The sequence below is a fragment of the Tachypleus tridentatus genome, chromosome 2, assembly GCF_004210375.1.
Source record: "Tachypleus tridentatus isolate NWPU-2018 chromosome 2, ASM421037v1, whole genome shotgun sequence".
NCBI classification, from domain to species: domain Eukaryota; kingdom Metazoa; phylum Arthropoda; class Merostomata; order Xiphosura; family Limulidae; genus Tachypleus; species Tachypleus tridentatus.
The window spans coordinates 37146707-37218795 of NC_134826.1; the positions used below are offsets into that span (position 1 = coordinate 37146707).

The following is a 72089-nucleotide window of genomic DNA, read 5'->3' on the forward strand; positions in this document are numbered from 1 at the left end:
ACATATATGGGGAAGCTAGGACAGTTTCCTCAGAACCTCACCAGACCCAGATTAGTTTGTATAGGTCACTTATAAGATCCACTAAAGTTAACACATTTGATAACCTGGGTTTCGTCTGATAAATGGTTCAGCATGTCAAAATGTTCAGCACAACATTCATTGAGCTTCCCTCCCCCCCCATGAAAGAACAACCAGAGACTCCTCAAACTCTCCACACCCAGTCTTAACTTACACGAAACTGACGTAAATATTGTTTTGTTTTCTTTATTTTATAAGTTAGTGTATTTTCTTATGTAACATTTGTGGCGTTGATTGGGAGGGGCGGAGACGAATGTTCCTGCCTCAGAACCTTCATAGGTTCACGAACACCATTTGTGAGGATCGCAGACCTTAAATATGTTAAAATTAGAAGCACTTTCATCATTTTTTACGGTTGAGCTAACCTCATGACAGCTCAATGGTAAGTCTGAAAGCCATAACTCTAATAATCGTGTTACGATACTCGCGATGGGCACAAAACAGATAACCCATCGTGCAAGATTGCGCTTAACAATAACTGTCTGGCAGTTATTAAATGTACTCAATGAACTATAAAGTGGAGTTTGTATGAGCTCTATATTCAAGTTGTGTGTTATGTCAACTTTCAAGAAACATAGGTAGTTAAACGAGAGTTCATTGACTCTGGGGTATTGTGAACTAAACGGGAATGTCTGTTATCAACCTCAGCTATTAAAAATATAATGATACTAACCATACCAGAACTGCCTGGATTGTGCTTATATAGTAGTTTGGCTCACGCTCAAACTTCCATTGCTATATTTATATGTCTACAGGTTATGTAAAACATGGCCCGGTATGACCAGGTGGGTTAAGGCGTAGCGACTCGTAATTCGAGGGTCGCATGTTCGCATCCCCGTCGCGCCAAACATGCTCCCCCTTTTAGCCGTGGGGGTGTTATTATGTAGGTCAATCCCAATATTCGTTGGTTAAACAGTAGCCCAATAGTTCGCGGTGGGTGGTGATGACTAGCTGCCTTCCCTCTATTCTTACACTGCTAAATTACGGACAGCTAACGAAGATAGCCCTCGAGTATCTTTGCGCGAAATTCAAAAAACAAAAACAAATAATGTAAAACATATCATAAAGTCTCAGTATTAAGACGTGTTTTACGACATTAAACGCACGGAAGATTAGTACATAACAAGGTAATAACTCTAAAAGATATTTAATTCATGAGTTTTTGTATAACGGTGTTCAATCTCGCAATCAAAACAACAAACACCCTGTTCTCATATTTTACATGACCTCAAGCAAAGTTGTGCCTAGTTACTGAACCACAAGAAAATTACATTTCGTATTTTTCCGCTCTACTGCATTTGTTTCTTTGGTGTTATTTATAATGCTTGCTTTTAGTTTATTGGTTTCGATCAGTATTAATTTAACCAGTCTCACGTCAAGAAAAAATAGACCTTGTTTCACCGTAACAACTTCGCTGATTTTTAGTGGGGTCATAAACCTCAAAGTGATTTTTTTTTTTTAGAAAACTGGTAATTCGTTTGGAAAGTTTCAACTATTGTTTGGGTATAATTAGAAAAACCGCAAAATTATTACAAAACGAAAATTAGCTACCAACAAGATAAAATTACTTGGGGTGTCATATAGAACTCCGCCCTTGAGTGATACAGCCCCCACGTCTCAGTACAATATCATATGAACATTTCTACCCCCACCCACTTAGTACTTAAAAGCAAACCTAACCTAATCTCGTTCAGTATTGATGAAGGGCCACTAGGGTGTGATAGAATGGATCATTGATATTGCAACGGTCATATGTTTAACAATTTTGGAAATGAAAGTCTTGTGCATTAGTAAAGAGTGCATTTTCACTTACAACCGAATGTATTATTAAAACAAGTTTTCGTGTATAATTTGTGCGTGGCTTCAATTATGAATAATTAACATGTTATATTTACTAGCTTCGTGAGATTATTACTCCTCAGGTTTTTATTATTATTTACAGTGTCTCCCGGTGAGTAAGGGTAAATCTAAGGACTTATAACGCTAAATCTGAGGTCTGAGGTTCGATCCCCCGCTGTGGCCGCATCAGACAGCTTAATGTAGCTTTGCTCTCTATAAATTAGCGTTAACATTGTCATGGATATAAAGAAAAAAAATTGTCAGATGTTGGTAGTACCATAACTTGCACCATAGCTTCACTGACTAAAAATGCTTTTTTTACTTTTCTTATAATTGTGTATTTTTGTGACAGTATGAAGTGGAACTTCCTCTAGGACTGTTACAGGGAGCTATGATTTAACGGAAACAGTGTGGGAAGACTGGGGGGACTTTTGTTTATTTTCTTAATAGAAATCGTGAAAATTAATCAGCTACACCATGTACTCTCTTCTTCTTCTTCTTCTTTTTCCCGTAAAGTATGGTTTTATTTAACAAAGATTTCATGATAAGAGTAAAAGTTATGAAAACCAGTCTTGCCTGCTGCTTGAAAATGTTTAAATAATAATAACTTCCAATTAGAGTAAGCTACTCTATTTTGAGCGAAACTAAAACATCAGCCATATCAATCGCTGTAACTAATTCGTACATTTCTACCTGCAAAAGCGATGATACATCGATTCATCAGTTGTGTATCTTCGCTGTTAATATTTTTGGCCTAATCCCAGTAATATCTCACGAGATTTTGCTAATTTCTTAAGAAATTTAGGTTGGCCTCAAAGTCAAATTCTATGCTAACAATCTGATACAATGTTATTAATAAAATTATGATAATGAACGACAAATGAAAATAAAACACAATTCCAGTCAACGTACTATCCAGTTTAAATAATATATATATAATTATGTATCCTTCGTTTGGTAGCAATTTGTGTTTGTACATCTGTTCAAGTGGTTTACCTGGATTTCCAGCTGTGACAGTCACGTAACAGAAATCAAGATTCATTTGACATTTTTACAAAATTATACTTAATATTTAGCTACAATAAATAGTTTAGCATAATCATCAAGAAATTTTAAGTTTCGTTTTAATTTAATTTAGATTTCCTCATTTATAAGTTTTACACAGTCGTACTAGTCTTACACAGCTAAATTAGGACGGTTAGCCCTCGAGTACCTTTGCGCGATATTCAAAACAAACAAACAAACAAACAAGTTTTAGTTTAAGTAAATAGTCATTAGTGCTGAAAATGTTATGAATTAACCTCAAGCTAGAATATGATATAAAACCAGTCACGTGATATAATGTCCTGTATATAGCAGCATGGAGTATTCGTTTTTTGAATACAACTTTGGGAGTATTTATAATTCTATTCGAACACTTTGGTAGGGAAACTGAAGTATTTATACTAGTATTCGAAATCAGTGACCTAGTATTTATATTTAGTGAATTATTAATGTTGTAAGAGCAAAGGTCAATTTTGTATTTGTCAGATTATCATACTGTTTTTATTACATTCGCAGTACGTTAATTTCTTCTCTTTCAATACAAATTTTGTTCTTACGGGAAACTTTCGTGAAAGCAGCATAACATTATAGCCATTTTGTATTAAGAACCTTAGCTTTTTATTTGTCATAAATAATTTACGTAAAAGAGAACTATTGACAAATCTTGAGACTACGTGGTAGGTGGGTGTGTTAATAGGGGTCTGATTTTCTATTTGATGGCTATGTAACCAAACGAAATTGAAAGTTGTAAAAATTATTCTTTGCTTGAGTGATGACAATGTTATAATAAATAAGTTATATTAAATTTTGTACTTCTTGAGGGGTGGTAAATAAATTAGAGAAGAGAGTAATCCAAGAAAAAAAAAGTCACATTTCTCACACTAGAGGAAATTCAAAATTAGTTTTTCAATATTCCATTGTAAAATTATGAACTGAAAACTTGTATACTATTAAAAGAAGCATTATTAGATACGATCTTATGCTATACCAATTCGTTTGGTTTGTTTTCAATTTCGCGCAAAGCTATCTGCGCTAGCCGTCCCTAATTTTACAGTGTAAGACTAAAGGGAAGGCAACTAGTCATCACCACCCACCGCTAAATTTTGGGCTGTTCTTTTACCAACGAATAGTGGGATTGATCGTCACATTATAACATGTCCATGGCTGAAAGCGCAAGCAAGTTTGGTGCGACAGGGATTCGAACCCGCGATCCTCAGATTACGAGTCGAGTGCCCTAACCACCTGGGCATGTCGGGCCTAAATAAGAAAATATTTCTACTGAGGAAAAAAACCCACTTCCTGACGCATATGAAGGTAAGCCTTTTTATTATTTTCGTTAATATGAAATATATTCTATCGAAATTATACAATATAATATAAGTAAACTAAATTTCTTGTGTGTGTTAAACTATATTTTTTATTTATTTTCATTTATTTAGTGTTATATCTTTTTATTATTTTTATTATTATAAATACATTTCTCATGTTTTGAGCTACATTCCACAGTTTTATTTACCATTATATGCTTTATTATTTTTATTACAAAATTATATTTTTATGGTGGTAAGAGAACAAATGCTCATTGTGTAGCTTTATGCTTAGTCGCAAACAAACAAATATAAAATAAATTCTGTATTATATGACTGAGATACTTATAATGTAATGATGACGCAGAGCTACATAGTCTACAAGTGACTTTGGTATTTCCGCTCAGATGCTGCAGCTATTGTACAGAATGAACTAAATATAAAAATACACATCCTCTTCAGAAGCACATCACGACAAACTCGTCAATTTTACTCCCGATACATTACAGCCTTTCTCAGTGGTGGAGTAAAAAGATCTTCAGGATCTAATGATAACTTTGGATTCACGGTATATTCTTCCCAGTTGCAAGCATATGTCCATAACGTTGATTTTGAGCAGGTTTAACGAAGTTCAACAAAAAGTCATCTCTCTACTCCAACTTGTACCCAACATCAATGTCATTGTGGATATCTGGAGTAGCAAAAAAAATGTGCTGCTTTCGTGAAGTCATTTTATACTTAACTGGAAAATACATATTGATTGTTCGTTTTGAATTTCGCGCAAAGCTACACGAGGGCTATCTGCGCTAGCCTTCTCTAATTTTGCACTGTAAGACTAGAGGGAAAAGCATATAGTCATGCTTTCATGTCGGCGTTTCAAAGTACGGATAACATTGTAGCTCAATATGATGAAATAACAAGTCACTTTGACATCAAAAACAAGGTGTTACATGTGACATCTAATAAACCCATTCAACATGAGCAAGGCTCTCTGCTTGCCTGAATCTGAACTACGAACACCACCTAGTGTGGGAGATGATGGTAACTCATTTTCAGATAGTAACTAAGAAAATGAACTTTTGAATAATTCTAAATCAGTAGACTATTTATCTGAATTTCTTCCTGAATATGACCTCCGCTTTTCCCACACGCTACAGTTTGTAGTTAGGGATATCATAAGAACAGATAGACCACTGCTGAAAGTAATTTCCAGAGCTTCAATCGTCGTGTTCTGCATTCGAAAATCAACACAAACAACTGATCTACTAAAGGGAGAGGCCAGAATTCAGTCAGAGACACCAATACCATGGAACTCGGAAATTAAGTTGATTAACTATTTATTCGAGATTCCCCATGAGAAGTTAGATAGTCTAGATAATGGTACATCGAATTTACTTTTCATAATCGTACTATGCTTCCAAGTTTAGTGACAATACTGACACCTTTTGAAGAGGTAATAGATTTCACCAAGGGTCAGAATATTGTTACCTCCAGTTATATTTATGGGCTGAAAACTGGGATTGACAGCATGCAATCAAGATATAATTTCAGTCTTGTCCCTGCAGTGAAGAAATATGTTCACGCCAGGTCGTCTCACTGGCATGGCATATATTCATAAAGAACAATAAACAATTAAGTCTCCTTTAAAAACATGTCTTTTGTTCTAAAACTTTGTTACTAAGTTCTGAAAAATAAAAGTATTGAACTTTTGTTATTTGTTGTTGAGTCTCTAAAAATTTTATTTCAATAAAATAAAAGTATTCAAACCTTATCATTACTGTATATTACCTAACAAAATATTCATGAATACATATTCCAGTACTTAGCATTTTTCTTTATTCATTTTCGTATTTAGGCCCAGCATACCCAGGTGATTAGGGCACTCGACTTGTAATCTGAGGGTCGCGGGTTCGAATCCCTGTCGCACAAAAGATGCTTGCGCTTTCAGCCATGGAGGTGTTATAAGTTACAATCAATCCCTCTATTCGTTGGTAAAAGAGTAGCCCGAGAGTTGGTGGTGGGTGGTGATGACTAGTTGCTTTCCCTCTAGTCTTGTACCCCGCTAAAATCAGGGGTTCGATTCCTCTCTGTGGACTCAGCAGATTGTACGATGTGGCTTTGTTATAACAAAACACACACACACACACACACACACACTCTAGTCTTACACTGCTATATTAGAGACGGCTAACGCAGATAGCCCACGTGTAGCTTTGCGCGAAATTCTAAAAAGAAACAAACAAAATATTTTCCTACTCATGAAAATATGGGTTAGATTCCTCTCGGTAGGCTCAGCATATAGCCCGATGTGACTTTGCTATAAGAAAACACAACTAAAAATATGAAAGTATTCGCATTTGATCTTCTGTATTCATTCCATTCCTGGTATACAGAAAGAGTAAAGTGCATTAACCAAGCAAGTAGTTTTCGTTTGTGAATGGTATTAATCAGCCTTATATACTCGAGTTTCTGAGTTTGATTTAGGAAAGTAATGCTAAGCATACATCGATGTATGTATTAAGTACCAATGCGAATCTTTGATGTGTTTATTTGTTTAATTAAAAATATGCAAATGACCAAAGAAATTATTTTTAATATAATATAATAATTTTGACTGACGAACTAAATCGTTAATTATTTTCGCAGCTCTCGATTCACATAGTATAGTACAATATTTTTGTTAATAATCATTCGGCTGATTTAGCGATTATAATTAAAAAGAAACTCAACACCTTATGCATGATGAATTCACTATCACTGAATGCCATTTCTGTACAAGCTCTTTGAAAACAATTCGCGGAATTCAAATCACATTTCATGCTTGGCCTGCTACTTACACTCCCAGAATGAGATATAATTTCTAACAGTTATGAAACATTTTGTCTCGCAGATGTTTTTTATAGCATAATGTAGTTTTAGCATTCAGTCAGATGAGAGAGGTAATGAAAAGAGGATTCGTTTGGTTTGATTTCTCACAGTCGTTTTTGTCTTTTGTGCAGTGTACACATTTTAAGTTACCGTATATGCTCGCGTACAAGGCGACTGGCCGAATAACAAGACCCCCTAATTTTCAAGTTAAAGTGTAGTTTTCAGTATATATAAGACGACCCTCTGAATAGTGAACTTTATTTGTGGAACCAAATGAGCCTATGAGGAATTGCTGTCCGATAGTCCTTAGTCATCAGTATTCGAAAGAAAATAAAGTGTATATGCTTACCGAATATATTTAACACATTAAATACAAGTCATTTTATGATTTTATACACATTATAGGCAAATAAAACATTTTATAGGTTAATGTTTTTTCACGACTAAATCTCATTATTCAAATGACGATATAAAACGAGATGTTTTGTCGGGAAATTATCATCTTGATCCCAAACCTTATCATTAGGTTACTATCAAAGAATTTAGTTCATTGCTCAGTGAACAGTAATGTTATAAAATTCCTCCTAGGGCATCACTGATCCCTATGCAAGGCCAGGATGTACCAATATAAACTTATCGTATACCACCGAATTAAAGGTTCATATTTCATACCTGGCGTATAAGACGACCTCTAGTTTTGAGGGATTGCTTTGTAGCTTCAAATGTCTGATACATCCGCATGTACGGTATTATGAAAACTTCAGGCCCAATCCTAGGTATTGAATGAAACACTTGGTGGCTCTCGAATAACTTGTTGTTAAACCTCGTTTTCTTACTAGGGTTTTATGAACTTCCTGTTCATTGATGTTAACTTAATGTTTACATAATCATGAGAGAGTTGTACTAGTTTCTGAAAGAGTCTGTATATTGATGTTAGATTAATGTTTACATTTTCTACTTCAGCCCATGGATTTTTCTTTTTCTTTTGAATAGTAGAAAAATTAATTTGCCACGTAAAGCATTTTTAATACTAAGCTTATAACTATTGTTGTTTTTTTAATTTCCTATAAACGGTTATTTAATTATGTTTTCTAAGCTCTAATAACCATTTTCACTTTTAGTTAACCACTTTCTGTCACATATATACACATACACTGAATATATATTACTGCAAAACAACCTTTAATAATATTATTTTGTGACATTTTATTGTGGAAAGCCATAAAATGGCCAATGTTGTTTTGTAGTATAAATATTTACTCATTAATTTTTTATAATTATATATTACATGCTTGGTCTTAAAAGTAATCACGTCGTATATTTCATGTATTTGTGCAGCACAGCGGTATGTCTACGTACCTATAATGCTATAAACCGAGTTTCGATACTCTTAATAGGCAGAACACAGATGACCCTTTGTGTAACTTTGTGTTTAACTCAAACAAACATAAAACAAAATTCATGTATTTGTATGACGTGAACAATTCATTCAAACACAACCCAGTTCACGTACCCGAAGCTAGAAAACTGTTGTAGCCTTTGGAATAAACAGTTTCTATCTATAAGTATGCATACGAAAATGGGCTTTTAAAGAGAGTTGTTAGTGGCGAGTTAGGAGTTTCGTATAGTCCTTATATTAGAAAACTTGTGACGATTATTTTTGAAAATAAACTATAGAACATTCGAACTTCTTCATGGACAAGTGTGTCGGACACTGGACTCTCAACCTCCAGTCGCGGCTTCGAATCCCCATCACACTAAACATGCTCGCACTTTCAACCGTGGGGGCGGTATAATGTGACGGTCAATTCCACTATTCGTTGGTAAAAGAGTAGCCTAAGAGTTGACGGTAGGTGGTGATGACGAGTTGCCCTCCCTCCAGTCTTTCACTGCTAAATTAGGGACGGCTAGCATGGATATCCTTGTATAGCGTTGTGTGAAATTCTAAACAAACAAACAGTGAAACTTTTTACATTGTAGCGCAACTATAAAATCTGTGTTGCTGGTTTGCTCGTTATGAGTGGGTTAATTAAATGAAATAATAATTAATAGTGGATGTTACATATATCTGCTTGTAGTACTATCTTCAAAATATATCATTATGAAATAATTATGTAAGTTTTAGTAAGATCATTTGTCATTTTTTGTCATGGGAAAATAAGTTGAGAGCTCCTAATCTATCTGTATGAAATAACTATTTCATTCCTAAAATCATACTAGTAGTTTTCTTTTAATTTTTTCAATAATATTAACATAAACTGCTCAAAAAAATTAAAGGAACAAGTATGTTTTCTTATATAATTTATCTCAGTGTTCCAAGTGTGATTATATTTTTACTTCTGCAGGTAATTTGCCTCATTTTAGTTCCATCTGTATCCAATTTTTAATGTGTGATGAACTGTAAAACATGGAGAAATAAAATTTTTAAAAATGACAAATATCACCAAAACTGATATCCCATATGAAACAATACTTTAAACAGTTTACATGCGTTTATTCAAGAAATGTTTGAAACATTCAATATCTAGTGTGACCTCCACGGGCTGTAACATACTCCTGACTCTGATTTGGTATATTTCGAATCAGTCTATCGATGTTATCATGGGATATGGCAGCCCACTCGTTTACCAGGGCTTGTCGGAGTTCCTGTACATTCTGAGGTGCTGGCGTTCATTAACACGCCTTGTCAACATATGCCAACAATGTTCAATCGGATTTAAATCTGAAAATCAGGCGGGCCACTCAAAAGTCTCTGTCCTTGCCTTGTCAAGGAAGTCCATACACAGTCTGGCGACGTGAGCTCGCGCGTTAATCTGCATGAGAATGAACCCATCGCCGACAGTACTGACAAAAGGCCTCACAATGGGTTCCAGAATTTCGTCTCTATGTCGTGAGACACACCAAATCTGCTCTCGTCTGTCCACTGCACGGTCCTGCGCTGTCAGAATAATGCCTCTTGGAGGCCGTCTGGCTCTAAGGCATACTTTGTTCAGATGATAGCGAACTGTTTGGGTCGACACACGGGTTCCAGTGGAATGCTGAAGGCCATTTCGCAGTGACTGACCCGTAGCTAACCTGTTCCACTGAGTGGTAGTCACGATTTAGCGATCCTTTCTGGCTGTTCTGCAGCGATGACGGTCGTGACCTGGTCTCCTGCCATAAGAGTTCGTCTCCTGGTAGCGTCGCCAAAGTCGATTGATGACGCTTGGTGACACACTGACGCACTGTGCCACCCTCTTTTGGATCTGGCCGTCCTCCAGCATCTGGACCGCCTTGACCATCTTGTTCTCTGTCAGAAGGCGCCTGGTGTTTGTTTAGAGAATCAATGAGGAATGCATAGTTTTACGTAACAGCATTATATAGGGTATCTTAAGTTGTATTCTCCTTGAGTGAGGTGAGTTTCATTTGAGTTGCTTCAAACTTCACTCGCAAGCTTAAAAAACACCCTAGTAGACGAACGGATATGTTTTTCATACATAAATTTAGTTATGACAAAAATATACTGAAATATGTACTTGTTCCTTTAATTTTTTTAAGCAGTATATCTTCTCCAATAAGGAGATCAAAATTGTATATACTATTCCAAGTGAGGTGTAACTAGTGATTTGTACTGGAAGATTTAAGATTTATTGAAATTTTTTATCCAGTTTTTCATACTAAGTATTTCTTTGTAAGAAGTATTAAAACTAATAGGTTTGGCTTTTTCAAAATGATATAAATATACGAGTTCAAAACATCATTTTATATTAAGTTTTTAAACCTTGCTACTATAAAAGTTCATTTCAAATTTGACAAGAGTATTTATGATCAGATAGACGATATTGCTATGTGCTCAAATGTTATGACATAGTATAATAAACGTTTTGCTACTAAACTCATGAAGCAGAATAGTAAATAACTGTTTGGAAGATTTTAAACCTATTACATACCAAATGCATTTCAATAAGGAAGCATATTCTGCTAATATCGTAATAAGATGGCAAACCATAATTTATAAATATAATAAAGTAATTTATTTTGGTGAACACAATACATATTTTGACAGGATATTGGTCTATCAAAACATACACAGTTATGACAGAAAGTGTTCGTACCCCTGTGTCGTGAGGTAGTTTTTTTTTTCATAAATTAAAAAGTATCACGATTAGGATAATGAAAGTAAAGTATATTATAAACATTATACTAACACTCATCTACATAATTTTTTATGTAAATTGAACGACAAATAAACTGATTATAAACAAATAACCAAACATAGGAGGGGCAGAAAGTGTTCGAGCGTCTATTCTAAAGGTCAGTTGTGTAGTCTTTCAGGTGAATTACTTGGCACAATCTCTCCTCATAGCCCTCCCTTATCGTTTGACAGTACTCGACCGGTATTTTCTTCCATTCTTCTTCACAGAAGGCCTCCAACTCTTGCAAGTTTTTCGGATGACGCTGATAAACCCTGGTCCTCAACTCATGCCAAACGTTTTCAATTGGGTTGAGAGTGGGTGACTACGATGGTCACTACAAAACGCTTATATGCTTCTTCTGGAACCAGGATTGCAAATATTTCGATGTGTGCTTAGGGTCATTGTCGTGCTGAAAGATCTGAAGACGCCCAAGCCGCAAGTGTCTAATATATCAACGTACTCTTCTTTTTTCATGATTCTGTTGACGCGGTGAAGGCTGCCTACACCAGAAGAGCTGAAGGAAACCCCATAGCATGATCGAGCCACCTCCGTGTTTAACTGTAGGGACGGTGTTTTTTGGAAGATTTCGTTCCCCCTTTTTACGGAAAATATAGCGAACATCATTGTAGACGAAAAGCTCGATTTTAGTCTCGTCCAAAGAATACTCTTCCAATAGGTAAAGGGTTTATCTACATGCTTTTTGCATACTTCAATCGTGCTTCTAAATGAACAGGCTTTAAATATGTTCTACGAGGACGGCATGCTTTGAATGCAGATGAATATAACATGTTCGTAACATTTTTTTCTGGCTAAATTCCAATAATTATGAACCAAGTGTCTGGTTCTGAAATGGTATAATGTAGTTTATTTGCCAAAATAAAGAACCTTTTCACGGTAATATCAGTTTTTTTCACACGTTCTGAACTGTACGAACACTTTCTGCTCCTCCTATTTTTGGGTATTTGTTTATCAACAGTTTATTTGTCATTTAATTTACATAAAAATGTATGTAGATGTGTGTTAGTATTATATTTATAATATATTTTACTTCTGTTAGCCTACTCATGATGCTTTTTTAAATTATAAGCAACAAACCACTCGGGACGCAGGGGTACGAACACTTTCTGTCGTAACTGTATGTTCCTCCACAAAATAAATATATCACTTCATTATGATTATAATTCTTTGATTGCCAACTCTTTGTAATACCATAGGTATGTTAGTGATACTTTTGTTGTTTTTAAGAAACAAGAGCACTTAAATAAATTACATTCTTGTATTGTGTTTGTTGTTGAAAAAGAAAATGTTCTAAATTTGTCTTATTTTTGTTCTTAACATTTGCACATTTGGTGATCATATGGAAATGAGAAAACATCATAATCCAACCTACGAGATTGTACACACTTCTGCAAATTAATTGAAACAAGACGGAAAATTACGATTTTTTTAAATTTTTTGCGTTTTATTTCTGAGAGTCCAAACAACACTCACAAATTAATACATGATATGACCGCCTTTATTTTTCAGAAGATCATTAATCCACTTTGGCATCGAGTCCACGAATTGACTGCAATCTTTACTAATTTTTGGATCGCGGTACCACACCTCAATTATGGCCTTAATTAGCTTATCTTTCGTAGTACACTCTTTTCCCCGAAGTCTTTCTTTACAAATCGCCCAAAGATTTTCAATAGAATTTAAGTTCGGAGAGTTTCCAGGCCAGTCCAGCACCTTTATTCGCGTTGTATTTATAAAATTATTCACAAGTTTCTATGTGTGGCACAGAGCCAGATCTTGCTGAAAAATGCCAGATCAATCTGGAAATCTTTTTTCAATTCTGGAACGACTCTTCTCCACAAAACTTCGATGTACTGTGGTCCTCGCATCATACCTTCTACGATATGTAAGCCTCCGATGCCATAGTAGCTGAAAAACCCCAAAACATCTTCTTCAAGGGATGTTTTACGAACTGATTGATGTGAGATTCTCGAAGTTTCTCACCTGGAGATCTGCGAACATGCAAATTTCTTTGACCCTGTACGAAGAAATGAGTCTCGTCACCTTCTTCCATTGTTCTTGCGTCCAGTTCTTGTATTTCAGACCTCATTGATACCGTTTTTTCTTCATTGAGTTGGTAAGAAGGTATTTTTTGACTGGTCTCCTTGCCCTTCTAATGCAATTTCGAATGACGTAATATTCCTGAAAATTTCGTCATATGTCTCACAAATAGATTGGCCGTACTGCAAAAAAACAGCTAATGACGCCGTCTGTGTGAAAAAATGACTATTAAAGGAAATCAGCGGGTCCAGCGAACCTACACCGGCCGCCATGCTGAAAATATTGTAAAATGACCATTTGTTTCAATTAATTTCCACAAGGGTGTATTTATATCTGTTAAATAAAAAAATCAATTTCATATTTTATAGAACTTATCATATTACCAATGGCTATTATTATTCCCATTGTTGTTTTGTAATTAATAGCCAGCAGTTTGTCTTACCCTTTGTTAGCAGCTAAATTTTTGGATGGAAGCACTTAGCCTTAGTAAATTTGCCATAAGTAAACCTATGGTGTCCAGATATTCAGGGTCCACATTTTCATAACTATGTAATGAATTAACTGTTGTGTAAACATAGATGTTTTTAAATTAAAGAGGAGAAATATATTACTTGTGGAATCGAATTACAGAGAAAGTGGTCAGTAGGGAGAATATATTTAACTCAAAAGTGATAAGTTAAGAAGTCACCCCTGTTGTATTGTAATCACTAGTTATTCCTCTGTATAGATAGGTTTATTTCATTGTTTATTTGTAATTTGTTTTTTTTAGTTTTGGATTAATTTAGTGTGTGCACTTTTTTTGTGTGTGGCTGATCTGGATGGCAAGAAACAACTTTTATCTTAGGATATAAGCTTTCCAACTATTCTTGCCAACTTCTACAACTCTAAATTTGAACCTAGTTATCTCCTTGTACTGTATGAATATTTGTTTTGAAAGGAAATGTTTGAAAACTAAATATACAAGTATTATCTGCAGTTTAAGCTGATTTATGAAGCTTGCATTATCTTGTTTCAGAGGTACCACTAAGAAGTATTACAACAAGAAGCACATTCATTTTTATATATAGAAACTGTAGCAGTGAGTTTTGGTGTGTGAAAAAAGTGCTTAAAGGCAAGATTTTGTTGTCTTCTTAGTGCGAAATTACATAGAAGACTAACTATCTGTATTCTGTACACCTTGGGAAACCGATTCTCAGATTTTTACAGACTCAAAACCATTGTTATTAAGTGAACATAATAGATCTTTGCAAAAACATGGAAATTAGGGTCACATAATTCATAAATCTAGTTGTGATATTTGATGAGAAAGTGGTAGACAGCAGCCTGTTGTAACAGACCATAGGCAAACATGAAAATAGCATAAAACAAGCATTTTTCATTGAGAATCTTTTGGTTTTCATCTCCTTACATTTGAGGCCAAGATGTGTTGTTCTGTTGTTTTTTTAATTTCATAGGACTTTCTTTATGAAACTGTAGTGTGAACTATACTTTTACAGTAAGTAAATACCATAAACGTTTGCCTTTATAATAAGTCTATATTTCTTCTTTCCAGCAAGACAATGACCTAAAAAAAGAAGACCAACTAACCAGCAGTACAGAGAAAGTTTTCAAAGTACGACAGAAATGGAAAGTCAGTTTGTTTTTCTTATAACTGTTTTTATACTCAAATCAAATAATTTCACTTGTCATAAAATAGAGGAAGTTGTGGTTCAAATGTTTCAATTTTATTACTTATGTTTATTTATCTCAGCCTCTTAGACTGGCATTGGTCATAAGCTACTGATTAGTAAGACAGTAAGAATGATCAGACAGGACTTGGCAGAGCATTTTGTTTTATAGTTTCTTTCCTTCTTGTCTATCAATTTAAAATTAAGGAAGGCTTATGCGTATAAACCCTTGTGTAGCTTTGCACACAAATTCTTAAACTGTGACTGTTCTTTGCACTTGCCACATGATGTTTTATAGAGTATTCTTGAGGAAGTCTCTGTGGTAGACACCTTTTCTTTAAAATTCTTTTTTGAAAATTAAAAACAAAAATTAAATAAATTATATTTTGAACACATGTTTCTGTTCTGAATCTTCTTTTATACATTTTGTAGCACTGAAAGTAATTCTTTTTTTATATTGAGAACTTTCTGGAATACATAATATGGGTTAGCTACACAAGTGGTGCCATTGGACTCTTACAAGTTGAGTTCATATATACTGTTATTTCTTAACTGGAGTAAACAACAACAGCTGTTCAAAAATAACTTTCTGAAGATATTTGTTATGGGTAGATAAACTCTTGGATGAGAAAATGCAGATATGTCAGAAATAAGAAAGTTTAATTATCCAAGTTTTTTTGGAAATGTTTGGTGTTTGTTTTAATTTTATTAAAACTTAGCAATTGCTGGAACTTGCTCTTGTATCACTGTCTAGATGAATCAAATTAATTAATGTAACTCATAAATATTTAAAAAATATTAAGAAAAAGAACACAGTCATTAATAATGATATTAAAAGTTAGCTGGCATGCATTACATTTTCTTTTCCATGTGACTTTCTCTTTCTCTCTTTTTTTTTTTTTTCAGCTACTCTTCCAACTTATCATGCTGTGTAACCGCTTGTCTAAAGGTGTCAAGTTGAAATGTCAGAGCAGTGGACCTTTACAGGATGTTGAAGCTTCATATAACCAAAACATAGCATATCATTACCTCCACAGGGACAGCTAGGTTCTGGTAAGTTTTTATAAGCACTTTGTCCTTCTTTCCCTTTCTCTAAATACTGAGCATTTGGAAAAGAAGATAACTAAACTTTGTTTATTTATTTGATTCATTTAAGTGTATTTAAATATTATGAGATTTTAAATATATACTTTAATGCTATTATTCTAAAGTTAGGAGTATCAGTAACAAAGTGGATAAAATCAGAGCTCAAGTTGAAATAGAAGACTATGAAGTATTGAGAGTTATTGAAACTTGACTAGATTTGAGAAAACAATAACAATATACAGTAAAACCTATAAAATAATTATGAAAAACATCCAAAAAATACCTACCACAAATCTTAACATATATCATGAACTCTATCAACCATGGATAAATTCACAGTACTACACATCAATATCCAGAGTGCTATTGCTTCCAAGAAACATGAGATTGAAGATATAACCAACACCATAAAACCAGATGTTTTTGTAATTAGTGAAATAGCCTTCTATAACTACCACAGATTTAAAATAAAAGGATAATCTGTTATCAGACAGGATAGAAAGTATAAGGGAGATTCAAACCGAGGAATTTTATTACTGTATAAAACTGAAATTATAGTTCAGGAACTAAGAATACCTTCTTTCAATGAATCAGCAGTAATAGACGTAAGTAACAGTGGCGGGCATTTACGGCTCACCTAGCAAAGTATTAGATGCAAATATATTACATTCCATATATAATCACAACCCCAATATAGTAATTAATTTAAATAGTAAATGAGGCTCGGCATGGCCAGGTGGGTTAAGGCGTTCGACTCGTAATCTGAGGGTCGCGGGTTCGAATCCCCATTGCACCAAACATGCTCGCCATTTCGGCCGTGGGGGTGTTATAATGTGTCGGTCAATCCCACTATTCGTTGGTAAAAGAGTAGCCCAAGAGTTAGCGGTGGGTGATGATGACTAGCTGCCTTCCCTCTAGCCTTACACTGCTAAATTAGGGACGGCTGGCGCAGATAGTCCTCGAGTAGCTTTGCGCGAAATTCCAAAAAACAAACAAACTGACAAATAGTAAACATATCACCTTGAACTGTAGATGTACAAACCCTAATGGTAAAACACTTTATAAATTTCTAACTGAAACTAATATGATTTTGTTAAATGATGCAACACCGACACATATCTCGTACGCACATGGCACCAGTTAAATACTGGACTTATGCCTGTGTTCGTATAATATGAGTCGCAAATTCGTAAACGTTTCTGTTGGTCACGAAATGAATAGTGACCACCTTCCAGTCTGGTGTATCTTCAACTTCACCCCCCACTTAAACAAAATTAAAGTAAAAGATAAACTAAATTATAAAAAAGCTAATTGACCAATATTTCAATCAGTCATAGACCAAATTTTACCAACTGAAGTACTAAACTTCGACGCGGACGCATCAGATATAGATGCATATCGTCATATAATCTCTGAGTGCCTAAACATGTAGCCAACAGCTCAATACCGAAACAAAAACACTCCACATTAACACACATATGGCAACCACACCAAGAAATAATACACCTAATAAAAGAAAGAAGAAAACTACATAGACAGTACATACAAAATCGAAATCCGACACTAAAAACACAAATAAGCACTATAAGAAATAAAATAAGACATCAAATCCGACAACAAAAACAAGACAGTTGGGACACCTTCTGCTCACAATTAAATCATAAAACAGATCCAAAAACAATTCTGGATACACTGGAAGAGATATACCAACACAGGAAAAACAATCAAAGAGTACCCATCACTCGAATCACATGGCAAAACAGCTTATACTAACCTAGAAAAAGCAGAGATGTTTAAAGACCACCTAAACACACGTTCAAAACACACCATGAACCAGGCATGAACAGATACTTCTACAATAAAGTCAATAACTTCATTGAATAGAACAAAACCATATACATGCCAAAGTTCCCAGTAAACACATCAATAAAACCAGAGAAAACAATAGACTGCAGCACTCATCAACTAATAAAAGATATAACAGTAACAGAAGTATTAATAGTCATCAAAAACACAAAAAACAAAACTCCTGGAGATGATGGTATACAAGCCATCCTCCTAAAAAATGGTACTCAGAGATTATACGAACACCTAACAGCTCTATTTAACTTATCATTTTTTAGCTGGATATATCCCTGTTTCTTGGAAGAAAGCAATAATTTTAGTGTTCCAGAAACAAAGAAAGCCAGCAGATGAACCAAACAATTACCGCCAAATTAGCCTAATCAGTTGCATCAGCAAAATTTTAGAAAAAATAATTAGTAACCGACTATGTATATACTTAAAAGCAAATCCAAAATTATCCGAAATTCAAAATTGATTTAGAAAATATAGACAAACTACAGACCACCTAATCAGATTAACTAAAACAATTACAGACAGCTTTAACATAAACGAACGCACTGTAGCTTGCGTTTACGGATTACGTCACCGGTTAACGGAAATGTATTTACCCCAGGGAATTATTGGCTAGCCAACTAACTTTCTGGACAATAGAACGTGTAAAGTAGATGTGAATGGGGCCCACGCAGGATCCTTTTCACCTGAGGCAGGAGTCCCACACGGGAGGGGTAGTTAGCCCTATATTATTTATCATATATGTGAGTAATATGCCTCAGCAGATAGCCCAGTGTGGCTTTGCTATAAGAAATACACATGTGAATAATATGCCACTGTCGGACCTAAATTTAGGTTTTGCATCACAATTTGCTAACGATGTAGTGGTCTGGATAAGGGTCCCCACTCCTTCAATAGCAACAACAAACCTCCAACCAGTCCTGAACAATTTAGAATACTGCCAAAAATATAGAATAAAAATAAATATTCCGAAAAACCATGTAATTCTATTCACCAGATTAAATAAACTGAAAAAAGATCCACCAAAGTTATACATGAACGGATCACTTTTACTGACTGCTACTTTGGCTAAATTTTTAGAATTAACTTACGATACCAAATAAACGTGGATACAGCACACTAACAATATTCTGACAAGAATCTGGAAAAGGGCAAATTATGCATGAAGTCTTTCACGTAAAAATCAAGGCACATCACCTGATAATATAATAAAAATCTACAAAACACACATTAGACCTATAATAAAATACGCATGTCCAGCCTAGATAAGCTATACACAAAAACAGTTACACAAACGACAAAAAATACAAAATTGAATCTTAACTTCAGCTTATAAAGTACCACGTAGTACTTCATCCACATTCATGCATAAGTATGCGAACATAGAGACAGTATCTGAAAGACTCTTATGTAATATCGACAGATACTATGTACATAGTCCTAAGTACCTCTCTCCTCTAAATATAGGCCCCCGCTAGTGCAGCGGTATGTGTACGGATTTACAACGCTAAAATCAGGCGTTCGATTCCCACCGGTGGGCTCAGCAGAGAACCCAATGTGGCTTTGTTATAAGAAAACACACTCACCTATGAATATATGTTTAAGAAATATAAATCAAGCTGGCCACCATGCACTGGACGCTTAAAACTAGTATAATATTCATACTTTTATTATTATTATTTTTACTCTCTTCCTTTTTCTTTCTTTCTCTTTTTCCGTTAAATATATATATAAATGATTTAAAAAAATAAATAAAAGTAATAATGGAAAAAATATATATATAAAAGAAGAAAATAATAAGTAAATAAATAAAGGAGCAAATCAAGACAATACATTGACATTGCCCTGAAAAGGGCTGGAGTAGTGTGGGTTACTGTGGCCCAAAAGCACTACAGCAACAACATAGTAGTAGCCGATATGGAAGTCAGGGATGGAGGAAGAGGTCTTGTGCACCTGACTCTCCTGGGTATCTAAAATTCAACATACCCAAATACCCACAAAGAAGAAGAGAAGCGAAGAATATACCACACATAAATATATAATGAATAATTTTCAAAAAAACACAAACACCTACAAATTTAACACGAATTGACACAGATGCCAGCAACAACACACAAAACCTCATAAATAATGGAATAATGCTTTGGTATTAAATATACCAAGTTGAACAATTAAAAATTCCGACAGTTGTAGTAATTCAATGCTACAATTGCCAAAGATATAGGCACGGTTTTGTGGCATGTCTATTTACGGGATACCGAGGCGCTGCAGCTGTGGCGAGGAACAAGAAACACCTAAATACTGTAACTGTGGACAAACCCATACAGCCAATTACAAAGGATGTGACAAATACAAACAAATAAAACAACGTATATATCAGATAAGAACAACAACGACAAAACAGGAACAACTAAATATAAGTACGCAACAAACAACAGACACAACAACATAAGTTAGCAAAACACCGAAATAAACGTATGCACAAATGTTAAAAGGAAAAAAAAACACCTCAATACAAACACAAAAATCACAAGAAAACAATACCACACTCCTAGAAGCAAGTGCTAACACGCCTGACAAAACAAGCCTATTGACTACCATATTCAAAAACATAATAACAGAATTTATAACAGAATACACAAAACCAAATCAAACAACCAACTGTATTGATATGATAAGCAACATCCTGAAAAAAACAGATTATACCTCATATGCCACACATAATAACAATACTTACGGGATACCTACTGACAACGTAAAGTTCACAGTAGTATATATCAATATCCAAGATGCAATAGCTTCCAAGAAACATGAGATCGAAGACCTTATACAAGAAACTAACCCCCACGTTATAATAATAAGCGAAAATTTAATATTGAACAACAACAGGTTTAAGATACTAAATTACACAACAATAAATAAAGATAGAATACACAAAAACGATGAAAATAGAGGTATAATGGAGGATGTATCTTACAATTTATAGATGATAATAATACAGCCGTAATGAACGATAACCCCACCCCTCACACACACACAGACAGCGTATGCCACTAACACCAATGACTATTAGATATGTGTCTTAGTACAAACAATATGAGCCAGAAGCTAATAAAATTTCAGGTGGGAAGATATGTTGATAACGATCATCTATCAATATATTGAGTCTTCGATCTCGCCCCCCATAAAAATACAATCTACAAAAAATAAAAATTCGATTATAATAAAACAAATTGGCAAAAATATATTTAAAATGCATACTGATCCAGATATAGATGCTTATTTTTACAACAAAGTCACAAATTATACACTAAACAATGAAGAACAATTTGAACCAATTTTTCCAACAAGTATATCTGAGACAAATACAAGATACATAACAAACTACAAAGACACGATCCTAATGAATGAAATATCCATACATGAACTTCATAAAGCAATAAAAAAAAATCTCCGGGTGAAGATGATGTTCAAGCCATCCTCCTAAAAAAGGGAACTTCGAAATTGCGTGACCACCTAAAAGTACTTTTTAACTTATCACAATACTCTGGATACATACCAGTTTCTTGGAAGCATGCTAATATATAAATGTTCCATAAGGAAGGAAAGCCAGCCAATAACCCAAATAGTTACCGACCGATCAGTCTGACCAGCTGTGTAGACAAAAATTCTTGAGAGAATAATCAGTAACAGACTCTCCACATTCTTGGAGACAACATCAAAATTACCAGAAGAAAAATGTGGATTCAGAAAATTTAGACAAACAACTGACCACTTAGTCAGACTAACTGAAGAGATAATAGGTAGCTTTAACAAAAAACAATACTGAGTACTTTATTCCAGAAGTTGGCGCCCCTAAGGGATGGATGGTTAGCCCTATACTCTTCATCATGTATGTAAACAATATGCCATTGAAGGATCTTAATCATGGATTCTCCTCACAGTTCGCTGATGATGTGGCAGTCTGGAAAGGTGCCAGAACACCAAAAATAGCAATCATAAACATACAACCACAACTAAATAGAATAAGCGAATACTGTCAGAAATACAGGACAAGCACAACTTGTCGTCTTTACAAAACTGACAAAACACAAAAAACTACAGCCTGAAATATATATGAATGGAACGCTACTTCAGAGTGCCACATCGGCAAAATTTCTAGGTCTAACTTATGACTCAAAACACAATACAAGGATTAACCGTGTAAATGAAGTAAAAATAAAGTCTGACGAAGAACCAATTATGATAAGAGTCTAACTAGCAAGAATAGTGGAGCATCAACAGACAACATACTAAAAATTTACAAAACATACATTAGACTAGTAATCGACTATACAGCTCCAGCAAAACAATTAACACCAAGCTACAAACAATACAAAACACACTCCTCACAACAGCATACAGAGTTCCCAGAGCAACATCATCTAAATTCACACACAAATATTCAAATATACCAGTTATACCAGATAGACTCATACATACTACAATAACGTATTTTGATAAAAATTGGATGAAAAATGAATTATTATGCTAACTAGACAGGTACCTCATACACGATGAAGATAGTCTTAAACATCTCTCCCCTATCAACATATATTTTATATGTAAAAATAAATAAAATAAAATAATAATAAACATATATATAGAGGGGGAAAAACAGGCCACTATCAAACTAGACTTCCTACTGATAGGGAAAATAATATCTGTAAATGTATACCATGGGTCGGAGCAATTCAGCCCACTCTGACCCTAACACCAACCAACACTGCATGACTATACAAGTAAAGGAAGGAGGAAGAGGTCAAAGAGCACCTGACCCTCCAGGGTATATATATGATACCCAAAACCCGAGAGAGAGTGGCCTTCTGATGCCCCTTAATGGAACCATGATGTCTCCACTTCTTTTGCTAAGTCATATTATAACTATGATTTCATTGCCTCTACACTCATAACTATCGCCTGAGGCAACCAATTAGCGAATTATCGTTCAACAGCTGTGTTAACTACTAACAAATTAATGAAAATTGCTTGTTCGTGAGATTTTAGACGAGCAAGCTACTTATTAGCACCAAGAAGTTTAGGGAATGCGTTTGAAACAAGCTTATCTCAGTATCCAAGAGACTAGTACATGTTAAATAAAAAGTCCATTTTGGGCATTTCAAGGTGTTACAAATTGAAATACCGATCTTAAATGGCAAAAAAAAAAAAAAACCACCAACAAAACTATCTATACATCTCCATCAAAACTTGACCGGGTTTGGATAAGATATAAAAGCTAAATTTTCTACGTATTCATTAAATACACTTATGGCCAATTATGATACATGTGATCCCACAACTATATTTAGATTGGTTAACTTTTGTGACTATTAGTTAAATGTGAGCTGGTAAATTATCGCCTTTATTAACCTATACGTTACTCCCAAGTATTTAGCTGCTAGTTTTTAAACTTATGCAAATTTTTGTAGTATTAAAGAATTGTATTACATAAATGTTTAAACTTGTTTTCATCATGGCTGAAAACTTTAATCAGGTCTACGAATGCTATTTCTTGATTTTAATGTTATAAACAGCAAGACATTTAGGCAGTATAAGAGCACTTGGTTTTGGGTTTCTAAACTAGTCTTACACGTACAAAACATTGTATTCTTGAATTTGCTAATGTCAATAAGCTATGGATGATGGCTAATTAAAGCCTATGGTAAATATATCAAAAGTTTTCAGCTTTTTACTGCATTAAAGTTTAATCAAAAAAGTATTTTAGTATTTTATAGACAAAGTAGGGAAACATTCAACAGATTTCATATAATTTATATATTAACTGTTACAGTAATATAGTTACTGTTACAGTTCACGTGACTGAAGAGCTATATCAGTAACTTCTGTATTTGGTGGTTAAATGAAGTCAAAAGGCTTTTATTTCACCATTTGTAAATAATAATATTACAAAACCTTTAAGTAACTTACTTGAAAACCCAAAGTTAGAAAACATGACAATACACATAAAGAGAAAATCTTACTTTTCAATTTCTTAAAAGCACACATGTATCATGTATCATTAATTTATCTGCATTACTAACAAAAATATCTGTGTGGCTTTTATTACAGAATATTACAAGCTCTTCTACAGTTTCACAGACTCAAGCCATAAATAAATATTTTTGATGAAACATATGACAGTATTTGAGGGAGAAGAAAATATTAGAAATTAAATACATACATTACTTAAAATACTGCCCTCAGTTATGAACTCTGTCTTATTTATGTCAGCAACAGAAAAGAACAATATTTCAATGACTAATTATTGATGAATTAAGCTATTTTAATCAAAAGGATGTTCTGTTTCTTCTAGAAAGCCAAGATCCTGGTTTACCAGTTTTAATTACTTAGCATATTCCATTTTGGCTTTATGATACATTGAAAACAAAGATAAATTTTAATATTCTTTCAGTTTTTAAGTGACTCCTTTACAAATCCTGGGTGAGAAGAGAGTTAGGTTATAACAACATTACTCTAAAGCAGACATTCAAGTGATCCAACCTTAATTATAAAGTTGTTAGCAGAGTTCAATTGCTGGATCCTGTACTGGGAATGTTTGAGCCACAATACAGACAAAAACATGCTTCTTGATACACATATGGAAACCTAACCCAAGTTATTTGTCATTACTTTAAAAGCTTCCATCTTTTTTTGCAAAATTGAGCAGTGTGTAACAAATCACAATAACTTGTGCCTTTGCACTCAAATACAAACACAGTCATACGTGTCATACAGTCTTTTTTGGCAATAGCACTCGGAAACACTAATTTAAATAAGTCAACAACATCATTCTTTTTCATATGAGTAATACTGAAATGTTAGCTTATATAATTGTCCTGATTAATACTATTTACCTTATAAATGTTTGTTTTTGAATAATATGACAAAATTAAGTGACACTATTTGAATTAACAATCAATTTAAAACAAAGACCTTTTACCCACACTAATACAAATACTATATACATGGAACACAGTATACAGTTAATATATACACATACACAATTAATCTCATTTACTGAGTTTATCTTTGCTCTTCTTGGCACGAAAGCATGGTCCCAGTTTGACCCTTAATTTAATATTAATCAATTCTTACACAGAAAAATTTACACCAAGGTCACTTAAATAAACAGGTACAAGGAAAAAGTCTTAAATGTACTAGTATTTTATTACATGATAGATGACAAACCACAAGTTCTGAAACCATACTACTAACTTATAACTTTAGCGATTACAAATAATAAAATCTTTAAAACATTGTGTGTTATAATAAATAAAATTCAGTATGTTTATTTCACTTTCACACACTAAAAATACAAGCTGGGCAAATCCCTTTGGTTGTTACAAAAAAATGGTAAGTTTATTTTGTTTATTTAAAAATATGACAACAAAAAATGTGGATAATTTTTACACTTTTACCATGTTACCACTGAATAATTTGCTGCTGGTAAATCCAAGTGACAGTGGGTTTGATAATCACTTGCATGTAATTTTTTTTAATTACATTAAGTTAGTTCACACATTGTTCTGCTTTACAGCAGCATAAAGTTTCTACATGAACAGATAAGATTCTCAGTTTATTTACAGAGCGGAAAATTATCCCAAATGAATGAAATCAGGTCTGAGCCCTGATTACTAAAACATAAAGTTAACTTCAGAAAACAGGTAGCAACCATTTTCCTGTCAGACAGTATATAAATTCATCAGGAATTACAAAGTATTGAAAAGTGGACAAATTGAAAAAGTCATAAAAACAAAATCAGCCTGATCCTAAGGTGGCAGAAGATTATGGTATCCATATAGAAGAAATGATACCTAAAACTGATGAATATGTGTTTATCAAAAATGTATGTGATAATAAAATATTAAGCTAATTTCACTTCTCAGTATTTGTATTTCCAATGAGACTCTAGATTTGTTACAACAATGTTGTATGTTTGGGTCAAGTTATTAATTTTATATAAGTTATTTCTGATTTTTTTTTTCAGAAAAAGTATTAAATTTAGTTTCACTGTTAATAAAATACTAAATTGAGAAACAAATCTGCATTTATTTAGCTATAAACTGTTTTATGTTATATAAATTAACAAAGTTGAGGGAAGTTTCTCCAAAAGTTAAAGTGCTAACTAAATAAATACTGAACAAAATAATAAATAAACAACTGTAATTACACATTAGATAGTGACTAAAAGCTGGACATATGGTGGTACCTGTTCTATGAAGTTAGCTTTTTGTTTTGGTAATTAATATATACGAGGGATATTTTGATTTTAGTCCACTAATACAATTGTATAAATACAGTGTATATGTACTGGTATCTATCACTAATTTTTATTTCAACAAGAAGCTTTTTGATGTTACAACCAGAACACAAAGTTTAAAATGACCTGTGTACCAATACCATTCATACCATACTACTGAAGACATCCAAAAAGGATTGACAGTAAGTTGTTGCTACAGTAATGATATGTTTTAAAACGAAATCAACTTTATTGCATATTTCCTTTAAAGTGAAAAGTCTATATGTGTTTCATGATATAACCAAATGATCATAAATGTTTCATGAATCATACAAATTACTCAGGATGTAAAAAAAAATAATAGAATTTGGAGTAACATGCTGTTTGTTATTTTCAGTTTTTCTCAAAAAAGTAGTCATTTGGAGTTTGGCATCAATAAATTACTTTGCTTTTCCACACCTCTCTCAGCAGTATGCATACTTAATCCCAAATTTAACATGAATTTCAACTATAAATTAATCCAGATGAAGATACTTAAATGATTTTTCAAGGATCAAATCACAATTGTTTCAACATATTGCACAGTTTCCCCAATATTAAACATTGTTTTTAGATCAGTCACACATTAATTATCTTCATTTCCAAAAAAATCCTCAGTAAGAACAAACTTCTAGTTCAGAGTTCATACATCATTTTTTTTCTGTATTATTGTGTGATCAACTATGCAAAACAGTAAGTTTTATTTAGCCAAAAAATATGACAAAAAAGTAATGAAACCTCAAGCTCAACAGCTTAGACTCATAACAACTTTTATGGTGAGTAACAAGTAACAGCCTCACACCATTAAAAAGTACTTTTAGATGATACAAGCCATAGGAAAAATCAGGCATATTATACCAAATTTATATTTTTCAAAGAAATAATCTTCACTAACAGTAGTTCAAGTGAATACCTAGTTTTCCATGTTTCTTAAGTAAATTATACCATTTATTTACATTATTTTTAACACTATTTGTTATATTATTTAGTAAATAGAATGTAATTACTTTTTAATTTTATCTTTACTATTATGCTTTTATTATAGAGATTAGTTTGCATTCTTAGCCTTAAATAGGTATTAAAGACTAAACTAAATCCAATAAAATGGCTGAACCATATAAATTAATCAAAATTACAACCAAAAATATCATCAACAGCAAAGTTACCTGACTGATAAAACAATTCTGTATTATTATAAAAATCCAAAAGTGCATTTAATTAGCTCTAATGGTTTCTGTAATTTTTAGTTTTGCTCTGATCACAAATATTAATGTATCTATAAAAGATTTGTTTTATTATATTTACACAAAAATATTTTGTATAATTCTGGTCCAATAAATGTACAAATAAAGTTGTTATACCATCAGTCCTGCAACTCATTAAGCATACAATGTGTCAAACATTTAATTACACATCTAAATTTTTAACAGCAACTCAATATAGATATTTTAACATTAGGTGGCTTTTAAATACCTTAATGGCTGTATTTTACAAGACATGTTAGAGAACTCTTGATTAGTTCTGAGTGAGCTCTCAATTTAAACATCTGTATTTATTGATGTAGCAGTATATTTTCAATTTTTTAATGGCACCATTTTCTTACTACTAAAGTTCAGCTGGCTATAACCTCTGATTTAACAGCATGTTTGAGAACTATCAAAAAGACAGTCATACAGCTACTAAATGTGTTTAGTTAGTTAGGTATAATATTTGATGTAAAAACATATAGAGATACAGTCATACAGCTACTATATGGGTTTAGTTAGTTAGGTATACTATTTGATGTAAAAACATATAGAGATCATTTTATTATACTAATTTTGACAACTAAAAATTAATTAGGTACATTTATCTTTCAGTGATATGTGAAATATATGGTTTTTAAACTTATTCAAATAAAGAAATTACTTCAGAAAAATTGACATTTTACAAGAAACACATCTTTTCTTTATAAAAGTCTAAAACATGAGGCATGTAAACCTGTTTCAAAACAGCTTTAATTACTATAACAGGTTTTAACCTGAGGTATGTATGCTTAATTGTAATTGAAATAATCTTGATAAACTGGAACCTAAGCTTTATGTTAAACTAACATCACACAAGTTTGTTTCAATCATAAAGAGGTTGAACTCCAAGATATGTTAGATATGTATTTTAATACTATCGTGACAGATTAGAGCTGGATGTGTGCGAGCCTGCCCCTACAATTACAGTATCTTCTACAACAGTTTCCATTTCTGATGGCCGTACTTTGAAAAGAGGTCCACATTTCAATATTATCTGAATAGCATCTTCACGTCCTAACTCTTCCAGTTTACTGAGAAGACTCTTTACAGTACTGTTTGGATTTTTTGACCACTGTTCCAGTGTTCGAGCTGTGGGGCTGTTCCTTGAATTTTCTCCAGGGTCGATATGTGGAAGTTCATCTGTCATCCCAAGCCGGACTCCCAACATGCACCAATCTCGACCCATGGATTCTGGAGGATCCAGTATAGCACACAGCTTCTGACGAATCAGTACTGATAGGTGAGACACATGAATATCAGGTGCAAGAGTTAACCCAGGGGAAACACCTGAATCAGGATTAAGGTACCTCTGGAGCTCAGTAGCACCACTACAAAATAAGTCTAGAACTTTTTCTTGTACATTCTCTCTTTCAATCACAGCATCTGGTCCATTCTTAATCAATTGTTTCATTACTATGTCTGGTGGAAAACTGACTGGATTATCCACATGAGACTGTAACTGAGAAGCACTAAGAAAATGCTTTTCCACCATAAGACCAGGACAAATGTCACCAAGAACTTGATCTACCACACAGAGCAAATCTTCCAAAAAGTAGAAACTATCAAACAACAAGTAAACAGTTAAAACCATACTTTGATCTTTGTAAACAAATGAATAAAAGTTTTGTTAATAAGCATAAATTAACTTCTTATTGCTTTAACAAAATCATTTTCAATAGTATAAAATAACTTAAATTTATTTGAGTAACTACAAATAAAAATATTAATGCAAGAATGATTTCATCAGGAATATAATTTTACAAGTACATCACAAAGTACTCCAATGTAAGGAAGGAAGGAAGATAAATGAATAAATAAAATTTTGACTAAGTTACTTTCTTTGAGAATTTCAAATTTCTCTGAAACACTTGCAAGTAAAACACTGTAAAACATTTTTTCTTGTGTGTTTACTATCCTATATAAGATTTAACTTGATTGTTTATAATAACTTGACTTTTCAATACATTAATATTTCCAGAGCTCAAAATTAGTTACTGTCAAATTTAGGAATTTTAGGTAGTTGGAATGACAAATAAAAATTTTAGTAAACTAGACATTCTGGTGTTTACAAAATAAACCAAAAGTAGTGCAGCCTGAGGATCATCACAATTTCTTGTAAGATATTGAAATTTCATTTTAAAAAAATCAATTAACTAACTATTAAATCCCTTATTAGCTGATTATCTTACTTTCTATCAGATTCAGCTAACATTTTCAGCCTATTGACTTGATAATGCTATCTTTCATAAAAATATTTTTAAAACTTAATAAATGCTATTTGAAACAATGAATGTCTACTTGCTTTTGAAAATATATACTCTTCCATCACTTAAACTAAAATTTTGATGGATTCAACAGAACTTTCAGGAGTATTATTACCAGATAAGAAACATGTTGTTAAGCATTATTAAACAGTACAGGAATGCAAGTACCATTTTGAAAACTTAAAATTTCTAGAAATAATATATATAAAACCAAATTTATTTACTAAAAATAAATAATATTTTGGATAGTTTAGACAAATTTCAAGTAATTTAATTCAGCATTAAAAAAAAATCCAAGTTCAGAGTTAACTTTCATTATCAATGTGGCAATATATAGATGGAGTTAAAACTTTGGTAAAGTCAGAAATTCCAATAGAATTTCCCCTATCCTATCAGTCTTTTTTTACTTCTGCAAAACAGGTGTTTATTAGAAACCTAGCATTAACAAATAACTTATTAAGAACTTGAGATCAAAATATATATTTACTGTAAAATTTACATTCTAATGTTTATATATTTCAACAAACAAAATACCATATAAATATTGTAAACCTTTCATATGACTATTATACTCTAAGAATACTACTACATTTTACATAAGACACAGATGTATGAAGTTTGTGAAAGGTTAAAGCAGTTTTGCTTTATGTATGTAAAGCCAATTGATTAGACCACTTACAATTTTGAACAGTGTATTGAGTTCAAAGCTATATAAAAAGTTCATGTGGAACATCAACTCACTGTATATATTAGACATATTCACCAATATAAAATAGTTTCACACAAAATGTCTGTTATTTACTCATAGGTTTTGGCATGTATCAAAACAATGTAATAGCAAACTCGCCAAATACCAAAATAACAAGGTATGTTATTATTGAAAGTTTGAACTTTCTCATCAAACCCATTCAGTTAACACTGCAAGTTATCTTTAATGAAGTAGCTTTCTTATCAAATGAAAGTACAGGAAAAAACAGATACAGCATTTTTGGAGGGTTTAGATCAGAGAATGTTAAAGAATTAGAAATGTCTACATCCCTTATGAAAGAACACTATTAGGCTGTGTCTGAATCAAATTAAATGTGACATCTACCAACTAGTTGTGTGAACCATTAAATGATATACTTACCTGTCTATCTTACGACAACTTGGACCACGAACTTTAATTTATATTGCTTCCTGGTCAGTAAGAGTGATCATTCCCTCTAAACATCCACTACAGAACTTGCTCCCCAAATGCCACTGATAAAGATCATTTTCAGGATCTGGATGTTGATGAGTTGACCGTCTTAGTTGAACCTATAAAACAGATTAGCACAGATTTAGAAAGTAGGAATACAAAATTACCACTTCGAGTCACAACAAAGTCTGAAGTACTGCCATTGGTGGTAGATGAAACCACGACATAATGAAGACAGTGGAAAATGAACATACAGGGAATGGTCCACATGCCAGATTGCATAATCTCCTCCACTAGATAACAAAGACAAGAAGCAAGAGAAATAGTGAGGGTTAGATCTTATAGGACAATAACTGGAAAACAGGTTGGGAGGAAGAATGGGCCAATCATACCACAAGGCAGACTCAAGTGGTAAAGGTAGAAGGTGAAAGATCATGACATGAGCAAGATTGCCAGGGGATCAAGAGTCATGAATGTGGATCCCAGAAAGAAGCAATATGGGCTATACAAGAACAAAGAGTCTTGACTGAACACAGAAGTCCATCCACATCAGGTTGAGGGTAAAGAAGGGAGACAAGGAGGTAGGAAGGATAGCCCTCCCGAGCTGCCTAGGTATTCAGAAGAAAAGAATGATCTGAATAAAGAAGAAACCAGGTCGGATGATAAAACTTATGTTAAATGTCAAAGGCAAATAAATCCAACCTTTAACATTTACAGGCTAAGAATAAGGAATAAGTTCTATAAGAAAGATGAAACATGAAGTAGTAGTTCAAATGGAGGTAAATCAAGATGTTGAACTGAAAGAATGACCCAATCCAGAAGGGTAGAAAAATGTATTTGTAACAAATGCATGAGCAGGGGAAGTAAAAATTCTACGGTATTGTAAAATGAAGGATAATGAATAAAGGTCATCTAATATCTAGAAAACAAGAAGACCAAAAACCCATGGTTAAAGAATCAAGTGAAAAATTTTCACATTACAAGCCATGTTAGGCTTGTCAGTAGGAAATTACCTGGTAGTAAACCAACTGAGAAACGTGTTTCATTTGCATGGGTGCATCTCCATGTATGGATGGAGCTAGCTAACAAAAAAGTAACTCAATGTGTGAAACTGGATCATCTCATCAATGACCAGATTTAGATCAGATATAAAAAAACAGAACACAAAGTTGGGAATGTAGAACATTTGACTGAGGTTAACGAAGAGAGGGAGAAGTGAATAAGGGACAGGGAGGAGGAGCAGTCTTTCTAACCTTGAAAACCAAGGTTGAATTGGTCAAGATGAAGCAGTTAGGCAGACTAGACAAGGAATGGAGTGGACAAGATAAATCACCTAAGAAATTGATGGATGGGTACACAAAGATACTTGTGTGACTGATCCAAACTGTAGGCAATGACTGCCAGAGAAAGTGGATGAAGTACAGGCAACCAAAAATAGTGTCAACTTAGCATTAAGACTCAACAAAGGCATCCTTGTGAGGAAGAACCCCACTCATGGTAGAGATCACTAAAAATGATGGGGTCTAATTCCCACTACATGCAATATATCTGTTTGGGGCATGAAAGACAATTTGCAACCAGATTGAAAGCTTTTTGCACAAGAAATGCAATAATGCAAATGTGATTTACAAGAGTCCACAATAAGATATCCAATGTCCACAAACATAGATTTCTGGACCAGGTGCCCACTTGATGGACAATATGCGTCACCACCATAGAAACATTAAAAAGAACTATCCCCAAACAATGTCAGATAAAAAGAAGGCATTGGTATAAACCCAACATATGGATAGAAGTTTGAAAACAGCAATTTATAAATTGCTTCATATGCAGATCAATGGCCTGAAGTTACCCACTGATTGTCTCTTATTTTCCATCCTTAAAGAAATTTCTCCATAGAAAGACGTAGACCTGGACATAGGAAAGGAAGCAAAATACCAGCAGACACGTGGATTTAGTCCACCCACCAATATAAGTCATCTCACGTGGAAAGAGAATCCCGATTAAGGTTTCATTGTTCAGTGAGTGCACTGAAGGGATCTCACATGGGCACAACTGAAAGGGACCAGTGATATCATGGTAAAACACATCCTTAAAAGCAATACAACCTCATAAGCTGAAAGTCATGGAGCCAAGAAGGTGTGGTGAACTGAAAGTGCCATTGACTAAGTTGTAAAGGAGAAAGCAGGCTCAACTGATATTTGTATTGAAAAACACCCCACAAAAAAAACAAGATGAAAGATGGATCTGAGGTAGGAATTATCCATTTGACTGATCAACCACCCAAGCCACTACAAAGTAGCTGCTAAGTAGGATTGGCCAATTTCTTTTATGATTGAATCAGTAGTCCTTGATGCCATGTAAAGGCCCTGACAATTCAACAAAACATGAAAGGTACTGAGGAAAGTCTGAATGGAAGGGCTTGAAATTGTTCAACCACTCCGAGATAGATAAACCAAAGATAAGGAGGAGAATGAGGTGTTATCATTATGCATAGGTAAACCCTGGAGACATACCCTGATGTCATCCACAACCCAAGAGAAAATGCACATCTCAGGGTGAACTGAGATAATGAAATGAAGCAGCTGAAGTGAGATAAATCAGTTGTCAGTAGTCAGTCCCTAGTTTTTTTGGGGACAACAAAAAAGGCAGAGATAAAAGCAACTTGAAATATGAGGAATAGATTTGATTGTCCACTGCAAGAGCAATAACCTGAACTGCTTCTGACAGATGTTGGTAGGTCATGGGATCTTGAGGAGGAAAATGGAGAAAAAGAGATACCAGAGGTGGGGAAAGAAATTGATATTGGAAGAATATGAGGATCTAAAAGAAATAAATGGGGCTACAATATTTGGAAAGGTGGAATGTTGGTAATCTAATGTCATCTGAAACTTGATAATATATAGAACAGTATCAATATATTTTGTCCCAGAAATGGGGCCATATGTAAATTCCTAAGAGAAGTCAAGGGTAACTTGACCCAAGTCGATATGACATTAAACAAAGAAACCATATTGTAAATGGCAGAGTCAAGGATGAGATGTATGCTAAAATGTAGGAAAGAAGGGTATCACTAGAAAAACCCTACAGGATTTCTGTGCAGAGCCTCAAAGAAAGGTATATGCAAGAAGGAAACAGTAAGAAGTTGGTAAGGGTAAGAAGCAAGAAAGGATATCGGACATGCAGAAGATAGACATATGATTTAGAAGCCACCGCTCAAATATGTAACAAGTGAACTAGCAACTGTTGATCTAAAATTGCACAGACTATGCAATGCAATGTAAGGAAAATGTGAAATAATCAAAAGCATTTTGGAGATGTAACATGCCAATACCCTCATGTAACTCTAAGCCAATGGATCAGCAAGAAACCAAATATGAGGAAAAATCAAAAGGTGGGGAAGATTATTTATATAATAAGGAAGGATGAGAAAGAAATAAATGACAGGGATAAAACAACATAAACCTAATACATAAAATCCATGAAGACCAAATTACTCCTAGGAGACTCCTGGAAAATGGTCAAACTTTGGAGGTAGAAAAAAAGACTATCAAAGTCCTGCCAGGCAACAAAGGCTCAGCAGTTTCAGTAGAAACCTTGATATACTCTGAAGATAAAGATTGTACCATGAACATTTGATTTCATGATGTACAAAACCCCAATAAATCCATCATCAGGTTGCCTGCATCCAAGGCCTAAGAAGAAAACTAGTTACTTTTGTTATTCCCAAAGTGGTAAAACTAACTTTGGAATGCATTGCACAGAAAGGTTTAACCAAACTCAAGTGGAAAAATGAAGCAACTTAAGTTAAAAAAAAAAAAAAAGCACTATGAGGAAAACAAAGTCAAACACACAACAATAAACAAACAAAATCATGTACGAACTTAAATGCTGCCAAACAAGAATTAAAAGGTTTGAAATGTACATTTAATAAAAAGATTGTAACTACAACATCGTAGCTAAAGAGTTTCTCTCTTAGGTGAGAAGTTCAACATTGTTCCTGTATTCCCTAAACAATTCATTATTTTGCACTTAAATAATATTTCAAGGAATATACTTGTTTCAAAATTAACTTAATATCATCCTATTTCTTAATACGTTACATGATTCTACTAAGTTTTGTTTGTGAACTATTGAGATACTTCATAGACAGTCTTGTACTGTATTAATTATTTTACTGTTTAGGCTATAAACTTATACCTGGACACGAGGGAAAAGTCCAGGTATCACATGGCACATTCCAGCTTGTGGCCTGATTTGCACACCTCCATAAACTCCATTACGATACCTTAAATCATTTTCATCCCACAGTCCTTCAAGAGTCTCAACAAGGTTAAAAATTGGAAACTCATACTCAATATCACCATCACTCTCACACTGGGTACACAGATGGAGGGCTTCCAAAACCTGTACACAACATTGAAATAACAAAAGACTTAACTGGATAAAAGTTCAACATAAGTAATTAGCACCAAAAATCAACTCTGCTTGAATGCAAACTAAAATATACCAGTTGTGTATCGTAAGAAAAATATTTTATAATTAAGTATGGTGTTATATTAATTTAACTTGAAAATTCAATTTTAAGAAATATGTACTTCCTTTGTGCATTTGTAATATTGAATTGTCCCATTGACAAAACTCTATAAAAAGTATTTTGTTTTGGAAAAGTACACTTTCATAAAGAGAGGTACTACTCTCCAACTGAAATAGTACTATCCAACTCTTTGAATAGGATTATGAGATTACTAATAAAAGTGCTAATTAAAGAAAAACTTTTCAAAAAAGGAAATAAATATAGGATTAATAACCTTGTAGAAATTGCATTTGCACCATCCTTATATAATAGCACATCTGTTAATATTCTGCTACACAGTGTACCTGTGTTATTACTGAAGGATGATACAAATGCTATCCCTACTATCTTGTTTGCACTACTTTTGAAAGATTGATATTAATCATTCTTACATTTACTTTTTTTTAAAGTTATTTCTTATTTGTTTGTCACCTCCCAGTGGCACAACGGTAAGTTTGCAGACTCACAACTTTAGAATACAGGTTTCAATACCTTGGTAAGCAGAGCACAGATGGCTCATTGTGTAGCTTTGTACTTAATTACAGAGCAAATTCTTGTTTTTTTACAATGCAGTGTTTCAACAGACATGGGAAGGTTGTATTTATAATCAAGTTCTAAATACAATATCTATTACTGGCTGGTAATTCCTGTTTCATCCTGTACTTAAGCTGCTTTTTTTTTTTTTTTTTTTTAAGGAACATCAATGTCTGTGAGAAAATTAACTTCAAGGGCCAATGATAACATCAGTGAAACTGGTTGACACCATTATTTTGGTTTTTGAGTTATGTAATAAAAAAAAAGCAGAGGGAAGAATAAGAAATTCAAACTTTTTGTTATAATATTTACAGACATTTCCAGAACTTGTGATTCAGTGATTACATAGATACTGTTAAAGGAAACACTGTATAGTATTGTAGAGTTCTAATGACTTATTGAGAAAATATTTAAAATACCATTTTGATAAACAATACAAGATATCCCTATATAGGCAGTGCTACCATATAGCTCAAAGTGTGGAGAATGTATGTTTGCAACAAGGATGAACTGGGAACTTTAGATTTTTCAGCCACTCATGTTAACCATTAACCTATGCCCAACCAAATACTTTATTTATATATTTTTTATTTATCAGTATATTACTCATTTCCAAAAACAGGTAATCCTTTGTTTATTTCATCTTTTTTTAGAGTTATTCTTTAGGCATCTTACCTGAAGTAAGTCCAATGCATCAGTTTCAGGAAACAGAAGCTGAATGTCGTCTACAGTGTAACAACCTGTTACACGAGCTTGTTGAAGATGATCATGTGACAAGAGCTGACCCACAACATCTACACACAGCCACCTTGGGTTGAGTACAACAAGATCTTGACTTTGTGACTTAAGGTACAACACCTATAATATAGTCAGGACATGAAACATTTTCTTTTTCTTGCAGCAAGCTTCTTACCTTACTTTGAGCATAATAGTTATCTTCTTGAGTCCAAATATGGAATGTTCCAAATCAATATGAAAAACTAAAAGACTGAATTAGGTAAATGTGTAATTTTTTTATATTTTGGAATTATATAAAAAAGTTTCACATTATTATCTCAATCAACACACAATGAGTATAGTTTGTGCTTTTGGAAACTTGACCAATATAATAAAGTTTTTGAACTGACTAGTCATATCTACTGGTACAAAAACAGATTAAAAGATTATTAAACAAACATTTTATTACATCTATTAGGTCAGCCAGTTGTCACATCTATAGGAATAAAGCAATAGATTTTTTATGAATTTCATGAGTACTCTTTTTTTTTCTAAATGTATATCTAAAACAAATTTTATAAACATTTTTAAAGACACTGTTAAATATTGTTTATTTGCATATTTCTAAAAAGTTTCTATATTTTTTTATTAATATTTTCTTTCTGATACGAAAAAAATCACCCACTTTTGTTTAACCTGTGATTATACAATTTTAAGTCATTCTTGGGAATCAACCTATATTTGAATGTAGCATTACATTCTTGTGAATAACTAAAAAGAGTTGGATGGATAAAAATACTTTTCATTAAATCCAGTTTGAATTTCCAATATAATTCCAAAAACTAGAAGGATATCCAATTCCACCAGGGAAATGTACTAGAAAAAATTAAGATACACATTTTTCCAAGCTTACACGTGACTGAATTGAGCTCAGTAGTACTAATACAAAGACAAAATATCATTAGTTCAGATATGCTATTGAAACAGAAATATAGTAAATCATGGCCACATTTGAATCATTAATATATTTGATTTGAGGACTGGGCCATTTTTCACACCAAGAGAACAGTTATGTTAATCCTTGAGAAATCCTTCCTCCCAAAAAATGGTTTTCAAGCTTGTCAATATATATTACAAAATAAGAGTAAAATTGCATGAAATATACTAGGGGCATACCTGTACCTAACAAAATCACTTTTTTTTGCTTATTAAATTCAAAATTTTTTATAAGTAACAAAAATGATATTTTGTAACTATTTTTATTACACCAGAAGAAGAATTAACCTCTCCTGTTAACTGCAACTGTGTAATCAGTTCTTTCATGTGATCTTCTCCAGCTAATGGATTAATCTGCAAATGCACCATGTCAACAAATTGTTGCCATGACAACACAGGAAAGACAGCAGAAGACTTCCTCCATGGTGGTAGATGAGAAATCATGGAGTCAAGAAATCCTGTTTGCTTAGGAAGATTCTGAAGAGTATATACATAAAACATTATTACATATGTTTCAAACTTCATAAACTATAGGTTGCATGCACTAAGAAATAATCAAAATATGAATAATAGAAAAAAAATTTATTACAAAAATTTACAAAAAAGTTGACAGACAAAAACACTCTTACACACAAAAAGAAATAACAATAAAAAACATTTTCTCTCCTTCTTTCAACAACAACACAAAAGAATATTTAGGAAACTCAAAGCTCAAGCAAGAAAACGTTTTTTGATAAAAAATTAAAACTAAATATGATATAAAACTGGAGATGTGTTGTTCTGTTTACAAACTAAAATTATGGGAGCAGTACAGAAGTGCATCAGAACGAATTATTTACTTTACTGAAAATCTGCTTATAATAACAACAACAATAGAAATGGCTACTGACTGAATCTATTGATATTAACACTAAGAATAAAAATAAAACATAATAACGAGTCTGAAATAATATTATGTCTATCTAAGTCTAATAAAACAAAATAACTGTAGCAAAAATACTGAAGTACTAATATCAAAATGTAAAAACTGAACAGGAATCAGAAAAGAAAATTTCTAAATGTCAGTTTTATGAACTGGACATTGTGAAAGGTATGAAATTTATCTCAACACTTGTTTCCTCAACAAAGCAATTTTAATCTTCTAGTTATTAATTTTCTGTATTTTGACAGGAAACTGTACTTATACAAATCTTGCTGACAATCTGGGTCCTAAGCCTTTCAACCAAGTTGAGCACAGACTGATTACAAAATGCCTCAATGAAATAAAGATGTACCATACAGTAGTAATATAATCAACATACCTGCATATTATTCTCACAGTTTAATTATGATAAAAATAGGCAATACAGTTAAAATAAATGAAATGTGGTATACTTCACCTTAAGTCCAATTTTCTCTATACAAAAAAATCTGACAGTCCATGTCACCAAATAATACTAAAAACAAAATAATTGAATTGTGATATACCTTACCTGAGCAACTTTGTCAATCTCTGTACTAAAAAGCTGTTTCAGATGATGTGCCATATCAAGAGATAGCCTTACAGGTAAAATAACACTGTGGTATATCTTACCTGAATAACCTTGCCTTTTTCTGCACTGAAGAAATGTTTTAGATGGCACTCCATGACAAAAGATAACAATACAAATAAGATCACTGAAATATGGTATATTTTACCTGAACAACCTTGACTTTCTCTGTACTTAAGTACTGTTTCAAATGTTTCATACCAGGAGAGCCTGCTACATGAGCATCTGTGATATAAACAGTATCATGCAAGTCAAGAATATTTTCAAATTGTTTCTTAAGGTCTTGCAACATTGTAGTTACTTCTGTGTTCATGTATTCTCCAGAAGAAGAGTTACGATAGATTCCAGCCACATCAGCATGAGTAGCTATTAATACAACTTTGGCAGAACTGTTGCTTCTACCACAATAACCTAAAAACAACATAAGAATAACCTAAAACCAAAAGAAACAGAACACATTGGAGATTTTACAATGTTAATTATTTGACTTATGAATGATTGTGATCTCTGTGGTAATGAGCAATGACAATTTTTCATTGTGTTTCATGAATTTTACTAAAAAGACATTATGAAATCAGAAATATCAATTCTAAAATATTTTTAAATATCTTTTTCTGATAATTAAAATTTAGAGTTATTCTTTAATTCTGAAATCTCAAATATGCTCATTGATGCAGAAAAGAGATATATACACCCTAGATTTATGTGTTAAGAGCTTTGTGTTTTTATTACATAAAAGTTATAATGAGACAAAAAGAGTCTATTATGATTATGAAAGTTAACATTTTCTTATTCTGAAAATGTATTTCTGATAGGTACTCACCTCTCTCCTCACACAAAGGTTATCTGAATTGTAGACTGCTCTCTAAGCACTGCTAAAAGAATTTAAGTACTCAGTGCACCAGTCCTTATATCCCACTGGTTTCATGCTATTTTTGTACATACACATATCGTGTGACTACTCTCCACTAATAGTATTTTGCCAGTTATCACATTACAAATAGCTCCCTCTGCTATTCCTGCTCAATCCTCACTTTCAATAATTGGTAGATACTACAATAAAAACACTAGTTTTAGTGGGAAGGAAGGGTGGAGAGGGTGTGAAAGGAGACAAGTACCTACTGGAAATATGTTTTCAGTGTAAGTAAATATTCACTCATCTTTCTTATGTACAACAGAATGTGTACATAAAGCAACCAGAATTACAAAGATAAAGTGAGCAAATAGTTGTAACTGGACAAACTCCCAAAACTATGATGGGAGCAAAAAGTGTAACAAACCAAACCTGACATTGTCTGGACTCAACAGTATGAACAAGACCAACAGCATTTGCCCAACCATAGGAACAAAGCACAGACGTTATGCTGCCAGTATTATGAAAAACACTCTCTCTCTCAACTCCAACCACTGAAACATGAAAGAACCTTCTGCATTCAGAATTAATGAGAAGAAAGGTGTCTACAGTATACAACCATTGGAACAGGGTACTGTCATCCTGAACCTGGAATTATGAGGAGGATCCCACATAGGCTGGCCCCAAAAAATAATAACTGATCACTCATTTCATTGAGTGCAATTCACCCACGCAGAAAATATTTGGGCAAAGCACCAGTAACAAACCAGCTTTACCTACTTTTGTAGATAAAGGAGCATAAGTTTAGTAACACTCAGGTGTAAGCCTCCCTGGTCCACCAATCTGAGATTGGCAAGGACATCCATGCTCCACCCAAGAAAAACAACAGTAGGAGACCTCAAATATGTTATACAGGAGACAGTGCAAAGGGTGACTGTGTTTTCTTATTTTTAAAAGCATATCAAACCTGATTAAGGAATCAAAGGATCAACAAAGATTGCCAGAAATCTCTTTCTACTTTATTTCTGAAGTCCATGAGTGATGGACCACTCAAGATATAAATATAATACATGGATAAACACCACAAAAAAAAAACACCCAGTGGTCTTCCAGGATGAACCAATCTCAACCATGAGCATTATAGTTACTGCATTTAGTATGGGTTTGAGACAAAGCATACCAGCCCAGACAACATTTGCCACTAAGTGAGATCTCTAAAGAAACCTAAGAAAGCTTAAAAGAAAATATAAAAGGAACAAAACAAACAAATGTACCCCAGCAGACAAACAGACATGTGCAAAATTGTCATATGAGCAAGATGATATCCACCAGAAGAAGAAACAGCCATATTGTGCAGATAATGAGCAAGAAAGATATTGGGAGTTGTCCATATACTGGCCAAAATGATTTCTTCAAAGGAGAGGGGCAAAGGCAAGCAGCTAAAGACATGGTAATGTGAAGAATTTTATATGAAGAGAAACTCTGAAGACAGCAACATTCCATAGACAAATCCAAGTATGTAATCCTGATGGGTTTACAAACCCAATCAGTAAGAGTTACTGGATATAAATCACAGGAAACAAAAGGTTTCCAAGGGAGAAATAGTCAGGAACATGAAGCCTTAAAGGAGACAGTATGAACCACATAACACCTCAAGGATGAAACTGGACAAAGAAGCCTACCTGGTTCGGAAAGCATGTACAGTTGGGAAATCAATGGTAAGGAAATGGGTGTGAAAGACAAACTACGTGACTGATCCTCCCTGCTTGAACTTGTGCAGCCCAGGAATGTAGTTTGTCTTTCACACCCATTTCCTTACAATAGGAGAAGAAAATTGATTGATTATTTGAAATTAAGCACAAAGCTACATAATGAACTATCTATGTTCTACTCACCGCAGGTGTTGAAACTTGGTTTCTATCAGTGTGAGTCTGCAGGCATACCACTATGCCACTGGTAAGCGAAGGAGAAGGTTGGTTGGTTTAGTGTTTTATGGCACAAAGCAGCTAGGCTATCTGCGCCAAACGTCCGGTGAAAAGGTAAAAGTAAATGTAGTAAAATACATAGAAGGAAATGAAGGGAAAAAACAGCATTGAAAAACATAAATAGCATAAAACCAACATTTACATCTAGTCTACAATGTTAAGAGCAAAACTATAGTAATTCAAGTTGTAAAGGACTTTCTGTAGTGTATCTGTAATTATCATAACTCACCAGAAAGACTAACAGGTAAGTACAAAAACCACCGTCAGTCACCTGAAGTTGGCCTTTCGAGTCCTGGTTCTGAGTTACTTGATGTTATGACCATTTTCAATAGGGAAAGTAATAAAAAAAGTTTTAAAAGATGCATAGCAAAATTATAATAATAACTCACCAGGATGACTAATGGGATGTTATGACCATTTTCAATAGGGAAAGTAATAAAAAAAAGTTTTAAAAGATGCATAGCAAAATTATAATAATAACTCACCAGAAAGACTAACAGGTAAGTACAAAAACCACCGTCAGTCACCTGAAGTTGGCCTTTCGAGTCCTGGTTCTGAGTTACTTGATGTTATGACCATTTTCAATAGGGAAAGTAATAAAAAAAGTTTTAAAAGATGCATAGCAAAATTATAATAATAACTCACCAGGATGACTAATGGGATGTTATGACCATTTTCAATAGGGAAAGTAATAAAAAAAGTTTTAAAAGATGCATAGCAAAATTATAATAATAACTCACCAGAAAGACTAACAGGTAAGTACAAAAACCACCGTCAGTCACCTGAAGTTGGCCTTTCGAGTCCTGGTTCTGAGTTACTTGATGTTATGACCATTTTCAATAGGGAAAGTAATAAAAAAAGTTTTAAAAGATGCATAGCAAAATTATAATAATAACTCACCAGGATGACTAATGGGTAGTTCACACAGCAGCGTTAGTCACCTGATGTTGGCCTTTCCAGTCCTGGTTTAGAGTTATTTAATGTTACAACCAGTTTCTAATTTAAAATTGAACTAGATGAACTGTGATTTTTAAAAGGGAGCCACATTAAAAAAAAACCAATGTATATATTAAAAAACTAAAACCATTACCAAGGTGGACAGTGTCACCATCACCAATAGCACTGTCTAACGTTATGGACAAACCTTAGGACAGAAGATGTTTAAAATGGTGCTGTCACTGAGAGTCGTAAGGACTGCAAGAAAGTTAAATGTGGCTCATAGTGATCTGAGTGTTACACAGACAACACATTGGTGCATCAGTCCTAGATAAAATAAAATGATGAATTAAAAAATTGTGACCAATGTGTGGTCTAGTTAGAACAACTTCCTCTTTCCAATCTTTATGGAAGCAAGAAGGCCAAAGTCCAATAGAGGATTTTATTTAGAAAAGCTTATTTTCGCTTTGCTCACTCCAAGTCGACTGCCAGCTAGCACGGAGCAGAGGCTTGAATATAGGACCATAGTCCATGTATGGAACAGGCACAGCAGTGATAGGGCCAGAGCAGATAGATTTAGCTGCGGTGTCGGTGAGCTCGTTCCCGTGAATACAAATGTGGCCCGGCATCCAGAAAAACTGGATAGAAGTAGATGTTGAAGAAAAATGGGCCAGTCGATTTTGAATATCGGTGAGAACAGGGTGTAAACCAACGTGAAGGGATTCCAGGGCCAGTAGAGAACTAAGCAAGTCAGTATAAATAGTGCAGTTTGAGTACTGCTTAGCTTCTATGTGATCCAGGGATGAAGGTCAGCTTAGATCAAAGATAAGCCCCAAAAACTTTGTATCTGTGAATTTGTGATGCCTGTAGTCCCTGAGACAGAGTTCAGGATCAAGGAGGGAGGAAAAAGGTAGCATAAAACTTAGGTAGGTGAAAGGTGAATGCTGGAAAATTGCACCTGACTGGAGTGCATAGAAGCCCCCCAAATGCAAGCTATATAGAAGCAAAAGAGAGTCTAAAAGCTACGAGTTGAAAACGGTATCAAGGCACAATGAAAAGCTAAGGCTTACTGATCCAACAAATAAGGTGGATGGTACATGTCTATACTGACAGTAGTTGATCAAAAAATCTGATAAAGAACACTTACAGCAGGGAAAAGGGGAAGAACATAACAATTCAAAGGTGGACTTCCACCCAAATAAGATAGGGGAGAAAACACTGGCTGCACAGAAACACCTAAAACATAATATACCTGATTGAAAAGTTGTAAAAATAGAGTGAGTAGTAAAATGTCCTGAATGGGTGCAGACTGAGACATACCAGAAAAAAAGAGATACCAGAAAAATGGAGTCCAAATTTTCCTCCTCGTCAGGGTAGACTTCCTCAGAAACACGATCAGCTGGACAAGGTGAAGAATCATCAGCCAGACATAATACTAACCCCCTGAAAACCAAGGCTTGAGCTTCCTCAGTAGATAAAGTTGATACTGGGTCCTGAGAAGTAATGCTACGTGCATTGTCATCTATGGCAAGAATATCATTGTCAGCTACATTAAATCTCAAATTCACATTAAAAATATAAAATTCAGAAATGAGTATTTAGTTTAATGCAAAATTGCAGAAACAATTTTAAAAAAATGCAAAATTTAAAAAATTGATTTTAAGTTTCAACTGAAGCCATAACAAAGCATAAACTTGGAAATGTTACATATGTTTAAACAGTGTCATGCCAATTAAGAAAGTGAAGATTGAGCAGGTGGTTATAGGTGGTTCAACACTATTGGTGGAGAGTAGTCACTATACATGCATGTTCAGAAATGACACAAAACAGATGTGCTGATTTCTAAAACCCTTTCAGCAATGCTTAGAGGGAAGTCAATTATTGAGATAGCCTTGGTGTGAAAGGAAGCAATTCCATTTCAGAAATTAATCATACTATTTCACCAATGAAGTAAAAAGCTTCCACATCAACTTACACTGTAATTAAAAACAAACAAACACGTATACAAGTATTTTAACATTAACATAAACCAATGATAAAAATCAGTAAAATTATTTGCTTCTCTCTTTAATTCTCGTTTATGATTGTCAAATAAATGTTTGTATATTGTATAAGTAACACCAAAAAAGTAAATTGTTTTGGTACACATTTATATGTATACATATAAATATCCTTCTTTGGAACTCCACAAACAGTTATTCCTCCACATAATTATGCATTGATGGAAGTAAATATTTCTAATAAATACTATTATGCATGTTAGTATATTTACTTTTATGTATTTATATACATGTGAATGTAAGAAAAATAAACTGTGTTATGGTACTCACTCAATGGTTCAATTGGTGGAATGCGAACTTGAAGAAAATGAAGCCAAAAGAGAATTTGTTGATAACGTACCTCTGGTGGATCATTCATTCTAAACACTATAGCATGAAGGCAGTTGGTGTTACCAATAAAATGATCGTAGACAATGAAATAAGGTTCATGACCAGAAAATTCCCATACATTAAGGTCTCCAACACCTGGTGTTAATTGGAAAAATAGTAATTACATTAGCTTTTGAAAAAGTACTGCAAATGCTTATGGAAAAGCAAATTAATAATTAAAATGTATAAATTTACAAGTAACTATGAATTTGAACTGTTGGGATAACAAACTTGAATATAAGTCCAAAATTAGAACTAGCTAAAAGAACACAACCAGCCTGATGCTTTGGCTACAGCCATCACCTATTCTCCAGGGTCTGACAAACTGTACAATCACTTTAATACTTAACTTTAAATACTGCCATCTGTTACTTGTTTTTTACATGGTAATAAAAGTACTTGCACTTGAAGAGAGAGTTGACTTTATCTACGGAAACAAGAATTGGGCCAAAATGTGCAACATGCCATTCTTCTAAAAATCTCCTGTGGATATGATTTTGTTCTATATTTAAAATTGTCATTCTCTCAATCATTGATGTGATCTGTTGAAAGTTTTAAAATAACAGGTTGTCAGATCCTTCAAAATTAATGTCAATGATAGTTGCAACATCAGGTATTACTCTCTTAACTTACGTGGTTTAAAACTTACACTCATGTATAAATTTAGATAATTATTTAATTCTAGAATTATTGATGAAGTCCATTCTTCTAGATTATTTTGCACCAACTGGGGTGTTGGTCATTGAATTTGTTAGTTTAGGGTCTCTAATAGCATGAGTCACAAACACACAAAATACTGTTAGTTTTGCAATTAATAATCCTATTTTCAATTTGTCCATAAACTCTTCCTGATCTTGATAGACAAACTTAAGGTGTTCTAGGTTTTTAAAAAATTTATATGAAACAGCCCCATACCAATTGCACTCAGGTCACCCTGGCATGACGGGATCTGAAAGTAGGTTTTTAGGGGCATTTAACTTGAGCCTGGCATAGTATTTTGTGGTTCTGGCCCCTAAGAATCTTAGGAACACCATAAGTTAGTGGAACCAAGTGTTGAACATTCTAAAGTACCACAACAGGTGGAATCCCCATGGGGTAGCTAAAGAACTATGGTATATCCTTCTACAAAGAAGACCTAAAACACAGACGTAACGATTCACAAGAAATAAGTTTATAGAATTGTTGAATCCAAATATGACATTATTTTGTGTTCCTTGTCTCCTCTTAGGATATATACCTTATTCACAAGCTAGTGGGACTAAATGTAGCATATGTTTTAAGGTACCACAGGTAGGTTTTATAAAAAGATTTTTTGGAAGATGGACACCTTTTGAGGTAGCTACAGATATAATTGTGGTTATCATAAGTAATTGACTGGTCTCTGTGAACCATGAAGGGGTCAATAATTTCCTAGACACTTTAGACAGTAAATGAGTGATTTTAACTGAAACATTTTGGTCAGTTCTTTATACTGAGTGTTGTAACACACAAAACCATAAAACTACTTAGTATGACAAAATATTTGGATCAAACTGGTAGTGAATAGTACATACATAAACCAGTAATTTGATGGCTAAGTTTCATATCACAACAGTGATATACAGTTTATTATATATTATTTTTAACTACAGATGTTACTTCTAAGTAATAGGAATATTCATGTTTTTTTAAAGTATATTCTATTTAAATTTCCAATCAAACTGTAAATCAAGATGGCAAACAAAAGTACTGAAAAATTTTTTGCATTTTATTTCTGAGAATCCAAAAAATTACTCACAAATTAATAGATGATATGACCGCCTTTATTTTCCAGAAGATCATTCATCCGCTTCGGCATCGAGTCCACGAGTTGACTGCAATCTTTACTTATTTTTGGATCGTGGTACCACACCTCAATTATGGCCTTAATAAGCTTATCTTTCGTAGTACAGTCTTCTCCCCGAAGTCTTTCTTTACAAATCGCCCAAAGATTTTCAATAGGATTTAAGTCCAGAGAGTTTCCAGGCAAGTCCAGCACCTTTATTCGCGTTGTAGTCATAAAATTCTTCACCAGTTTCGATGTGTGGCACGGAGCCAGATCTTGCTGAAAAATGCCAGATCCATCTGGAAATCTCTTTCTTAATTCTGGAACGACTCTTCTCTGCAAAACTTTAATGTACTGTGGTCCTCGCATCATACTTTCTACGATATGTAAGCCTCCGATGCCATAGTAGCTGAGAAAGCAAAGCCCCAAACATCTTCTTCAAGGGATGTTTTAAGAACTGATTGATGTGAGATTCTCGAAGTTTCTCACCTGGAGATCTGCGAACATGCAGACTTCTTTGATCCTGTACGAAGAAATGAGTCTCGTCACTGAATAACACCTTTCTCCATTGTTCTTGCGTCCAGTTCTTGTATTTCAGACTCCATTGATACCGTTTTTTTTTCATTGAGCTGGTAAGAAGTTGTTTTTGACTGGTCTTCTTGCCCTTCTAACGCAATTTCGAATGACGTAATATTCCTCAAAATTTCGTCATATGTCCCACAAATAGATCGACCGTACTGTAAAACACAGCTAATGACGCCGTCTGTTTGAAAAAATGACTATTAAAGGAAATCAGCGGGTCCAGCGAGCCAACCCGGCCGCCATGCTGAAAATATTGTAAAATGACCATTTGTTTCAATTAATTTGCACAATTTAACACCACATTCAAAACTTGACAGCTTTTTAAAAAAGAGGCTTGTAAGTTATATAAGTAATTGTTCAAATAACACTTTCATGCACATATGATGCGAAATTCGACAGACATCAAATAAATGAGTAGTAGTGCTGAAACACCTGCGATATCAGAACCTACAATGTTTATTGGACCAGCGCAACTTTGAATCATATAATAAATATTCCCACACATTTTCATTAGAATTTTATTACTCTTGAAAATTTCTTTGGTAATGTTGTAGGAAATATGAGGTGCTTTTTGTCCAATATTGTGTTCTTCGAGCAAGGGCCTGTAAGAATCATACTTTTTTGTTCTGCACGTGCCTTCTTGCTCTTTAAAAGCATTGTATTACAGCGCGCTGCGCAAAGACGGTCAGAGGTTTCAGTTTCATTCACAGTTGGTTTAACTTAAGGTGTTGAAAGTAAAATAAACACAGAAAATTGATGGGATATGACTAACAGTTTAAATTCTCAGGGTACGTACTTTGAAACCTCTTGATTAATAATGAGGAGAAAGGACACAACTACTCATTTTATTTCTACTTTTACTATTTTTTTCATTGTAGTTGATAAGTTTTCTGCAGTCTAAAATATCAAGTAATAAACGTAATAACAGTAAAAATATAAAAGTTTACTGAAAATGTTATATGTTCATTTAAGACGTTCTAGTGGTTATATAAATGAAATATGACATTTTTGAGACAAAGAAAATTATTTTTAATCTCAAAAGTCAGCTTTTAGCGGTGTGAGGCCGTAAACATAATGCTGTGCCCATGAGAGGGTTAGTAATTTTGAAGTGTTATCTACTACTAGTATTTGACGAGAAGCATCTTCAACACCTCAGATGACAGGTATAATGTAACAAACGTATAACATATTTTTTTCCTTTGCTTTCAGTTATGGGTTCTTATATTTACCATAACATAAAAAGTATCTAAACGTTAATATACTAACTGGAAGTAACCAGTCTTGAGATATAAGAAATTCTATGAACTGATTTCCCAGTTTTGTTAAACTGAAGTCAATTTTCCAGCGCTTAAAATTCATTATTTTCACTTCCCATTTTCATTTTTAACATAAAATTTTGTTCTACTGTTATTATGTCCACTGTTATACAAATATTGATGTCTACAGATAAAGGTTGCCAAACAACGTGTTAACAAATATATGTGTTTCTTTGTGTGTGTGTATATATATTTGTATATTAGTTCCAAGAAAACGCTATTTTAGTTTCATAAAAATGAACATTTTGCAAAACGTCCCAATTTTATTCTTAGAGAGCAGTAATAAACCTCTGTCACTTTCAAAACAAAATTTATTAGCTATTATACTTTATATATAAAATATTATATTTTTATAAAGATTTGAATTCCACTACATGTCTATTTTGTCATAGTTTTAGCTTTCAGATACCAAGGCATTCATTCCCATAAAGATGATTCACTATGTGAAAAAGTTAATATTTCCTGCAGTAACATAAAATTAATTACTAAACTAATCTCTATTCTCAACTGTGATTTTTATGATTGGTCAGTAACAATAAATATGTCCAAACAGCGATTATTGTATATATATTTTTACCATTCAACAAAATAAAATCCAAACAATAAAATGACGTAAGTTTACAAGTATGTAATTTTTAATTTAATTGTCTGTTTAACATACATTTCTTTAAAGTAATAAAACAATGAGTATTATGGGGGAGAATCAGGTACTTTTCTGCTTCACATCAAATGGAAGTCAAGTGTAAAAATATAAAAACAAGGTAAATAGATATTACAAATATATTTCATTACAAATCATATACCTATAAAACAAAATTCTCATAGAACTTAAGCTAAAAATAAAAATCACTGCATCAGAGGAACCATTCCATTAGCTGATAACAGATATGAGAATGTAATAATTCATTTAGTAGACCAGGATGTCTAACAGATTTCACAAATGACAAAATTATTACTTCTCATATCGATTTTTAGCGTTTTTAATTAGTACTTATTCATAATAATCAAATTTGTCAAAACACAAAAGTTTCATGCATTTTCAAAAGGAATAAAACAGATTTATGAAAACAGTGATATGTTAAAAAACACATTTATCCTGTTACCTTCCTGTAGAAATCTCCTTAAGTGTTAAAGATCAATCAGTGTTTTCTTTCAACTATGGATTTAACTGTTCATAGTTTTGAGAATGTGAAAACATAATTTTATCTGTTACTGAAACTCTACAATATAATGTTGTAGGTATATTTAAGTGTTTTAAAAAATGACCAGTAGACAGATAAAGCAACAAACATGGTTTAAATTCTGTTGTTCACTTAGAACAACAACAAAAAATCGTTGTGCTGCTGAAAATTCCAATAATTTCCACACAAGCGAGAGCCTTCAGTCAATAAGGATGCTCTCCTCAACATGCCAATGCAGCCAGCCGCTGTTTAACGCCGCTGTATAACCTGAAGCTCCATTGTTTCATGGAAGGAGAAAGTACCCTAGATCATGATGAAACCTCCTTCACTATATCGTGTAGAAAATGTCTCCAGTGGGATATCGTTATCGTGCCAGCAACATTGGAAGCCATCTGGGTCATCCAGGTTATACTTTTTCTCATCAGAGAACAAAACCTTCGCCCACTTTTCTACATCCCATGTTTGGTGCTTCTCAGGAAAGTTTAACCGAGCTGTTTCGTGGTGTGGAAGGAGGCGTGGCCTTTGAAGACGTTTACGGTTTTTAAAGCCTTTCTCTCGTAGATACCGTCTTATTGTTCTTGAGCTGCATTCTGCGTCCGTAAGGACCTTAATCTGGTTCGACGATCGGCTGGTGTCTTGCCGGACAACCCGTCGAATGCTCCTGTTCAACGCCGGCGAAATTTTATTGGGCAGACCACTTGAAATTCTCGTTCCATATCCCTCAGGGTCTTTCAAGAAATTTGCAACAATAGTTTTACTTCGCCCAATCTCACAAGCGATGGCACGTTGAGAGAGACCTTGCTTTTGCAGTTCGACAATTCTGCCACGTTAAAACTCTGTCAACTTTTTAGCCTTTGCCATATTTTCATCCAATGTATCATAGGAGATGTCAGTGGGAGATATTGACAATGCTACTGCTTGAACACAAATTACTAAATTTCGTGACGTTTTTACCGATTAAAGCTTCGTTTCAGTATGGTCTTAAACTTTTGACCAGCTAGTATTTAGGCCAATTTCATAGTGTTCACATTTTCCCTATTAAATGCTACAAAAGTTTTTTATTTTTATTTTCCCTTTTCTCATATTCATCTTTCAAAGCTCTACTCAAATAAGTGGTTGAGTCTAACAACGCAAAATGCATATTGTTTTTTTATGTTCATTGGCTTTAAAATTTTGACCAGCGGTGTATCTAAAGTACAGAACAGTTTACGATTATAATACTTAAAACATAAGGCGTCTCATGACAGTAATTAGTAAGCAGTCTTCTAATGTCTGGATACTTTCAGTAATACAGAGTTTAGTGATATACAATAAAGATAATAGATAATTGCATTAGTGAGAACACTTTCTAATTATCAGTGAAGGTATTACTTTATTAATGGTAAAGTAACTTATCAGTCATTATGATTCACACATAATATTGGCTTCAATAATAAACTTATATTGCTAATTTTTATAGTTTTATAATAAAGAAGCTGGTAACGTACATACAATAACAGTTTTATCCCTTTTCGTACATTTACCACAAAGAACCTTTCTCTGCCAGTTTTACCCGATGAAGAAGCCACATCTAGTCTCACTATGTAGTTTTTAATATTTGAACTTTTGTTTTTATCAAATAAATTAATGTTCTTCTTCTATCGCGACTCAAGACACTCGAGCAAAAAGAAAATCTGGTAGTAATATGATAAATCTGACGGAAAATTGTAAATGACATTTGAACAAAAATATCTTTAAATAAACAATTTAAATAATTCGGATTATGAAAATATTTCAAAAATTATTTTGGAAATGACATTTTGAAGATAATCCTCATAAAATAATAAATTAGATTAAAAATTAACATTTTATTACCTGCGTAACCAGAGTAATTACTGACATGTAATGTATACAAGTAATCTTCGTTTTATATTCAAAACTCCTGGTAGATAACAAACGTCTCCTCTCCTTCTTTATCCTTTATATCAAACTTGACTGAGTAATTTCCTTCATTTGTTAGAATGTAGGTCTGATTGTTTCCTACAAATATCAGGTCATCCTTAAAGTAATGTCCCATTTTAGGTTCAGAAAAATAGAAAGGATTTCAAACGCTTTTAATGTTCTATAATCAATTTTGTATGTTCCATTATTATTAATTACTTTCTGCCAACGATTCACAAGCTTCTGAATACCACTTCTATAAAATTCTTGGGGTTTGGAAGAAAAGAATGTAGAGAGGGTAGTTTTGACATCTTCATGTGTTCTAAGCTCTTTTCCATCAAGATAGTTCTGCAAACTTTGGAATATATTATAATCAGATGGGGCAAGATCTGGAGAATAAGGATGATGTGGAAGTTTTTCCCAGTCTACCTCTTCAATCTTTGCAGATATGATCCTTACTGTATGGGACTGTGCATTATCCTGGTGTAACACAACACCTTTACAAATTATCAAAGTAGGCCTCTTTTCCTTCAGTGCAACATTCAAAAGCTCTAACTATTGACAATAAAAGTCTGATGTAATCGTTACATTGAGTGGCAGCAACTCAAAGCGGATCACGCCAACAATATCCCACCAAACTCTTAACAAGACTTTCCTAGGGTGAAGGTCCATTTTGGGCTGTGCTTTAACCAGTTTACCTGCACTGAACCAATGTCTGCGGCTCTTAACATTTTCCTAATATATCAATTTTTCATCTTCAGTCACTAACCTGTCTAGAAATGGTAAGGGTTTATTATATTAATGATCTGAAAAAGTGGAGTTGGGTTAGTTTCTTTTATTTCTCTGAACATTTTTATCCATGTCCTAACACACATTTTAGTCATTAAAGCTCTCTACACAGACAGAAATGATGATGCGTTTTCTGTATTGAAATTTCGGATATTACTTATGGGATGACCCGATAAATTATGAAACATCTTATTTTGTTCATAATAAATTACAGACAATATTTGAATCATGTAGGATTACTTTAAAATAAACACTAAACAATAAAGCTAACTGCGTACAAAATAAAAAGTTTTCCGTTATATAAAAAGAGTCCACTGCGAACAAAACCAATCAAATAAGTATTAAAACAATACAAAACACTGTTGTTTCGTATGGTAAAAAAAATCATTAAGAAACTCTTATGTTACTTAATAAATATAAATATATGGACAAATAACTTGTTAGTTGATTTGTTATTTCAATTTACTGATATATATGGATTTGATATTTAGTTGAAACTTCAAAGGATAAACAAGTGTAATGTAGTATGTGGTTCAGTTCTTTGTTTATTCAATAAAAATTATTCCTGAAGTTAACATGTAAACATAATTTGATACGAAATTTATGTTTTTGCTATAGATTTGTGTATTAATTCACAGTTGGTACAATGTATACAAGGAGGATGGCATAAATACTTGTAATCTCATCTTTGAAATGTGTCTACTCTGAGTGCATGGTTACAAAATCTTAGACTTTTTTGTGCTAGTTCAAACATTTGAAAACCAGTTTGAATCAAGTGCCAAAGAAATTCGATAAGATTTTCTATTTTATTTACAACATGGCACATTTCACGCCAAATTTGTTTCAAAAATTGTTACATTTCCCCCTTGGGCATTTAATCTTTTGCCCTGTCAAAGCCTCCATCACATTGAAAACGTGATGACGGCACACGATCCACAGTAAAGATTTTACAAAATTCTTATTAGATTGACAATCGTTCCATTGTCCTGACCTGCGTCAAATAAAGTGTGGTCGTATGAAAGTGTCATGACTTGATTTGTGATAAAATAATATTCAAGAAGACTGTAAAGGCTAACTGCTTACTCATGACCTTTAGAAGAAGGTATTTGGATTATTTCTAGAAGTAAATCAATTGGATCTAAGAATGGAGTAGTGGCACAGATTGCTAGAATCTCAACACCAACTATAATTTTTTCTCCTCCTTCAATTCCCTCACTATATTTGTGGCGAAGTGAAACTCAATATTTGACTTAACACGTCTTCTCTGATGCTCGTAATTTCAGATTCTATAATTTCCCTTTTCCTTTTTCGAACATTTGACCGAGAAAGACTGACATTATTAATGTCAACTCCACTGGATTCCAAGATAGTACCTATAAGCTATAAGTTCAAAGGAGGCCACACCTCGATTCCAGCCTCAGTGGTAATCGGGATGACATGTTCCATGAGCTGATTGATAGAAGTCTCTAAAATAATTTTATAATTATTACTAGATTTTTTTCTTGTTTGTTGAATGATATTCCTCGCTGGAACTGTCACATTCACCAGTACTTTTATTTTCTTCATGTGGGACATAAGCATCATTATTGCTTGTCTGGTGTTTATTTAAACTGCTCTCCTGCTCTTCTTCTTCATTTTCAAAACTTAGACTTGCTGTTTTCTCGTAATTCCACAGTGTCGTCCTTTTCTCCAATATTTTTACTTTCTTTTTACTGTTTTTGACCTTCTCCTCTAATTTTTGTTACATTCCAAAATCACTAATTTTTCCCCCTACAATATTGTGAAAAAAAGAATGTCTTCTTCCTTATCTTCACCGGATTTGAAGCTGTCATTTTTATTATTTAAACTATATCTTTGGTTCCAATGTTAATTATTTGTCTACTTTGTCCAAAAATGCGAGTTTTCTGAGAAAATGAATCGTTTTTCTATTGTAGTGTCTTATTTCTTTTAAGATTTTTATATTTTTAAAGGAGTTTTCAATTTTGTGTCTGATTGCTTTTCCTGACAGTATAAAACTTGTTCCTAAGCCTGCCAACTCCCAAATAACTATAATCTCTTTTACAAGACAAAACTTGGAATTGCCTGTAGCTGGTTCACATCCACCATCTTTGCCTTGACAGGTCAGGTCATTTGAATTGCGTTCTTGTGAACAGGCAATTTTCTCTTTAATTGACTTGTACTTCAGTTTTTGAACATGACAACTGATCCACAAATACCTCTTAATTATGAAACCTAGCGTCGGCAATCTATTTTGTGGTAACTGGGCTATAGGGTGGTCTAGGAAGAATATTTCTTTTCTCTGTAAATATATAGGTTCGGATAGTCCATTTTTATATTTTTATGTGGCATATTTAACTAAAAATATAAGTTAGCTTGTTTATAACAAAAATAAAAAGTAACATCAATAATAATATTTTATATGGTATAGACAGTGCGAATACAATCAATAACATCAATAGTAATATTTTATGAAATACTTCATTCACTTATAACCAACATAGAGGGGCAAATTATGGCTTTTTAGCATAATTATGTGAATATAATTGGCAATCTACACCACTTATAAAGTCGGGTTCCATTTGGGACACCATACTGGATATTTTTTTTTTTATAAAAGAATTACATTTCATATTATCTAAGGATAAAATGATAATTTTGAAGACATGCCCTTTTAGCATCATGTTTGTTTATTATTCTGTTTTAGAGAACAACTAGAAAGATTTGAGAATTCGTTTCCAAAAACAAGAATAATGAGCAAGTTTCCTACCAAACCAAAAGCAGGACGATTAATAAACTTCAAAAACACTAAACAAAAGGAAACCTATAAAACTAAGTTTGACATGAGAAAAAAGAAAAGGCCTAAAACGTTAAGAACAGTGAAAATATTGTCATGCAAAGAGCCGATAAAGAAAATTTAATCGTTATTTTAACAGCCAAACAGTATTATTCGTTAATGGTAAGTATATTGAATGATACGTCTACGCTTATCCAGTCAAACACTGATATTAACCAATATACAACAAAAGGACCAGAAATTTATTCATAATACAGTTAAAAGAAAAACTATTACATTTAAACTATTTTTTTTATACAAACCAAGCTACAACACCAAAAGCTACGATTTACCAAACGTTCAAAGAACCTTACCCCAATTATGTATCATTATAACTTTCTAAACTGCAACTTTCATAAACACTTGAACTGCATTTTAACAAGTTACTTTTCCAAAACAAGCACCCATTTAAACAACACTTCATATCTTCTGTAACACATACGTAGTTTATACACTAACATCATTATGTTCAGCTTTGATGTCTTAAGCCTGTTTCTTCATACCCCTCGTCACGAAGCAATACAACTTACTCGAAGAAAACATTTCACAAAATTCCAAACAAGAATCAACATGAAACAGGAACACCATTATCGAACTGTTCCGACGAGTCAAATTTATTAATTTGCAATGAAAAATTCGTACATAATTCAGTTACACGGACTAGCCACACGAAATACGTTGATTGTCCTGTACTTCGACCGTTCTTTTCTTGTATCACATAGAATAACATGAATCAATCATTTCCAAATAGAAACCCATAATTTTGTTTGGATATACAGGTGAAGTTTTCTGTGATTTTACTTGTTAAGATAAACAGACATAATTTATCTAACATATAAACAATCTACAGAAAGACAAACATTTCACAAAGAAAAACGAAAACAACGATACGATTAATTTTTCAAACGTTAGCACCACATGACCCCCATACACACACACTTCAAGGTTTCACCACTAAAATTCATAGAAGAAACACATACAACGGAAATTATATAAATTAATTTTCTAATCATGTAATCCACCAGAAGCTAAAAGGCTTTATAAATTTAGAACAGACTATGTGCAGAAGAGAAAACATCGATAAAGAAATTATACACTGAACCTGGAGTTCCCAAACGTTTTAGACCTGCGGAGCTTCACATCAAAAAGAAGAAACATTCCTGAGCCTTAACAGAAAAACTAGATTGAAAATAGACACAATTGGTCACTAGTACCAGATAAAGTTCACTTCAAGCTTTTAGAATACAAATTTATTAAAAATATCAATATCTAAAGACAAAATTTTACTTCTACTTACTTGTTCAAAAAATTCTGCTTGCTAAATTTATAGCAGTAAAAGTACAGTGGCTCGGATGGACTTGCTTTCGTTCACAAAATAGTTCAATATTTGGAGTTATGGTTGTTACCTGTAAGCGCAGATCCTCTTCAATATTTAGTCTGTTTCTAAATTTGGTCTTTGTAGCTGTACACAGTGAAAATGTTTGTTCACAAAGATATGTTGTTGGAAAACGTACCAAAATTTTCGAAGCTCTGTTACTTATTTCAGGGTATTCCATGGCAATTTGAATCCAAAATTATGTGATTTCTTCCTGTTGAAATTTTGTTTTTAGGGTGTAATCAGTTGAAATTTCTATAAGTTGTTCTTTCTATTTTAAAGGTAAATCATTGGTATTTGCAGAGTCAACAAATGGATTTTGAATTCACAGTAATTTTATCTAAATGAGAAGGGAATTATTCCCCAATAGTTGTATACAAATCAGATACGTGCTGCAAGACTGAAACTTTTGCATTTTCACTTAAGGATATTTCATTCATGAGTAAAACAACCAATGAGATTTTCGAATAAATTAAGTTCTTCCACAAGTATACATTCACCACAAAGTTTTAGCTTACATTGAGGCGCTTCCATTTTACTCTGAAATTTGAAGTACGTTACCTTGGTACACTGCATTACAACATTCACTTCATTGAGATAGGCAAATAAGTCCGAAAGGTAACCCATTTATTAACATAAAATTTCCTCGCGGAGCCACAGATAAGTATGGAGGGGCCCAAGAGCTTCAAAGAGAAGAGTATAAAAAATTATGCACAAAACTGAATATTTCACTAACGTTAATTAAAGTAGTTATTGAAACTGTTAATACATTTTAAAAAACACGGAAAAAAGGAGTTTAACAAACAAACAAAGCTAAAAATTTTCCAAAATTAAAAAAACAATTAATTGCACCTAGAAAATATAAGTATACTTCTATCAGAAATTTTGAAAAGACCAGCATATACACTGCTGGCCAAAATCTTAAGGCCAATGAACATAAAAAAACAATATGCATTTTGCGTTGTTAGACTCAACCACTTATTTGAGTAGAGCTTTGAAAGATGAATATGAGAAAAGGGAAAATAAAAATAAAAAACTTTTGTAGCATTTAATAGGGAAAATGTGAACACTATGAAATTGGCCTAAATACTAGCTGGTCAAAAGTTTAAGACCATACTGAAACGAAGCTTTAATCGGTAAAAACGTCACGAAATTTAGTAATTTGTGTTCAAGCAGTAGCATTGTCAATATCTCCCACTGACATCTCCTATGTTACATTGGATGAAAATATGGCAAAGGCTAAAAAGTTGACAGAGTTTTAACGTGGCAGAATTGTCGAACTGCAAAAGCAAGGTCTCTCTCAACGTGCCATCGCTTGTGAGATTGGGCGAAGTAAAACTATTGTTGCAAATTTCTTGAAAGACCCTGAGGGATATGGAACGAGAATTTCAAGTGGTCTGCCCAATAAAATTTCGCCGGCGTTGAACAGGAGCATTCGACGGGTTGTCCGGCAAGACACCAGCCGATCGTCGAACCAGATTAAGGTCCTTACGGACGCAGAATGCAGCTCAAGAACAATAAGACGGTATCTACGAGAGAAAGGCTTTAAAAACCGTAAACGTCTTCAAAGGCCACGCCTCCTTCCACACCACGAAACAGCTCGGTTAAACTTTCCTGAGAAGCACCAAACATGGGATGTAGAAAAGTGGGCGAAGGTTTTGTTCTCTGATGAGAAAAAGTATAACCTGGATGACCCAGATGGCTTCCAATGTTGCTGGCACGATAACGATATCCCACTGGAGACATTTTCTACACGATATAGTGAAGGAGGTTTCATCATGATCTAGGGTACTTTCTCCTTCCATGAAACAATGGAGCTTCAGGTTATACAGCGGCGTTAAACAGCGGCTGGCTGCATTGGCATGTTGAGGAGAGCATCCTTATTGACTGAAGGCTCTCGCTTGTGTGGAAATTATTGGAATTTTCAGCAGCACAACGATTTTTTGTTGTTGTTCTAAGTGAACAACAGAATTTAAACCATGTTTGTTGCTTTATCTGTCTACTGGTCATTTTTTAAAACACTTAAATATACCTACAACATTATATTGTAGAGTTTCAGTAACAGATAAAATTATGTTTTCACATTCTCAAAACTATGAACAGTTAAATCCATAGTTGAAAGAAAACACTGATTGATCTTTAACACTTAAGGAGATTTCTACAGGAAGGTAACAGGATAAATGTGTTTTTTAACATATCACTGTTTTCATAAATCTGTTTTATTCCTTTTGAAAATGCATGAAACTTTTGTGTTTTGACGAATTTGATTATTATGAATAAGTACTAATTAAAAACGCTAAAAAATCGATATGAGAAGTAATAATTTTGTCATTTGTGAAATCTGTTAGACATCCTGGTCTACTAAATGAATTATTACATTCTCATATCTGTTATCAGCTAATGGAATGGTTCCTCTGATGCAGTGATTTTTATTTTTAGCTTAAGTTCTATGAGAATTTTGTTTTATAGGTATATGATTTGTAATGAAATATATTTGTAATATCTATTTACCTTGTTTTTATATTTTTACACTTGACTTCCATTTGATGTGAAGCAGAAAAGTACCTGATTCTCCCCATAATACTCATTGTTTTATTACTTTAAAGAAATGTATGTTAAACAGACAATTAAATTAAAAATTACATACTTGTAAACTTACGTCATTTTATTGTTTGGATTTTATTTTGTTGAATGGTAAAAATATATATACAATAATCGCTGTTTGGACATATTTATTGTTACTGACCAATCATAAAAATCACAGTTGAGAATAGAGATTAGTTTAGTAATTAATTTTATGTTACTGCAGGAAATATTAACTTTTTCACATAGTGAATCATCTTTATGGGAATGAATGCCTTGGTATCTGAAAGCTAAAACTATGACAAAATAGACATGTAGTGGAATTCAAATCTTTATAAAAATATAATATTTTATATATAAAGTATAATAGCTAATAAATTTTGTTTTGAAAGTGACAGAGGTTTATTACTGCTCTCTAAGAATAAAATTGGGACGTTTTGCAAAATGTTCATTTTTATGAAACTAAAATAGCGTTTTCTTGGAACTAATATACAAATATATATACACACACACAAAGAAACACATATATTTGTTAACACGTTGTTTGGCAACCTTTATCTGTAGACATCAATATTTGTATAACAGTGGACATAATAACAGTAGAACAAAATTTTATGTTAAAATGAAAATGGGAAGTGAAAATAATGAATTTTAAGCGCTGGAAAATTGACTTCAGTTTAACAAAACTGGGAAATCAGTTCATAGAATTTCTTATATCTCAAGACTGGTTACTTCCAGTTAGTATATTAACGTTTAGATACTTTTTATGTTATGGTAAATATAAGAACCCATAACTGAAAGCAAAGGAAAAAAATATGTTATACGTTTGTTACATTATACCTGTCATCTGAGGTGTTGAAGATGCTTCTCGTCAAACACTAGTAGTAGATAACACTTCAAAATTACTAACCCTCTCATGGGCACAGCATTATGTTTACGGCCTCACACCGCTAAAAGCTGACTTTTGAGATTAAAAATAATTTTCTTTGTCTCAAAAATGTCATATTTCATTTATATAACCACTAGAACGTCTTAAATGAACATATAACATTTTCAGTAAACTTTTATATTTTTACTGTTATTACGTTTATTACTTGATATTTTAGACTGCAGAAAACTTATCAACTACAATGAAAAAAATAGTAAAAGTAGAAATAAAATGAGTAGTTGTGTCCTTTCTCCTCATTATTAATCAAGAGGTTTCAAAGTACGTACCCTGAGAATTTAAACTGTTAGTCATATCCCATCAATTTTCTGTGTTTATTTTACTTTCAACACCTTAAGTTAAACCAACTGTGAATGAAACTGAAACCTCTGACCGTCTTTGCGCAGCGCGCTGTAATACAATGCTTTTAAAGAGCAAGAAGGCACGTGCAGAACAAAAAAGTATGATTCTTACAGGCCCTTGCTCGAAGAACACAATATTGGACAAAAAGCACCTCATATTTCCTACAACATTACCAAAGAAATTTTCAAGAGTAATAAAATTCTAATGAAAATGTGTGGGAATATTTATTATATGATTCAAAGTTGCGCTGGTCCAATAAACATTGTAGGTTCTGATATCGCAGGTGTTTCAGCACTACTACTCATTTATTTGATGTCTGTCGAATTTCGCATCATATGTGCATGAAAGTGTTATTTGAACAATTACTTATATAACTTACAAGCCTCTTTTTTAAAAGCTGTCAAGTTTTGAATGTGGTGTTAAATTGTGCAAATTAATTGAAACAAATGGTCATTTTACAATATTTTCAGCATGGCGGCCGGGTTGGCTCGCTGGACCCGCTGATTTCCTTTAATAGTCATTTTTTCAAACAGACGGCGTCATTAGCTGTGTTTTACAGTACGGTCGATCTATTTGTGGGACATATGACGAAATTTTGAGGAATATTACGTCATTCGAAATTGCGTTAGAAGGGCAAGAAGACCAGTCAAAAACAACTTCTTACCAGCTCAATGAAAAAAAAACGGTATCAATGGAGTCTGAAATACAAGAACTGGACGCAAGAACAATGGAGAAAGGTGTTATTCAGTGACGAGACTCATTTCTTCGTACAGGATCAAAGAAGTCTGCATGTTCGCAGATCTCCAGGTGAGAAACTTCGAGAATCTCACATCAATCAGTTCTTAAAACATCCCTTGAAGAAGATGTTTGGGGCTTTGCTTTCTCAGCTACTATGGCATCGGAGGCTTACATATCGTAGAAAGTATGATGCGAGGACCACAGTACATTAAAGTTTTGCAGAGAAGAGTCGTTCCAGAATTAAGAAAGAGATTTCCAGATGGATCTGGCATTTTTCAGCAAGATCTGGCTCCGTGCCACACATCGAAACTGGTGAAGAATTTTATGACTACAACGCGAATAAAGGTGCTGGACTTGCCTGGAAACTCTCTGGACTTAAATCCTATTGAAAATCTTTGGGCGATTTGTAAAGAAAGACTTCGGGGAGAAGACTGTACTACGAAAGATAAGCTTATTAAGGCCATAATTGAGGTGTGGTACCACGATCCAAAAATTAGTAAAGATTGCAGTCAACTCGTGGACTCGATGCCGAAGCAGATGAATGATCTTCTGGAAAATAAAGGCGGTCATATCATCTATTAATTTGTGAGTAATTTTTGGATTCTCAGAAATAAAATGCAAAAAATTTTTCAGTACTTTTGTTTGCCATCTTGATTTACAGTTTGATTGGAAATTTAAATAGAATATACTTTAAAAAACATGAATATTCCTATTACTTAGAAGTAACATCTGTAGTTAAAAATAATATATAATAAACTGTATATCACTGTTGTGATATGAAACTTAGCCATCAAATTACTGGTTTATGTATGTACTATTCACTACCAGTTTGATCCAGATATTTTGTCATACTGAGTAGTTTTATGGTTTTGTGTGTTACAACACTCAGTATAAAGAACTGACCAAAATGTTTCAGTTAAAATCACTCATTTACTGTCTAAAGTGTCTAGGAAATTATTGACCCCTTCATGGTTCACAGAGACCAGTCAATTACTTATGATAACCACAATTATATCTGTAGCTACCTCAAAAGGTGTCCATCTTCCAAAAAATCTTTTTTATAAAACCTACCTGTGGTACTTTAAAACATATGCTACATTTAGTCCCACTAGCTTGTGAATAAGGTATATATCCTAAGAGGAGACAAGGAACACAAAATAATGTCATATTTGGATTCAACAATTCTATAAACTTATTTCTTGTGAATCGTTACGTCTGTGTTTTAGGTCTTCTTTGTAGAAGGATATACCATAGTTCTTTAGCTACCCCATGGGGATTCCACCTGTTGTGGTACTTTAGAATGTTCAACACTTGGTTCCACTAACTTATGGTGTTCCTAAGATTCTTAGGGGCCAGAACCACAAAATACTATGCCAGGCTCAAGTTAAATGCCCCTAAAAACCTACTTTCAGATCCCGTCATGCCAGGGTGACCTGAGTGCAATTGGTATGGGGGCTGTTTCATATAATTTTTTTAAAAACCTAGAACACCTTAAGTTTGTCTATCAAGATCAGGAAGAGTTTATGGACAAATTGAAAATAGGATTATTAATTGCAAAACTAACAGTATTTTGTGTGTTTGTGACTCATGCTATTAGAGACCCTAAACTAACAAATTCAATGACCAACACCCCAATTGGTGCAAAATAATCTAGAAGAATGGACTTCATCAATAATTCTAGAATTAAATAATTATTAAATAATTATTAAATAATTAAATAAATAAAGGTGCTGGACTTGCCTGGAAACTCTCTGGACTTAAATCCTATTGAAAATCTTTGGGCGATTTGTAAAGAAAGACTTCGGGGAGAAGACTGTACTACGAAAGATAAGCTTATTAAGGCCATAATTGAGGTGTGATACCGCGATCCAAAAATTAGTAAAGATTGCAGTCAACTCGTGGACTCGATGCCGAAGCGGATGAATGATCTTCTGGAAAATAAAGGCGGTCATATCATCTGTTAATTTGTGAGTAATTTTTGGATTCTCAGAAATAAAATGCAAAAAATTGAAAAAATCGTAATTTTCCGTCTTGTTTCATTTAATTTGCACAAGGGTGTACCTCAGTTTAGACAATAACATAAACTACGTATTAACCTACAGATGTATACTATTTTGGCTATCATACGTTAATGTATAAATATACATGTTTATATTACTATTTACCCATTAATGCTTACATTTTAGTTATATTTCTTAAAATATAGAAAGTAAATGAGAAATATTTTGAAAAACATTGATTCCGAGTACCCGTGTTACGAAATTCTACACTCGTGGGCGTAATAAAATAGAAACTGAGGAATAAGACAACTGGTTATTTTTAAAAGTTCGCTATTTAGATCTACACTACTACATTTAATTCGTATGTTACTAGTTTTCCCACACTGGACTGTAATACCTGAAACAGGACCTTTCACCTATGTTGGTCATACGTATAATATATCATAACACCCTTACATATTCTTAGATGATGCGTGTGTATCGGTCTCCTGGTTCTATTCTATTGGCTTAAATATTGCAGCATTGTTGAAATACTAAGTTTAAGGTCATTTGTCTGTTGATTAAACTCGTATCACAGACAAAACACAACAAATTGTGAAATACAAGCTACAAACATTCATGTCTACATGCATGTTCAAACTAAGAGAAAAACCGAGTAACTGATCGCAATTAGATATTTACGTAACTCACATATCTTGATCATGTCAGTGGTATAAATATTACAAAGATATATACATTGCTGTATTCTGATCACAACAAGTAACACAAAATATTTTTACAGATGACTTCACCATGTAGAGATCGTATGTGGGCTAATTTGAAGATAATTTTTACGTCAACTACAATTTAACATTTTACATTAATTGAATGTGGACTTTAGAACATCGATTAATGTAAAACCTTAAAAAGACCATATCCTGTAGCTACATGCTATGTACAGTTAACAATGAATTCCACATTCAATTAATGTTAAACCTTATAAGAACCACGTCCTGTAGCTACATCCTATTTACATCTAACAGTTAATTTCACATTCAATTAATGTAAAACCATATAAAAACCACACCCTGTAATTACACGCTAGGTACAGTTAATACCGAATTCTACATTCAATTAATTTAAAACCTTATAAGAAACACAGCCTGTAATTACATTCTTTGTACAGTTAACACTGTACGCCTACTTAATTGTCAAGGGTCTTAAGAATACATTATGAGATTGGGGTCAAAAGGTCAAGCAGTTCGTTTGTTCGACGCTCGGGAAGACACAAGGGCTCCCGAGGTGGAGCTTCCGTTAGTACTCTACCCCGTTGTGTCCCTCCTCTCAGGGTCATAGAGGTAAATACCAAGTATGATGAGCATTGGTCGAGCAGTTTGTCAAATAATGGTTTAGGTTATAAATAAACTTATAATGTCTATGTCTATTTCTATAAACAAACAATTGTTAAAATACATTTTGATATGTAATTCTAGCTGTATTAGTACATATTTTCTTTTTAATGTAATTACCAGTTGATTTTGTACGATAATTTTATGGATATAATAAATTGTTGTCTGTTCCAAATCCGTGAGTTCTGTGTTGTTTTATAAATGTATCGTTAGAATAATTGTATATATAAAGATTTTACTTGAATTTTATTAAGTTGCTTGAAGTTAGGCACAAAACTAAACAATGAGTGTTTGCTTTTCCCACCATGGATATCGAAACCGGTTTCTAGCGTTGTGAGTCCGCAGACATACCGCTGTGTCACGGGAGGGGGTCATTTTATTCAGTGAGTTGGAAAGTAACAATAAATCATCATTCTGATAACACTCAACTATTAATACGTTAAACAGCAGGCATGATTCATGTTGCGGTTTCAGAAGATAAACAGTCTATAAAAACTTGTAAAATAAAAATAAAGACGCATGTACACAGGAAGTGAAGCCATTTTATGTCAATAAAAACCAAAGCTAAAGATATTATAAAAAAAGTACTTGAGAACAGTGAGTTTTTAAGTTCAAGTAACGAAAATTTATTTATCTATAAATTCAAACCTTGAATGTCATGATTAACATGTTATCTACCAGATTCATTAAGAAACTAAAAACAAACCAAATTCACCTAAAACAGTTGTCGTAAACAGTTTGGTTTGTTTTGAATTTGTGCAAAGCTACTCGAAGGCTATTTGCACTAACCGTCCCTAATTTAGTAGGGAAAGCAGCTAGTCATCACCACCCACCGTCAACTCTTGGGCTACTCTTTTACCAACGAATAGTGGGATTGACCGTAACATTATAATGCGCCCACGGCTGAAAGGGCATGTTTGGCGCGAAGGGGATGCGAACCCGCGCCTCTCAGATTACGAGTCGCACGCCTTAACACGCTTGGCCATGCCGGGCCACAGGTTAAGGACAATATTCTTTAATAACCTACACTTCTGTAGAAGTTCAGCTCATAAAATTAATTCCAATACGACATGTGTTGTTGATTATTTAATAAAATTAATATTCAAGAGTAAACTTGAGGTCAATAAACATTCATTTTATGTAAAGGCTGAGATATATGATACCATGTAAAATAATATAAGTATTTGTATCCAATTTTTGTTTGTCTTTCTTTTTCTATAATATGTAAATTATAAACCACAGTGTACCTACTTCTGATTTGCACAGGAGAAATACGTAAATATAATCTGGGATAGCTTTCATACCTAAACACTCTAGTGGTTCATGATAGGTTAGTTACAGACCAAAATATATGCAGTTATCGAGACTGTTTTCTATTGTGCAACACGCAAATCAGTCAGTTGAAGGCGAGATCTATGAAGTTAATCTTAGCAGACTCTAAGTTTTCAAACATTAAGTTATGCATTTACATTTAGTATTTACCACTAATAAATTTCATTGGTTACTTGATAGTTCAACACAAAATATAAATATCAAGCACTAGAAAGTCGTTTTGTTGAATCTGTCAGTACAAATTTCTGTTTATGTATGAATAAAAATACATTATAGATTTTACTCTGTTGTTGGCGTTTTTATAAACAACCGTAACTTAAGATGTAATGTTGACCATCAGCTGTTTGAAGAACAAAATAGTCACTACAGATATAATGTTGACCTACATGTATTAGTAGAACAAATCAGAAACACTTGAGATATTACGTTTACTTAAACCTATAAAAATATATTTTTCATCTAGTACTGTCAGTGTTGATTGTACCTTGTAATTCTGGTCCAATAAAACCATTAACATTTCTGGAATGTTGCATGTTCTCATAGTTTTATTAACGTTACACATCAGATGTTGAAATTTAACAATCAGGTTTTAAAAGTGGAGTAGCTTGTATATATTGATTACGTATGGTCTGTCTGAGCTATATAAAGTACATGTACCAGCAAGATCCATTCTATCCAACATAGGAACACACACTTATGACTCAGCTTTTTTTAAAACAAATTGTTATTTATATTTAATGATAATAACTTTACTGTTAAAATCATTTGATTTAACTGACTTCGTCAAGTCCATGGAATTTGACTCATCTGTATATATGAAATACTGCTTAACAAATAAAGGTGATTGTATAGAGCTTATCTGGGTCCAGTTTAACAGTTTTTATACGAGTTGTTTACCTTCAACTTGCTTACCAAGACTAACCAGTCTGACACTGTACACCCAGTTGGTTACAATACATCTAAACTTTGTATGTCTTCAATATGAAACACTATTCCGTGTCTGGAATTTCTATAACTGTTTCTATGTCACCTTATAATGCCTCTATAGTTGAAAGATCCAGCATGTTTAGTGGGATAAGAATTGGAACTAAACACCTTCAGGTTGGTAGTCAAGCGCCCTACTCACCTGGTTGCGTTGGACTAACACAGAATTAATGATGGTATACCAGTGATATAGTGTTAGTGAAAGTTGTTGAAATTGTCAAATAACACATAGATATAACTGAAAGTAATATCTATCATGTAAAACATTAAATGATAATTATTAACTGGAAGTGACTGTAATAGTTGATATAGAAATGTTTAATAACACTGCACAACAACTTTTTTGAAAAGTTTTGCTTCCTGAAACGTTTTTGCTGATTGTGACAGGTACCTGGTGGATATGCACAAATATAGTTTGGTTTTGCTTCATCACGTAGAAACTCTGAGAAATAGACAGTTAACTGTTTACTGGCAATAACGTATTTAATTGCGTTTATGTTTCTAAAACGCTATTAAGTTCGACATAATTAAAATTGTGTTGCTCCTGACTTTCGTTTGTATTCAATGTCCGGTGCATCACGTTGCAGTGTCCAACAGTAGTCAGCAAGCATTAACAGATTCCAGTTGCCCTGATATCGTTTTTACATTGTACCAATGTCCTGGTGAAACCTTTCATGGAGATTTGCGGGGAAGAAGTCCAAGTGTGAGTGGAGGAAATGAATCTTGAGTGACATGTTGCACTTCATTGTTTTGTATGCTTTGAGAAGTTTGTCTACCAGCTGAATGCAATGTGGGGCTCTGTAATTGCCAAGAAATTTGTCAACAACGTCTTTGAAAACTTTCCAGGCAATCTTTTCCGACCTAACTAACAGATCTTCGAACCGCTTGCTATTCATAACATGTCTGATCTGAGGGCCAACAAAAATGTCCTCTTTGATCTTGGCCTCAGTTATTCTTGGGAACATCTATCTTAAATAACGAAAACCTTCGCCTTCTTTGTTCATTGCTTTCACGAAATTCTTCATAAGTCTCAATTTTATGTGAAGAGGAGGCAAAAAAACATTTGCCAGGTCGACAAGGTTGGTTCATGCGTTACATTTTTCTGTCCTAGAACTAACTTTTTACGGAGTGCCAGGCTCTGTCTAGAATAATGTGACTCTTGATACGATTGTCCCATTCACAGATAAAACAACAGTACTTTGTATAGCCGAGCTACAGTACCAGTAACAGAGCAATGTCTTTCAGATCTCCACAGATATTCTAGTTGTATTTGCTGTACTGGATGTGCTTCAGCAACATTTCAATGTTCTCGTAGGTTTCTTTCATGTGCGCTGCATAGCCAACAGGTATTGAAGAGTGAACGTTGTCATTGTGTAATAGAACAGCTTTGAGGCTTAACATTGATGAATCAATAAAGAGACGCCACTCTTGCAGGTCATGGTCACAACTCAAAGCAGAGAACGATCCTTCGATGTCAACACAGAAGCAGAGACTGTCAACTTGTGCAAAGAATTTGGTTATATCATCTTGGCGGCTTTAAAAAACAGAAAGTTTCGTGCCTGGTGACAGCAAACACCATTCCTACAGTCTCGAACCCAGCAATTTGGCTTTTGCTTTTGACAGACCCAAATCTCTGACCAGATCGTTTAATTCTGACTGTGCTATGAGATGTGGATCGCCTGAGGAGCACGGTTCAAAATCCGGATCAATGTCACTACCAGTTCCCTGCATTGCAGTTTCTTCATCTGGTTCTTCTGAGGTCCATTCCTTTGGTGGTTTCGGAATTGGAAGACTGTCGTCATGTGGCATGAGTCTCATTGCTGAAGGCAGATTAGGGTATTCAATTGACTTCTTGTTTTTGGCAGAGAAACCAGACACATTAGTCAAACAGAAGTAACAGTTCGTCACATGGTCTTTCTGTTCTCGCCATATCACTGGGACAGCAAACAGAATTGCCTTTCGAGTGCCTCTGAGCCAAGCTCTCATACAGACAGCACATGTCGCACAACAAATGTGAGGCGCCCATTCCTGGTCTTGATCACCAATTTTACAGCTGAAGTACAGATGATATGCTTTCTTCACAAGAGCAGTCATTGGGCGTCTCTAATGAACAAGCGTATACTCGCCACAAATATAGCAGAACGTATCGTAGCTGTTACGACATATTGACCGACACCAATCGTCCTGTAAAACGTCTATAACATCTAACTTACTTGCTACTGAGGCAATGCTATATTCTGAAACAATACGTACACACTATAAGGTCTATATTAATCCAATGAGCAGCATCTGTGTATGCAAGCCACTTTTATAGCCTACTGAGACAGTGTCAAGCTGGATCCGGCCTGCCCAGGCATGCCTAGGCAAGGTACTTTCACAGAACAGCTTCCAACCTGGCCTGATTTCATGCCTGGATATGCCCTCTTGCACAAAACATTGTTCACAGGTCTCTGACATAAACGAAAATTTTTGGACACAAATATAAGAAAAAAACATGACAAAACTGAAGATTTCGATTAAACGGTACATGATGGGCAAGTTTCGATGTGAATTTCGTAATCAGCAGCTAAAAATCTATAAGGAACACACAACAGTGTTCAAGAAGCAAAAATTTAGTTGTGCATTTTGGCACTATTCTAGTAACCCTCCTGTGAACCCTAACCAACATTTCAATATCCTTCCTAAGGTAAGGAGTCCAAGACTGAACACAATACTCCAAATGTTGATTAACCACCGACCTACACAAAGAAATTGTATTTAGTATATTTATACATACAACTTAAAATCCAATTTGCCTTACCACTAGCAACAGACACTGTATGCATGACGTCAGAAAAGAATTGCTATAACACTAAGATTCCTTTCCTTCATAAACCTCTTAATGTTATTTTTATCCAAATTATACTTATAATTCAAATTATGATTACCCACATGCATTATCTTGCATTTATTACAATTAAGACCAATTTGCCATATATTTGCCCAATTCACTAAATGACCTAAATATTTTTGTAAATCAGCAGCATCCTCTTTACATCTAACAACATCTGAGATCTTAATATCATTTACAAATTTAAGTAATTTGTTGATTATACTTTCATTCATGTCATTGGTGTAAACCAAAATGCAAAAGGTTCTACGACTGAGCCCTGAGGTACCCAACTGTGACATTATTACAGTTTGACTGAACATCATTCTTCCATACACTCTTATATCTAATTTGCTATCTTATCTATTACATCTACACAGGTATTTATACAAGCCTTTTATGTAACAGCTTGTCAAATGCTTTCTGAAAATCCAGATACACCAAATCTTACACCATTGCCCTCATATATGTAAGCAGAAACATTTTCAAAGGATGTAAAAAGATACGTAAAGCAATATTTTCCATTAGCAAAACCATCTTGACAATCCAGTGAATTTCTAAACTTTGTTAATAGACTTGCAAAGCATCTTTCAACAGTTTCCAAAACTGTTCCCACAACTAGTGTAAGACTAATGCAATTATATTTACTGGGACAATTTTTATTACCTCCTTTGAAAATAGGAGTTATCCAACAAGCTGACAATTCTCTTGTACCTTTTAACTATTCAAGGAGTGATGAAAAGTAGTAGCAAATAGCTTAATGTTTCCAGTGTTTGACTTCTTTCACACCCTTTGAAAATATCTATCTCACCAAGAGCTTTATAGTTCTTTAAACTTCCTAATTTTTTATTAACTAGCTCAGAATCAAAGCAGTCAACTTGTTAGATCTCATTTCCATTTATCAACTTTTCAAGTTGTGAAATAATGTTTAAATCTTCATAAGTTATAGTCAGAGAAAAAGCAAAATGTAATAACCAATCATTTCATAATTATCAGATACCAACCTTCTTTTATTATTCTTTAAGGGTCCTACCCTCATTTTAACATTTTGTTTAACCTTAATGTATTTGGAGAAATCCTTACTGTTAATTTTTACATTTTCGGCCAATGTCTTTCTCGTGCATCCTTTTTGTTGTCAAAATTTACTGTTTCACCATACCAGCCGATTTTAAATTTCTTAAATTTATTATACTTTTCTTTAACTTTTATCCTTTAGACTCCTTGTGAGCCAATCTGGCATTTTTACTTGCAGCTACTTTTTTCTCTTTATAAATAATTGGTTTATATTGAATATTTATAATTTTATCATTTAAAATTTTCCACATCTGCTCAGTGTCTTTAAATTATTCAGCTACCCAATTTACAATAGATAATTCTTGTCACGCATTTTCAAAATTCCTTTATAAAATTTGTTCCCAAAATATCATTGTTCCTCATCTCCATATGATCTTTACTCGTATGCAGTAAAACATTCAACCTCATAGAACAACGATCACTTATACCCAGAGATTCCCCAATTTCCAACC

The 72089-nt window shown here is 33.5% G+C and overlaps 1 protein-coding gene and 1 long non-coding RNA gene across 3 annotated transcripts; one reads left to right on the forward strand and one right to left on the reverse strand.

Annotated features, from left to right (window-relative positions):
• Nucleotides 1-13228: 13228 nt before the first annotated feature.
• LOC143241022 (uncharacterized) lies at nucleotides 13229-28608 on the forward strand. Of its 2 annotated transcripts, none has more exons than XR_013022147.1 (4): nucleotides 13229-13653; nucleotides 14922-14981; nucleotides 15943-16089; nucleotides 28469-28608. It is a non-coding gene; the product is annotated as an uncharacterized LOC143241022 (long non-coding RNA). The 2 variants fall into 2 exon arrangements; XR_013022144.1 differs by having other exon boundaries at nucleotides 13232-13653; nucleotides 14922-14999.
• On the reverse strand, nucleotides 28067-45687 carry LOC143245473 (death-associated protein kinase dapk-1-like; the record flags this gene model as incomplete). The annotated part of the gene is given in 7 exon segments (XM_076491835.1): nucleotides 28067-29141; nucleotides 30976-31145; nucleotides 35227-35433; nucleotides 36812-36994; nucleotides 38138-38326; nucleotides 39527-39789; nucleotides 45483-45687. Coding segments are annotated over 7 exon segments (1902 nt in total), but the record flags the coding sequence as incomplete, so codon positions are not given.
• Nucleotides 45688-72089: the final 26402 nt, after the last annotated feature.